Here is a 66,655-nt window from a genome sequence, read left to right on the forward strand (position 1 = left end):
GCGTCCGATGGACGCGGATTGCGTCCTACCCCCGCCCGGACAGTAATCCGTCCGGGCAGGTCTCTGTGGGGGCCATTGTGATGTAAGTATTTAACACCTTGGAGTATTAAAGTTTTCATCCAATCATCTTGCTGATCCCGCACGTGCGTAGAACCTTCCATCCTTGAATATGGCACACATGTGATAGATATGATGGCCACACTTTTTTCTAATGTACTGTCTCACTCGTCAGGTGGGCCGCAGTGTAAGCAAGAAATGGTTGGCTAAAAAATATTTTATTTTTGCCATTTCAATTTGTACACTGGCCCACCATCTGAAGAGGGGAAGGGCCTAATATTTAAGAATATCATCTGAATGGTGTGGTCCACTTGATGGAAAGCTCAGATTTCACACAAGCATGCAGTATTGTAATGTGTGATCGCTTTTGGATGTGAAAGATTCTGTACGCGCATGGGCTTAGCAAGCCTCGGGAGAGAGATGCAGTGGGTGGTTGGCACGTGTCGTGTATACGTGTCAGAGATCCATGCGTCCTTCACACGTTTCGAAAATCCAAGTCATTCATGAAATGGATAGAATTGTGATCATGTTATATACCGAACAAGATGTAGTAAACTCATCAATTAGCCACACACGAGCGGTGAAATTTGGAGCAGTGGGAGATTTCCCTCTAACTGACCGAATATGATTAACAACATTATTATCGGCGCATGGAATGCTCACGATTTTCCCTACCTGATGAATGGCCCGGATCTTTGATGAGCACACCTTATGCACGGATCTCAGCTGCCACGTGTTCCGCCCCTCACACGAGCTTTGCAGCCAGCACAAGTGGGTATAAAAGTAATCCAAAAAGAAAGTTGGCTAAAAACATGTGGGATGAGTGGTTAATCCAACAAGTGGGCACATGTTACTATCGAGAAGCATGCTACATAATATTCTTTAAAAAAAAAAAAAAAAAAAACACGCGCACACACACCCCACACACTCACGCCTTAGTGGAATTTCGCCACCAATGGGTGCTACGTAATATTCTTTTACCTCGCCTGTTAACAACCAAAACAATAGTCCATTTTGTCTTTTCATAGTTGAGTGGGAACCGTCAGGAGGTATTGGTCACATCTCATATCTCATATCGGTTATAAACCGTTAATTGAGGTAGATTTCAAGGATAGTGTGTTGCAATGTTGGCTTTTGACAGTGTATATGCAGATGGGGGTGGTGGGCCACTACTTGGGTCCCACCACACTACCCTTGAAATCTTTGAGAAACCATTGCAATATCCGGACGCGGATTGTGTCCTGCGCCCGCCCGTCTCCAGCCACCAATGGGCAGTTTTGTGGGTGGGCCACGGTGATCTATCTGCTTATCCACGCCGTTTGTCTCGTCTCTCAGTCAAAGTCAACTTAACTCAAAAAACTTTTTAAATATCTACCCATTAAGTGTACCACACTTTTTACTATTTATTATATAGTATGTCCCACCTGAAAGGTAGATAGGGTGCGTATCAGTGCCCGCTGGGGTCAAAAGCTAAGATGCTTGAATGATTTAAACCATCCATATATTACTTTACTACCGTGAATAATCCATTGGATATAATCAATCTTTATAAACAATATTAGCATTTGATCTTTAAACTGAATGCGACCCATTGAAATACATCTGTAGATTATGATGGTCACAACAGTCCATTTTCTCTCTCTCCACATCTCTCTATCGGAGATCTCGTGGAAAGTTTCAACTACTTGTTCGAAGCACGCACGCGCTGTGACACTCGTATGTGTTGAGTTCTTTGGAAAGTGTGAGCATTGCGGCACACATGACACTAGTATGATATCCAACCCGTCCAATAGACACAATCTATCATAACCTTTAAACCCACTAAAAAAATTTTGATTAAAACAAAATGTTGGCCACAACATATATATATATATATATATATATATATATATAACACTTAAAAAAAAAACATCAAAATTCAAGTGACGGCCATTTGTGTGGTTCGATCAGCGAGATTTCTGGGTCGTGTGATTTTCATGACTGGATGCATATGTTGGATGGGTTAGATTTATAACATGGTGCGGATGCCGATTGGGTAATGCAGAGTTTGAAAGGAGCTGCATTCCCCACTCGAAATCTTAAAACATTGCCGAAAAAGTCGGGTGTTTAGCCTTCGACGTTCGGAGAATCCAGAGAATTGTACAAACAAATTCAATATATAAAGCAGTTGTAGAAATATTCATATAGGTGTTTGACGCGGAGTGTAAACTGAGGAGCTTACAATGACGTGCTCTTTTGGGCCCACTAAAAACTTCTTGTGGGCCACAAAAGTTTTGGATGAAGCCGATATTTGTGTGTTCCTTTCATCCAAGTCTTTATAACCTTATCAACCGGTTGGATGGGAAATTCACATTTTAGCACCCTGAGGAAGTTTTTTAATGGTGGATATTCAATCACCACTGTTTCCTGTGGTGTGATCCACCTAAGATTTAAATCTGCTTCATTTTTTGGATCAAAATAGATGAACGAAGTGGATGTAAGGAAAAAACATCACGGTGGGCCCCACGGTCATGGATCCATGCATCTTGGTGGAGATCCACCGAGGCCACTGCCCTTTTTACAGGCAGTTGGCCAGTTGGGTGACCAGGTAGAGACTGAGACAGGCAATTAACCTTCATCACCACATGTTCTTTAGCAAATATGAAATTTGGGACATGGCCCATCCATGATAAGTCCCCTTAGTTGGACAGCTCAGATGGATGGATAATCCTTCCACGTGTTTGAGTCCCAATGCCATTAATTGATAGCAAGGAGAGGCATCAAAAGCGGTACCAAATCCATATAATTCGTGCAAAAGAAATTTATTAGCCGTGACAAGGAAAACCAAGTGTAGAAATACATCCATAAATAATTCATCCAGTGGTATGATCCCATACTCCAGCGACTCTGCTGAGTTGGACCAAGTCGAACCTAGTCACTCAGATTTTGGGAATCATGGTGTCGTAACAGCTCGGGCTGTACTAAGTCCGAGTCGACTCACATGACTCATCCGGGTGAGACACCCATTTTTCCAATAAACGGTTCGGATTAATTTATCCATATGGTTGAAAGCTTGGGTCAATTTCAATTCAAACGTGTTTTTGATTCATATTCCATGTTCAGAAAAGTGATCCGTGACGATTCCGACAGATGGGCCCAGATTGGTAGGCAGAGTTGCTACTTCCAACGGATGAGGAGTTGCATGGTATGAACGCTGGAAGAAAGTGTTATTTCAAATTTTCCAACGATTTCCTATCAATATCAATATGTGGACACTCAGCTGTACTCCCACTTGCATTGTATGAACGGTCGAAGAAAAGTTGCCATTGCATATGTAAGCTGGTTGCGATGCACGGTGCGTCCAATGGACTCTAGTTCTTATGGATGGGCCACGGACCACTGTGTATAAGACAAAAGGGTGCTGAGAAGAAAGTGTTTACCACACCTCCCACTTTTCGGTTTGTGGCAATCAAACCCAAGAAAAGATGGTAGGCCGCTCCACCACTCCAATTGATGGTCCGCATCAATCTTTGCGTGCCCCAGTACGGGCTGATTGGTTCAATTCATCCCGTGGGCCCCGTCACTGGATGGTCTAGCTTCCACCAATAAGTTCTTATGGATGGGCCATTTGAGATCCAAAAATCTAACCATTCATCAAGTACTGATCATCTATTTCAAACCACCTTGCAATCTATCACCGTGAATTGACCCATCCATGTGGCACTGATGTACAACAATCAAGACCATCCAAACTGTGGGTCCCGTTGTAGATGGAACATATTAGCAAAACCACACTGAAAAAGAAATCCTAGCCATCCAATTAATTGGTAGAACGTGGGTGGTTATGGAAAAAAATAGCAGGTGGTCAAAATTTTGAAGTGAAAAGATCAGGTAGTTGATATTTTCTGCTGGTGGAACTTTTAACTCATGCTCCATATGCCGTTGGGTCAGATGTTTGGACGGTCTGAAATTCTATACAACTATGCCACGTGTGCGGCTGAAGAGTCTCTAACATCTTTTTTTAAAAGTTTTGGAAGCCGATTGCTTGCAGCGCACGACTCTGTGGCCACTGATGCCAGAGAAAACGACTAACGTGTAAGGATATTCAAAGTTCAAATGGAGAACACGGTGGGTATTAAATTTCTACTGTTGAAAATTTCTTAAAGACGAATGAAGTTTTAGATATGGGCGGATTTCATTGTCTAATGGACCGTGTCGTTGTCAAATGCAGTTAATAATGCATCGCTGGCTGAAATGACGATATGTGTTAGTATTGTAACACCTACAGTGCGTGTGACCAGTGTCAAGATTAAGTAGAGACCTGTCGGCACAGTACATATGACAGGGTAATTTATTAATCAGGTCCGTCCATCTTTTGGGGATCTATGGTAGAATATCTCTTTCTCTCTTCTAACACACACACTTGCAACCCCAAACCCATTCTAGGCATGATTGGATGGTAACCTGACAAAAGAGGGCTATATATATTCATTCAGCTACAGGAGTCATGCTCACCTAGGTAGGTGCGCACCTTTGCACATGTGTTATGGGCGTTTAATCCGAACAGTCCATGTGATGCGGAATACCATGAAACCTCAGGAGACAAATTTTCACTTTGATATAAAATTCTAGTGGGCCATAGAAAAGAGAAATGCAAATCAGGGGAGGAAACTGTTTTCATTTTTCATGGCCAACCAAAGTTTTGGATCAAAGTAAAAATTTGGGCTTGAGGGTTTCATCAGGTGCTGCTTCACGTGGACCGTTCAGATTTTGGAGTCACATGACGTATGATGAGTTCTAAAAAAAGTTCACATGAGTTCTGTACAAACTCTTGCTTAGCATTTGTGTATGTAAAGATGGAGAGTCCCCCCGTCTCCTGCGCTGCGGGGCGGGGCATCAGACCGAGTCGGGTCGGATTGGGTCAAACTCGGTTCGATCCAAAAGCTAGTTGGGCTGATTCGAACCCTTTCTAATACGGACTGAGTCCTGCTAGGACATAGCTGATTTACATTCAAAAACCAGTAATGAAACCTCAACATGATCACCACCGCTTTAAGCCTGTAAAAGCAACATTCAATGAAGAGCTTGGGGCCTTCGCTGCACAATCAATTAATCTCTACATTGCATAGTTCTAAAACCCGGTGATCCGACTCAATGTTTTGCCTGAGTCAACTCAAGTTGGCTAGAAATCAAGCTGTCACAATGAAACCGCTGGCAAGATCGACTCAGTTAGGACTCAGCATGACTCGTTGAGTTGCCTCGCCTACACGACAGCAACTTGGCATGAATCGAAGTGAGTCACTGAGTTCATGCATCTTAAAAATATATATAATATTCTAAATAGCTGTTATTACTAAAATCCTATTTGTAGTTTAACTATTAAATATCGAGTCAAGTCGCATCAAGTCTTCAACTCGATTGAACCTGACTGGATATCGAGTCGAGTTGAATTCTTTTGGGTTTTTAAACTATGGTCCTCTGTTTCTGGCATCGCAGCCTAGGATGAATCGCATGCACCTTAAATGGTGCAACTTAAATGGTTGAGTTTGAACGGTTGGGATGGAGAAGAGGAGTCCATTGACGGTTAGAAAATGTAGTCGATGGTCTAATCTCAACAAGAAAGCTACGATTGACTGTCCCATTGGATTTTGCATTCACAGAGTGGCCTGCAATCTGGACAGTCTTAAGACTTGAGATTTTTAAACTGTTACTCAAATGTCAGCCAATGCAACGAGAAATGACTCGCAACTCAGATTGAATTTTCAGGCTGAGTCGACTCGGTCTGAAACGGTCCAACTGTCGCATGTGGGGGTGATTGGGTAGTTACAAATCTGAGTCAACTCATATGAATCGTATTGAACTCTATCTGAGTCTTTAAACCGAATCTTGTTCATCCCAATTTCCGCTCGTAGATTTGTCAAGAGATTTTCAAATTTTGAGGTTTTCCTCTGGGTATCATCGCGAAAATCTCGCAAAAAAGAAATAAAAATACTTAAAATATGTTTACGGGGTGAACATCTAATGTATATGGGTGGATTGGATCTCTCACCCATGTAGTAATTAATGACAAGGACTGTCGCGGAGAAAACTTGTCCGAGTAGTATAACATTTCAAACCCAATGATTCCGATGATCATTTTGATACCATGTTAAGTAACCATTTACTCTAAAAACTTGAAGTTGTGAAAGTATGGGTATCAATGCAGTCGACTCTGTTAGGACTCGACATGACTCGTTGAGTTGGCTCGCCTACGTGACAACAACTTGGCATGAATCGAAGCAAGTCACTCACTGAGTTCATGCATCTTAAAAATATATATAATAATTCTAAATAGCTGTTATTACTAAAATCCTATTTATAGTTTAACTATTAAATATCCAGTCATGTCGGATCAAGCCTTCGACTCGACCCAACCTGACTGGACATCGAGTCGAGTCGAATCCTTTTGGGTTTTTAAACTATGGTCCTTTGTTTCTAGGATTACGGCCTAGGATGATTCGTGTTGATGCTGTTTTTTGGCTCACCACTTTTATGACCCTGGAATCTACACACGTAAGAAGGAAAAGGTGACCCTGGTCTTGCCAGGGGACCCTCTGATGCTAAAGTCAGAATCTGGGTCTATTTTGAAAGGGTTTTAGAGTGAGAGTTTTTGCATATCTTTTACCATGAAGATCTCTGTATTTATAATGGCGTCATACCCAGTAGGGTTTTCGTATTCCTTAGAGTAAATCCCGTAAAGGTAGATTTCAATATTTGAGGATCCATAATTCTTGTTCCCTCTAGTTTCTCGAAAATTATTATCTTATCTTCCGAAGATCTCGGGCAGAATCCAGAGTTTTACTAGGTAACTCCGGATTATGGAGCGATATAGCTCAGCTGATGCTTATCTTTCTGACTTTGTCATGCTAAGACAAACTTTACGGCTGATTCTCCGCCTATGCTATTGACCGACTCAATCCTTGAGTCGGACTAAGGTTTGGGCGGCTCTAGGACCGACTGATCTTACTCTGTCGGTTTAAGCTTTCCTCTGTGAGGCTTTGATTGGGCCTTGAGGTGTACTTCCTCCCGTAGAGGTTTCGCTTTATGGATCTGGATGCTCAGGCTATGGCCGGGTCAGGGACCTCACGGTCCGAGCTACGTCTCTCTGTCCAGCGTTCTTATGGACTTTGGACTTTATTCAGACAAGACATCCAATGAGTCTGAGCCAGTGCTTCACTACGCTTCTAGTCCTCTAGCAGACTTAAGGACTTGTTATATTTTTCCCCCAACAGTAAGCCCCCTACTCCGTGCAGCGCCCTAAGGCGGTTGCGAAGTATTCCGGAATTGAGTTGGTCTGTATTGGAGCCGAGTTATGATGAAGCATTTAATGAGTATAAGACGGTTTACATAACTTCCGAGATACGTCGCTTCGTTCGACCACCTGTCGACTCGTTTATCGAAACCGCACGAGCGGAGTAGCCGTCATTGCAGCGTCGGGGCATATGATGGTCGGACACGTGGCCACATATCTGGCGACTGCACACAGGGAGATGCCACGTGTAAAGTTAAGGTACTTTAGGAGGCGTCGCTTCGGCTCCTCATTTAATGTTGGAGCCACATGACAGCTCTATAAAAGAGGGTCGCCCTAAACGAATTTTCGCCAGTTCGCGCCTCCTTTCAATTTTCTCGTGCAACCACCTCTTCCCTCTTTTAGTGAATTCCGACCCTATAATCCTTTGCTCTCTCTCCTCTTTTCAACATTTTCGGATTCCTCCTGGTGAGCTCCTCCTTCCTCCCTTTCTTTTCTTTTTAACAATGTCAGGCCCCACAAGCCCTAAGGAGGGAGAATACAACGGTGGTGGTGAAGCGAGCAGCTTTTGGTCAGCTTTGGATTCACCCTCACTGTTGGCGGAGGTTGTCAAAGAGGCGGACCTCCTATTTTGCCATTCACAAAGGGTTATAAACCCTCCAGCAGAGAGGCCGGTAGTGTCAGTGGAGGCATTAGATGACCGTATGGCTGTTGGGGGCTCCTCCGGCCGCCATGATTCTAAGGGAGGCGGAGAGGAGGAAATTGAAACCGAAGAACAGGTTAAAAGACACGTACCTTTAATGATGATAGCAGACGAGCTGTCAAAGATCCAGTTCGGATATCACATGCCGGATTCTGTCATCTTGACTCTTCCTTGGACTGGAGAGCTGCCCGACCAACCTCCACCAGGGGCAGTTACAATTTTTCTTGTTGCGCTGTAATGTGGTCTCTAATTGCCGCTTTAAAAGATTGCTTGGGAACTGCTGGGCAGTCTAGGATAGCCCCAGGACAAGTTGTTCCGAACGGGTGGAGGGACTTGTCCGGCTGTGCGGTGCTTTGGGCCGAGACACGACAACCCGAGCTAAGTGTGAATGAATTTATTCATTTATACTAAGTGCGGGCTCACACCCAGCATCCTGGTTAATTCTTCTTCTGCTCTTGGCGGAACACTGGTGGGCCCTTAATAACTGACTCCCCTTTATCGAACAAGCACTGGAGAGATAGGTGGTTTTGGGCCCTCGGTAGGTGGGAGTCGGCTGAAGCTGGACCTATCCAGCCCTTTGTTCCTTGGGCTTTTTATGCAGTAGAAGGTAGAGTTGATGTGGTTTACCGCTTTTTTTTCTTTATAAAACTCATTTTTTACCGAATCGAAGAGGTAACTTCTCTATTTTTCAGTAATACTGAGACAACCTCCGAACCTTGACTCGGATTCTCTGACCCGGATTCAGAATTTTCGAGCTCTTGGCCCGGAGAAGAGATCTTGCAGGAGGCTTCTCTAACTGGAGCTTCTCTTTGAGTGGGGCTTTGACTCCACAGTGATTGGTGAGGAAGTGTTCCTTTATGTCTCTTTTCTTTTTTTATTTCTGCCTTCCTGACTGTATTAACGCTCATCCTTCTTTAAATGCAGACATGTCTGAGGCTCGGCCTTCTCTTCGTCTGCCATCTCAAATCCGAGCCCTGCCTCGCTTGGGCTCCTGGGCCTCGAAGAGACATAAGGCGGCCTCAAAGGGCCTGGTCAAGACCGCCCCTCCTGCTCCCTCGACTGTTATCAAGGTTGATGAAGGCACTGAGGCAGTGGAGGTGACAAAAACAGCTGCCCTAGAGGCAGGGGCAACTGAGGTGGTGGCGGCACCTTCCGAGGTGCCTCAGGAGGCTCTTGAATCTGAGCCGGCTGAAGCCCCCACTACTCCAAGAGCTGAGGAAAGGGAGCTGTGGAGGATAAGAGCACCTGAGGAAGAGAGGATAGCCTTCCGCCAAAAGGTTGAAGAGATCTTTCCTTAGGCGAGTCGGCAGATATTCGCAGGGGAGTTCTTTGGCCTTCTGGAGTCGGCTTCCGTGGACAATACGCTCGGCAGGATCGGGACGTTGTTGCTCGAGGTAATGTCGCTACCCCTCGTGGTCATTTTGTTTTGGATTTTATCTTAAAAGAGCTTTTTCCCTTGTGCAGTTCGCCCCTTGTATGCTGAAGGCCCATGCCGAAGTGTCTGCCCTGGCCAAGCGAGCTGTGGAAGCGGAGGCTAGGCTGTCACATGTTAAGACTCGGCGGTCAGAAGCGGAGTCTTGGCTATCCTTTGCCGAGTCTCGGGCTCTCTTTGCAGAGGGCCAGCTCGAGGAGGCGAAGGCTACTCTTGTGTCAACCATAACGGAAAGAGATCGCGTGGCCTCGTGATTGGAAGATGCCAGGCTGGCCTTTGAACAGGCTGCCATAGAGCGGGTCATGGCTCAAAGGAAGCTTCAAGAGCTGGCGAAGGGTACCAAGGCTGCCCTTATGACTGCGAGAGAGGACGTGGTGGAAGAGTTCCTTTCATCTTCGGCCTTTAAGGAGGAGCGGACCCTCGTTTACCGAGATGGTTACGTTAAATGCATCGAAGTGATGAAGGATGCTTTTCCCCACCTAATTTGTCCGGCTTCGAGGAGGGTGAGTCGGGGTCTGGTGGCGAGGCGGCAGCTGACCCCGAGGCATACACTTATGACGCCTCTACTACTACTCCTGTTACAGCTCCATCAGCATCTCCTGGGTTAACTCCCGGTGCTGCGGGCGGGGCCGAGCCCTGAAGTTGGTGTGGTAGAGAATAATTCCTTTCTGTTCCCCACATCAGCTTCAAACACTTTAAGCACACCAAGCCTCGGGGCCAAGCATGTCAACAATGTCGAGCGTTTGTCTTTTATCGATATCCAATTGTAGAGCACTTATTGTTGTTTTACTCTAACTCAGTTGTAATCAATGCACTGACTAATATAACACTTTATTGATCAATGAATATATGCTTTTTGCTCATTTGGCATTCTACATATTTTTCTTCCTTTGATTTCGCAAGTGTTTAAACAATCAAGCGGACTATGGATCACTTTTAGCCTTGATATAGATAGTATATCTTAAGATGCTCGGCATTCCATAGGTGAGGCAAGAGCTAGCCTGTTAGGTCTTCCAATCGATAACTACCTGGTCAGACAACATTGGCAATTATATAGGGGCCTTCCCAATTGGGGCCCAGCGTTCCTTCTCCGCTTTCTTTAGTGTTCTGAAAAATCCTTCCGATGACCAAATCTCCCGTTCGAAACTGCCTAACTTTAACTCGGGCGTTGTAAAACCGAGACACTAATCGTTGGTAAGCAGCTGTCCGAAGCCGAGCCAATTCTTTGATTTCGTCTAGGAGGTCAAGGTTGAGAGTCAGCAGCTCCTCATTGTTTTGTTCATCATATGAACTTACTCGGGTGGTAGGTAGGCCGATCTCCACAGGGACGACCGCTTCCGAGTCATAAGCTAGCGAGAAGGGGGTTTCTCCTGTAGCCGTTCGGGCTGTAGTTTGGTATGCCCAAAGGACTTTGGGAAGTTCTTCAGCCACACTCCTTTGGCTCGGTCTAGCCCAGTCCAAAGGTATTGTTTAATTACCTTGTTAACTGCTTCGACTTGTCCATTTGCCTATGGATGATGGGGGGACGAGTAAACATTCCTGATCCCTAAATTTCGGCACATGTCCTGATACTGCTTGTTGTCGAACTGTTTCCCGTTGTCAGAGATAATAGTCCGAGGTATCCCGAATTGGCAAATGATGTTTTCCAAACAAAATCCATGATCTTCTGCTCAGTTATCTTGGCTAAGGGTTCGGCCTCGGCCCATTTGGTAAAATAATTGACGACGACGACAACAAACTTCGTTTGTCCTTTTCCTAGGGGAAACGGTCCGATGATGTCGATTCCCCATTGTGCAAAAGGCCAAGGTCCAGCCATTGGCGTCAATTCTTCAGGCGACTGTCGAGGGATAGTGGCAAATCTCTGACATTTATCGCAACCCTGGACGAGTTTCTTAGCATCTTGCTGAATGGTCGGCCAATAATATCCATGCCGAATGACTTTATAAGTCAGGGATCAACTGCCCGAGTGATTACCACAAAGGCATTCATGAATTTCGCGCAGGACATAGTCGGCTTCACCCGGTTTTAAGCACCGCAGAAGGAGCGTGTAGTATCCTTTCTTGTATAAAACATCGCCAAGCATAGTGTAGCAGGCTGCACAAACCTTTAGTCGTCGGGCCTCAGTTCGATCTTCAGGGAGTTCGCCAGTTTCCAAGTATTTGATGATTAGGTCGACCCAAGATGATTCAGAATTAATGGGGAGCATTGTAGAAGACTCAGTTCCGCCAACGTTTGGCTCGGCCACAAATTCGATAGGAATGGATATGGGGATATCATCTTTGTCAGCTGAGGCAAGCCTTGCTAGTAGATTAGCTTTAGCAATCTCGACCCTAGGAATCTGGGTAACAGAACATTGAAGGAATCCGGTGATCATCTCTTTGGCCCTTGCAAGATAAGCTTTCAGTCTCTCTTTCTTGGTTTGATATATGTCAGCTATTTTGTTGACGACTAGTTGAGAGTCACTATACACGTTCAGATGAGTGGCCCCTAAACTGGTCGCTAGCCGGAGTCCCAGGAGGAGAGCCTTATATTCAGCTATATTGTTGGAAGCCTAGAATCCAAGTCTTAAGGCATCCTGAATGGTTGTATTATTCGGAGTTTCTAGGACTACCCCTGCCCCGCTTCCCTTAGAGTTGATGAGCCGTCAACATAGAGAGATCAAAAGGGAGGAGCGCGATTAGATGATTCTGCTGAGTCAGCGATACCAACTCTAGGTTGCACTGTGACTTCGACTATAAAGTCTGCCACGACTTGTCCCTTGATTGCGATTCAGGGTTTGTAATGAATGTCAAATTCACTAATCTCGATCACCCATTTTGTAAGTCGTCCGGAAGACTCTGGTCTCTGTAGTATTTGACGTAAAGGTTGATCGGTCAGGATGGTGATCGAATGAGCTTGAAAGTATGGTCGCAAGCATCGAGACGATATACTAGATGGGGAGTTGTTTGCCTTCATGCTCTCGGATCAAGGCCGAGCTCACGGCCGCGTCAGATACTGCTAGATAGATCAGTAACGGCTTGCCTGGCTCGGGCTTAGAAAGCAACGGTGGCGATCCTAAATATTCCATGATCTACTGGAAGGCGCTTTTGCATTCTTTTGTCCAATCGACAATCTGTCGACCCTTCAACTGTTTGAAGAAGGGAAGACACCTGTCAGTAACTCGAGACACAAAGTGATTTAAGGCCGCTATTCTTTCAGTCAGTCGCTGAACATCCTTGATCGTCTTAGGGGACCCCATGTCGAGCAGAGCTTTAATTTTTTCTGGATTATCTTCCATTCCCCTTTGACTGACTAAGAATCCGAGGAATTTACCTGAGCCCTCGCCAAATGCGCATTTGCTCGGATTAAGCTTCATCTTATACCTTCGCAAGATGAGGAACATTTCCTCCAGATCGGTTACATGGTCAGTCGCTTTAATGTTTTTCACAAGTATGTCATTAATGTAGACTTCCATTTTTCGTCCTATGAGTCGGGAAAATATTTTATTGACTAATCTTTGGTAAGTCGCTCCAACATTTTTCAACCCAAATGGTATTACTCGGTAACAATAAAGACCTTTGTCGATGACAAAGGTGGTTTTTGATTTATCAGATTGATGCATTACAATTTGGTTATATCCTGAATAGGCATCCATGAAACTGAGTAATTCGTGCCCCGCAGTACTATCAACCAACTGATCAATCCAAGGAAGGGAAAAACTGTCTTTAAGGCAAACTTTATTTAAGTCAGTGTAATCTATACAGACTTGCCACTTCCCATTAGCCTTTTTAACCAACGCAACGTTGGCTACCCATTCAGGATAGTATACCTCTTCAATGAAGTTGGCTCTGAGGAGTTTTCCAACCTCTTCCTCGATTACAGCGTATCTATCGAGGCCGAGAGCACGCCGTTTCTGATGGATTGGTTTGTAATTTGGGTCAATATTAAGTCGATGAGTTATGACTGAAGGGTCAATACCTGGCATGTCTTCATGAGTCCATGCGAAGACATCAGTAGATTGACGTAGCAAGGCTATCAACTTCTCTTTCAATGGTGTGATCAGGGATGATCCAATTCGGACGGTCTTCGAAAGGTCCGATTTATCCAAAGGCACTTGCACGAGCTCTTCCACGAGCTGGCCCCATCCGGAAGATTCGTCGCGTAGATCCAAGGTTTTAATCGTCGTAACCTCCGTAGGTGCTCGCAGGGCAGTAGCATAACATCGTTGAGCATCATGCTAGTCTCCTTTTACCACTCCAATACCATTCTTAGTCGGGAACTTCATGGACAGGTGATAAGTTGAGATGATGGCTCAGAGGAGACAGAGGGAGGAGACAGGGGGAGGGTCGACTGAGGATTGTGTTATAAACTGAAGACCGATCAACTACTAAAAAATTGATCATAATAGTAGCTTGACTCGGTGCCTCCCCAGCAGTGAGCGGGAGGCTAATTGCTCCCTCGATTGCTCCTCGAGAAGAATCTGTCCACCAGAGAATCCAACCAATGGAGTCCTTACGGGTCTCAGAGCCGATCGTTCAGCGCCCATCTTATCGAATGCTTGCGTAAACAGCATGTCCGCAGATGAACCTGTGTCGATAAGGACTCTGAAGACTCGGCGGTTCACGATAATAACAGTGACGACTAAAGCGTTGTCATGTGGGTGATGAACGCCCTTCACGTCTTCCTCAGTGAATGCTACAGCGTACTTTTCAAGCTTTATTTCTTTTGGAGGCCAAGTTAGAACCATGATTTCGGACTCAGGCTGATTAATATTTTTAGCATGGTTTTTTCAAGCATTACTTGAATCGCCTCCACCCAAATGGCCACCGATAATCGTCTGGATATCTTCGGTGGGTCGATTATCATTTGGACGTTCTTCCATGGTTCTGGATCCCGGATCAACATGCTCGTTGAGATGGCCCTCTAGGATGAGTCTCTCGATCTCCTGCTTCAGATTATAATAGTTGCTAGTGTTATGTCCATGATCACGATGGAAATAGTAGTATTTGCCTTTATTCCGTCGGTTTAGGTTACCCTGAAGTCTGTCTGGCCAGTTAACAAATCATTCGCCTTTGATCTCCATTAGTACTTGCTCTTGTGGCTTGTTGAGCGAAATGTATGTCGAAAACTTATAATCAGGCCGTTTCCCCGAACTACGTTCATCGCGAGACCGATCATCTTTCGCTTTTTACCACTAACTGAGTCAACTTCTTTTTTGGCTGGCTCTTTGGCTAGAGTTTTCGCGTTTTGAGCGGCCTCGCGCAGGATTCAGGTTTCCTCGGCGTTTCCATACTTGTCTGACCGAGCCATGAATTTGACCAGAGTCGAGGGCGGGTTCTTGTCGAGAGATGTAAGATACGGCTTGTCTCCGACACCTTGCATAATTGAATTGAGAGTTGTCTCGTCCAAGTGCTTTCGAACTTGGAGCGACTCAAAATTAAAGCACTTGACATAATCCTTGAGTAATTCTCCCTCTTTCTGAATTATATTGTTCAGATGTGCAGATAGAGCTGGGCAGAAATGGACCGATCCGATGGATCCGACCCGATCCGCCTCGATCCAATTCGAACCAAACCGAACCAAAGGTAAGGATCGGATCGAATCAAGTTGGCCCAGTCAGATCCGACCATAAGTCGGATCGGGTTCAGATCAATAGTCAATCCGGACCGACCCGATTCGGAATCCAATCCGATTAGATCCGATTCGATTCGATCCAATCCGACCCGATCCACACGATGTTTATTCAACATTGTTTCTTATAATGTTGTCCACTTGAGATGGGGATATATCTCATTTTTACTTTAATACCATAAAATGATCTAGAAAAATAGATGGACGACATGGATAAAATAAAGACATCATAATGGGGTCCACAGAGCACCGACTATCCACCATTTTTCGGTGGAAGGAGTAGCCAATCCCTCTGCCACATGATAAGGCTCAGGTGCATCGAGCACCGAGCTACACCGTCCAGCTCATGCCACTTCTCGTGAGGTCGAGCTGTGTGGACCCCACTATAATGTGTGTCAAACATCAACACCGTGCACTTGATGGGTCCCCTTTTAATTATGGGATATCCCAAAAATCAGTCGTATACGGAACTCAGGTGGGCCATACCATCTAAAATCGTGTGAAGACATTACTAAAACATATAAAAGCACTTGGTGGGGCCCACCTAAAATTTGGATGCATCTGAAACTTGGTTTGACCCCTAGTCCAAGTGGGACACACATAATGGATGGTCTGGATTGTGAACCACACCTTGGTGGCCCAAAAAATATCATTATATTTTAATATTTTAATGTGGGTGTAAGTGTAACCGATTGCGTGTGAAAGTGAAACACACCAGGTGTATCACGGAGGGATAGGGATTGGCTTGGTCGGTGCTTTGTGGGCCCCACATTGATATATTTGTTTCATCTACTTCATACATCTATTTTTCTAGATCATTTTATGGTATGATATTAAAAATTAGTTATATCCCAATCTTAGGTGGACCACATTACAAGAAACAGTGTTCAATGAAAGTCAACCATTAAAAGCTATTTGGGGGCCATAAAAGTTTAAAATCAATCTGATCTTTGTTTTTTCCCTTCATTTGGGTCTGTATGACCTAATCAATAGATTGGATGTCAAATAAATAGTGTACTGGGCCTTAGGAGGATTTAAATGGTGGATATCCAATTACTTTTGTTTTCCCCTGGTGTGGTCCACTTGAGATTTATATCCCTCTCATTTTTGGTAGAAAGCCCTATAATTATCTTTAAATATTGATGAACGGAATGTATGAAACACATACATCATGTTGGGGCCCACATAGCACGGACCACCACCACGGGGCTGGTGGCAGGAGAGTAGCCAATCTGTTTTCAAATTTCAATTGGTTGCATGTGCAAGCGAAATACACCAGCTGTAGTACAGCTGGTGCAGATACGTGTCGCGCAAATAAGAGCGCAAACAGGCCTCAAGCTCCACATTGTACGAACGACTCAAATGAAATCAAAGTTACATGGGCCCCACAATGATGTATTTATTATATCCATACCGTTTATCCATTTTTGTGACCATTTTAGAGCATTTGAAAAAAAAATTGAATCATATCTAAAGCTCAAATGGACCACACTGAAAATAGCAGCGAGGATAATGATTTTTACCGTTAAAAAATTCGTAGTGCCCACCATAACGTTTATTTTCCATCTAATCGGTTAATAAGGTTAAAAATACATGGATGAAGAGGAAAAACAAATTTCATATTAATCCAAAACTTCCATGATCTTCAAGAGGGTTTCAATGCAAACATTCAATCCCCCACTGTTTTTTACAGTGTGGTCCAACTGATCTTTAGATCTATCTTATTTTTTAGTTCAAACCTTAAGACAAACTCTCCAAATGGATGGACGGTTTGGATATAACACATACCTCATGGTTTAACCCACAAACCCAATCCGATCCGAACCATATCCAAACTGATCTGACTCGGTTTCCTTGACCGAGTCGAACTCTGTTCGGGTTAGTCCAAACGTGCATCAGATCGATTCGAGTCAGGTGTACTGGACTAGATCCTGGATCAGATCGAGTTCGGGTTAGCCAAGGTAGACTTCGGACCGAATCGAGTTGGACCCAATCCAATCCGACTTGGTCCAATGCCCGCCTCTATGCGCAGATGACTTCAATTTTTTCTTCCCACCAATGAAACTGGTAAGGAAAGCGTTGCTGAGTTCGATGAATGAGCTAATTGACTTCGGTTTCAACTGTTTAAACTAAAGCCGAGCTACGTCAGCCAAGGTGAAAGAAAAGGCCCGACACATCACGGCGTGTAATGCATCATGCAATTCCATGTACGTCCAGAAGAAGGACTCAACGTGCTCGGTTGGATCAGTTTTTCTAGTAAAGGGAGGGATTTGCGGAAGGCAGAATCGCTCCAATAACCGAGCTCTCATAATTTCCTTTGTAATGGGAATGCTTTTGCCTCGGGTCCTGTTGGATTGACGTACCGGTTCTGCTTCATATTGACGATCTCTTCCTGTACTTCCCTCCAGAAATCCTGAAGGTTAGCTTTCCAGGGTTCGTCGCTATCAGCCGTACCGTCAACCGGAGGCCTGCTACGCCTTCTCCGATCTATTTCGTGTCGAAGATCGGTGGTAGGCAGCGAGGCAGTCACCGAATGAGCAGGTGCATGTTCGGCTGGACCCTGGTGCTGACTTTGCTGCTGAGGGATGAATGTGTAGCAACAGGCTGAGGATCGGTGAATTATTGTGGAGCATTTGTCCTACTGCCTTCATGTTGAGGCGGAACTTGCTGACGATGAATCTGTTCCAGCATTTGCTTCATGTAATTCATGTCGGTCCAAAGTTCTTGGAGCTCCTTATATAACCGCCTGTTTTCCCTGTTCTGTTGAGTATGCCTAGTCGAAACAGAAGTTGCCGGTCGGGCCGCGGAAACTTGTCGATTGTCGGGACGATTTTGAGCCCCTTGGGCTCCGTTCGTGCCTGGCGGGCCTTCTATTGCCGGTGGTCCAATAACTGCAACCTCATTGGGCTCGTTTTGAGTAGTTCTCCTAGTTCGTGCCATTGGAGATTATTTAATAATGATACTTGAATCAAAAAGTTTGACTAATTTAGAATGACTATTTTTTCTTATCCGAAATGAGTTTCTTTGAATTGAACATGCCTAGACTCGATACAGCGTGCCGCACGTAAGACTTGCCCCCAATTTGATGGACGATGACTGCTTCACCAGCGGCTTCTTTTTGTCACGGGGTGTAAAGAATATGCCAGCAGCTTTTTTTTTGTCACGTTGTGTTAGGTATTCGCCGGCCCACTCTACATCATACCTAAGTCGGACCATCGGTCATCCATTTATTTTGACAGTGCGGACTTCCTGATGAGTGGACTGTCCGGATTTTATTTCGAGGTGACTTTCGTGGTAGGCACTTTCGTCTCCACGGCTTGGATGTCCTCCACCGATGACACATCGGCAGGGATGGCATGAATGCATGTTTGATTAGTAAACAGCCAGCTGTAGGCGATTAGCTCTAATCTAATAAACTTTCCAGATTTCTACTAATAAATGGCCACGGATCAGAGAGTAGAATGGTCCAAAAATATGATTTCAGGCTTTTGATCTGTATACAGTGGATCCCACCATATGGACGGTTTCAAATAACACCTACCTACTATCAAATTACATCCGTTCACATGTCTCTAACCTGACCATCACATCAGTATGATTTAAATGGCGTCGATACAGTGGGGTCGCCTTTGAGAGTACCCCATATTGTACACGTGTCTCGTTTCTACGTGCGAGGTGAGTAGGCTAGATCAGTAACCGCCGCTTAGTTTTTCACTGTACGTGACTTTTTAATCCTGACCAATGGGATCATTTTTGTATAATCTGGACCGTTCTTGTATTCTTATGTTGCTTTCAACATGGCTGAAATATTCAAAATCCAAAAATATTTCGCAGAATAGGCACCCTTTTTCAGTCAAATCTTAATATACAAAATCCAAACGGCCTTGTCTTCCATTGAATGTGGCCTTGTCTTCTTGTTTTCTCAAGTTGTCACGAACATAAAATAATAATAATAATGATGATGATGATGGAACTCCTAAACCCACAGGAAAAGTGAAATGGGCTAGAAAACTGTTTCCAAAAGCGGCTAGCCGCAGCCATTAAGGTACCATGCATGGCCAAGCCAAAACGAGATAACAATATACAGTAAAAAAAAATCCCTAAAGTCTCTCCTAAATTGCCCGAACGCAACTTTAACCGTGTATGACCGATGAATTAATCCAATCAATAGTAGGGCAATGTCAAAGCTTGTGATTCAGATAGAAATCTTATGCCATAATGACATCTTCATATAGGAACTGTTGAGAAGTGGAGCCACATCTGGGGCCACGCACAACCGGTGTGGCCCCTGCTCGACCGGTCGTGGAGCCCACTCAACCGGTCATGACCAGTCGTGGACTGGCTTGACTCAAAGTCTAACGAGCATCATTTTTTGGGTTCAGAGGTGCTCAACCGATCGTGGCCTATGCTCGACCGGTCATGGGGTCCTCTCGACCGGTTGTGCAGTCTGCTCAACTTGTCATGGTTACGCAGATTTGTTTTCAGATTTGATGCGGACTGCAGAAATTTAAGTCGGTTTTCGCAATGGTGCGAAAGGGGAATTGCCTAAACTATAAATAGGGGTTACTATGGCTTTTCTAGGTATTAGTATGAAAGTTATTCCAATGTGTGGGAAAAAGGTTTTCTTTATATTTCCAAGGGAGAGGTTAGTATATTGTCTTGTAATCTCTATTTTTCTTCGTAGTGGAAGTTTGCATCCGTGGTTTTTTACCCTAGTTTAGAATTTTTCCATGTATATCTTGTCTTGTGGTTTGTTTGGATTGCTTTTATTCATTTCTAGTTTATATTTCTTCTTGTTTATCGTTTGTGGGTGAGACTTGAGATTGGATCTCGGTTCACTACGTTGTTGACGTGCTGCGCAACAACCTGTATCAGAGCTATTGGTTTAGTTTTATTGGGAGCGATGACAGAAGAAGGGAACACTAGAATTGAGAAGTTTGATGGTTCAAACTTTGCCTTCTAGAAGATGTAGATGGAGGATTATCTGTATCAGAAGGACCTCTATATTCCTCTAAGAGGAAAAGAGAAGAAACTAGAAAAGATGACAGATGATGAATAGTTTTTACTGAATAGGAAGGCTTTAGATTCGACTCTCTTTGTCTAAGAGCGTCGCCTTCAAAATATTCAAAATGAAAATTATAAAAAAAAATAATAGAACCCTAGCCACAATGTATGAAAAACCCTCTACGTCCAATAAGGTTCGTCTTATGAAACAGCTATTCAACATGAAGATGTCAGATGGTGGGAGCGTGGCTGAACATCTAAATGAGTTTAATACAGTTACGAGCCAGTTGGAATCCGTTGACATTATTTTTAAGGATGAGGTCAGGGCGTTATTGATCTTATCCAGTCTACCAGACAGTTGGGATGTCTAGTGATTGCTGTGAGCAATTCTTCAGGGTCGACAAAGCTGAAATTTGATGGTATGGCCGGTCTAATTCTTAACGAAGAATTTAGAAGAAAGGCATCAGGAGTTTCAGGTGATTCAGAGAAGCTCTAAACATTGAAGGAAGAGGAAGATCGCTGAACGAAGGAGTCAATAAACACGGGCGTTCCAAGTCGAGGAAGAAGTCCAAAAGACCGAAAGACAAAGACAGGTGTTGGCATTACCGGCAAGAAGGGGCACATGAAACGTAATTGCAGGGCGCTCAAGAAACAAAAAGGAAGCTCTCAAGGTGAGAAGGATTCAATAAATCTATCTGAGGAGAGTGATATAGAGGCGTTGATCTTGTCTCTTGATGCGAGGAATGAGTCTTGGGTTATAGACTCAGGTGCTTTATTTCATGCCACTTCGTGTAAGGAAGTTCTGCGTGATTATGTGTCAGGTGACTTTGGGAGAGTCTACTTGGGTGATGATGAGTCGTGCAGTATCGTTGGAAAGGAGGACGTTCATGTAAATCAAAAAGATGGAACAACGTTGAAATTGAAGGATGTCAGACATGTACCGAGTTTGAGAAGGAATCTGATCTCAGTGGGGTAATTGGCCGATACCGGTTATGTGACGACATTCACCAGTGATTCTTGGAAGATCACAAAAGGTGCCTTGGTGATATCTCAAGGCAAGAAGGAAGGTACTTTATATGTGACTTCAGGATCATATAGTTCACTTGTAGTCGCATCAACTAGAGTGAATGAGTAGTTATGGCATCAGAGGTTGAGACATATGAGTGAGAAGGGGATGAAAGTGCTATTATCAAAAGGAAAACTACCATGGCTGAAGTCTATTGACTTGGAATTCTGCGAAGACTGCACGTATGGCAAGCAGAAGAGGGTAAGCTTCAAGAAGACGGAACGCACTCCAAAGACGCATCTGTTGGAGCTTGTACACACTGATGTGTGGGGACCGGCACAGGTATTATCTCTTGGTGGCTCACGTTATTTTATTTTCTTTATTGATGATGCTAGTAGAAAACTGTGGGTCTATTTCTTAAAACATAAATCTGATATATTTGATGTATTTAAAAAGTGAAAAGTTATGGTAGAAAACGAGACAGGTAAAACAGTAAAGTGTCTCAGATATGATAATGGGGGAGAGTACTGTGATAAGAGGTTTGAGGAGTATTGTGCAGTAAGTGGAATCAAACATTAGAAGACAATTCCAGGGATACCGCAGCAGAATGGTGTGGCTGAGCGCATTAACACGACCATCCTTGAGCGCGCCAGGAGCATGAGGTTACATGCAGGGTTGCCCAAGACGTTTTGGGCAGATGCTGTAAATACTGCAGCATATCTCATCAATAGAAGTCCCTCAACACCATTTGATGGTGGGCTACCAGAAGAAACGTAGACTGAGAAAGAAGTGAACCTTGCACATCTCAGAGTGTTCGGTTGCACTTTATATGTTCACATTGATGCAGAGCACAGAAACAAGCTAGATGCGAAGTCCAGGAGGTGCACGTTTATAGGCTACGGGCAACATGATTTTAGCTACAGGTTTTGGAATGCAGAAAACAGAAAAATCATCAAAAGCAAGGACGTATTCTTCAATGAAAATGTTATGCATAAGGACAGTGTGCAGGAAAATAAGTCCGAGGAAAAGGAATTCGTAGAGTTGGAAGAGTTATCGATATAGGTGTTACAGCGCCACAGGATGATCATGCACAGGAGCATTATGAGGCAGAGCCGCATACACTGGTTGTGAGGAGGTCTGCGCAGGAGAGGAGACTCATGGTCCGATACTCACCCTCCTTACATTATCTACTGCTGACAGATAATGGTGAGCCAGAGTATTTTGAAGAGGCGTTACAGTCGGATACACGGGTTAAGTGGGAGCAGGCCATGGATAATGAGATGGACTCTCTTAAGTCTAATCGTACATGGGAGCTAGTCACTCTACCGAAGGGTAAGAAAGCTCTTCATAACAAGTGGGTTTACAGACTGAAGGAGGAGCACGATGGTTCAAAACGATACAAGGCTCGATTGGTTGTAAAAGGGTTTCAACAAAAGGCAGGTATCGATTTCACTGAAATATTTTCACCTGTGGTGAAAATGTCTATGATTCGCATGGTCTTGAGTATAGTGGCTACAGAGGACTTACATTTAAAACAACTAGATGTCAAGACAGCCTTTCTTCATGGGGACCTTGAAGAAGAGATATATATGCATCAGCCAACAGGTTATGTGGCACCAAGAAAGGAGAACAAGGTGTGCAGACTGAAGAAGATTCTATATGGCTTGAAGCAGGCCCCGAGACAGTGGTACAAGAGGTTCGACAGTTTTTGTTGGGAAATGGTTTTAGGAGATGTCATGCAGACCACTGTTGTTATTTGAAGAAGTTTGATATGTCGTATATCATCCTTCTTCTGTACGTTGATGATATGCTTGTGGTCGGTTCAAGCATGAAGGACATCTCAGATCTCAAAAGACAATTGTCTAGAGAATTTGTCATAAAGGATTTAGGAGCAGCAAAACAAATCCTAGGCATGAGGATAAATCGTGACAGGGAAAACAAAAAAACTGCTTTTGTCACAGGCAGAATATATAGGTAAGGTACTTGATCGATTCAATATGGGAGATTTTAAGCCGGTTAGCACTCAATTAGTTAACCACTTCAAGCGATCCAAGGTGCAAGGTGCAAAGACACAAGAAGAACGGGACTACATGACTAAAGTCCCATACGCGTCAGCTATAGGGAGTCTCATGTATGCTATGGTGAGCACGAGGCCAAACATTGCTCAAGCAATGAGAGTTGTTAGTAGTTTCATGAACAACCCCATAAAGAAACATTAGGAAGCTGTAAAGTGGATCCTTAGATACCTGGTAGGTACTAAGGATGTAGGGTGTGCTATGGTGGATCGGAAATTAAGTTACAAGGCTACGTTGATTCAAATTTGGCAGGAGATATCGACAGCAGAAGAAGCACTATAGGTTATATCTTTACTTTGAGTAGTGCTACAGTCAGTTAGGTCTCTCAGTTACAGAAGATAGTATCTATCAGTACGACGGAAGCAGAATATGTTGCGGCTACAGAAGCATGCAAGGAGATGATGTACATGCAAGGTTTCATGGAAGAGTTGGGTAAGAAGCAAGCAGATTGCAAGCTGTATAGTGACAATCAGAGTGCAATACACTTGGCTAAGAATTCAACCTTTCATTCAAGGACCAAGCATATTGCCATTAGATATCACTTCATACGTTCGTTACTGGAAGATGGATCGATTGTTCTGGAGAAGATTCATACGAGTGAGAATCCTGCGAATATGCTGACCAAGGAGGTCACACGGGAGAAGCTGAAGCTCTGTTTTGCTTTGATTGGTCTTCAGGCTTGAAGACGGAGAGGCAGTGCACTCCGGATGAAGAAGACAAAGGTTTATGGCGATGTGTCTTCAAGTGGGAGATTGTTGAGAAGTGGAGCTACATCTGGGGCCACGCACGATCGATCGTGGCCCCTGTTCGACCGGTCGTGAAGCCCACTCGACCGGTCATGACCAGTCGTGGACTGGCTCGACTCAAAGTCCAGTGAACATCAATTTTGGGGTTCAGATGTGCTCGACCGGTCGTGGCGTATGCTCGACCGATCGTGGGGTCCTATCGACCGGTCGTGCAATCTGCTCGACTGGTCGTGGTTACGCAGATTCATTTCCGGATTTGATGTGGACTACAGAAATTTGAGTCGGTTTTCGCAATGGTGCGAAAGGGGAGTTGCCTAAACTATAAATAAGGGTTCCTAGGGCTTTTCTACGTATTAGTATAAAAGTTATTCCAATGTGTGGGTAAAGGGTTTTCTCTATATTTCCAAGGGAGAGGTTAGTATATTACCTTATAATCTCTATTTTTCTTCATAGTGGAAGTTTGTGTCCGAAATTTTTTACCCTAGTTTAGGATTTTTGCACGTATATCTTGTCTTGTGGTTTGTTTGGATTACTTTTATTCATTTCTAGTTTACATTTCTTCTTGTACGTTTATCGTTTGCAGGAGAGACTTGAGATTGGATCTCGATCCACTGCGTTGTTGGCGTGCCGCACAACAAGGACTGCGTATAAGAAGCACTTCCTCAAAATATAAAGGAAAAAAAAAATTAAGAGTGTTTTGTATGTTTGATTAGCAGACAGCAGGCTGTAGGTGATCAGCTCTAAACTAATAAAGGGTCCATATTTCTACTAAAAAACGGCCACTGATCGAAGATTAGAATGGTCCAAAAATATGATTTCAAGCTTTTGATCAGTATACAGTGGATCCCACCGTATGGACGGTTTCAAATAACACCTACCTACTATCAAATTACATCCGTTCACATGTGACTAACCTGACGATCACATCAGTATGATTTAAATGGCGTCGATACGGTGGAGTCGCCTTTGAGAGGACGTACATGTGTCTCGTTCCTACGTGCCAGGTGAGTAGGCTAGATTAGTAACCGCGGCCTTTGAGAGGACGTACATGTGTCTCGTTCCTACGTGCGAGGTGAGTAGGCTAGATTAGTAACCGCCGCCTTTGAGAGGACGTACATGTGTCTCGTTCCTACGTGCGAGGTGAGTAGGCTAGATTAGTAACCGCCGCTTAGTTTTTCACACTATAATTCTTCTGTTGCTTTCAACATGGCTGAATATTCAAAATCCAAAAATATTTCACAGAATAGGCACCCTTTTTCAGTCAAAACGTAACATACAAAATCAAAAAGCCTCGGATAATATAGAGAATCGTTTTTTCACTCAACGTAGACGACGATGATGTTATTTTCTTTTTTAATCATATTTGTCGAAAATAAAGGTAGAAGTAGATAATAGCCCGTTGCATAAAGCGTCTTTGCTCCACGTCAACATGTGACCCTAGTAGAACATCCAGACCGTACAAAAGGGGTTCCTGACCGTAAAGATCTCCAGGGGCGAAAATTGGACCAACCCATTCATTAAGTGGGACATACCTATACAATCAATCAAACCATCGGCTGTCCGCTGATTGTATGATGAGTGGACCACGCTCGCTTCAATACCAGTTTATCCGAGAGTTATATGATATCCACCAGCGCATGAGAGGTTGGATTCGCAGGCACTTTAAAATTATACACGTGGCATGTATTTCGCTAAATTAATTCAATGAAACTAAAATTTTAAAGTACGTGTGCTGATGGATATTGTAAGGAGATTGATTTTGAAATATCCTAACCTTTGATTCGTGGACACTCTTTTTTTTTTTAAAAGATCATTGGATACTTTTTTAACCGTTCAATAAATGTGTACCAATCCAATAGTCAGATTATTATATAAGCTTAATATTTGATTCATGATGCATCTAAAGTGGAAACCATACATTAGACCGTTTTATTTACATATTCATATCCCATGTATGGGATTTCTAAGTGCCTGCGTATCATCTCTAACACCTTGCTGGAGTATTAAAGTTTTCTTGTTCTATTGCTCTTTTCGGCCAACGTTTATTGGTTCTCTCAAGCACGTTCCTGGTGCGGTTGTTGAGGGTTGCTAGCCCCCACGTGCGTAGAGCCTTCCCATTCGTGACAGCACATTTGAATATGGGACACGTGCGATAGATCCGATGGCCACACTTTTTATCTTATTATACAGACCGCAATTTGCACCCCGGTGACCCTATTGTATGTTTATGTGAAATTCACCCTGATTACAAGGTAGGTTACCCATATTAAATCAAGACCAAAATCAGCCCATCCATTATTTGAATCCCATGGTTGGAGTGGATTTTATATAACCAGGGCATTTTGGTAAATTTTAAATGACCACCAAAGTTGGTAGTAAGGCGGCCTCCTTGGCTAAGAAACATTCAAAAATCAAACATCAAAGTCAAGAAAATGACCCTTCGGTATGCCAGCTCAACGGAGGGAAATGATTATGGGCATTTTGATCTTTTAAGTGCCAGGACTCAAGAAAATGACCCTTTGCCATGTCAGCTAGGCAGAGGGAAACGATTATGGGCATTTTGGTCATTTAAGTGGCCAGGACTCAAGAAAATGACCCTTTGCCATGTCAGCTCAGCGAAAGGAAACGATTAAGGGCATTTTGGTCATTTAAGTGGTCAGGACTCAAGAAAATGACCCTTTGCCATGTCAGCTCGGTAGCGGGAAACGATTATGGGCATTTTGGTCATTTAAGTGCCAGGACTCAAGAAAATGACCCTTTGCCATGTCAGCTCGGAGGAGGGAAACGATTATGGGCAATTTGGTCATTCAAGTGGCCAATTTGATTATTTAAGTGGCCAGGACTCAAAAAAATGACCCTTTGCCATGTCAGCTAGGCAGAGGGAAACGATTATGGGCATTTTGGTCATTTAAGTGGCCAGGACTCAAGAAAATGACCCTTTGCCATGTCAGCTCGGCGAAGGGAAACAATTAAGGGCATTTTGGTCATTTAAGTGGCCAAGACTCAAGAAAATGACCCTTTGCCATGTCAGCTCGGCGAAGGGAAACAATTAAGGGCATTTTGGTCATTTAAGTGGCCAGGACTCAAGAAAATGACTCTTTGCCATATCAGCTCGGCAGAGGGAAATGATTATGGGCAATTTGGTCATTTAAGTGGCCAAGACTCAAGAAAATGACCCTTTGCCATGTCAGCTCGGCAGAGGTAAACGATTATGGGCATTTTGGTCATTTAAGTGGCCCGGACTCAAGAAAATGACCCTTTGCCATGTCAGCTTGGCAGATGGAAACGATTATGGGCATTTTGGTCATTTAAGTGGCCAGGACTCAAGAAAATGACCTTTTGCCATGTCAGCTTGGCAAAGGGAAACGATTATAGGCATTTTGGTCATTTAAGTGGCCAGGACTCATGAAAATGACCCTTTGCCATGTCAGCTCGGCATAGGGAAACGATCATGGGCAATCTGGCCACTAGCATTTTGGTCATTTAAGTGGCCCGGACTCAAGAAAACGACCCTTTGCCATGTCAGCTCGGCATAGGAATCGATTATGGGCATTTTGGTCATTTAAGTGGCCAGGCTCAAGAAAATAAGAATCAAACATCATCAAAATCAAGCCATAGTCACTTTGTCTGGTTAGCTTGGCATAAGGTAACATATAATCTCAAACTCTGATTATAAATAGAACGAAGGTGTTATCATCTCCAAGTCTCATTACAAATAGAACATAGGGTGCTTCAAACGGTCCCCAACACTGTCTTTGCCTTACGGTTTTCTAGCAAGACATTTTTCTTTCCAAATTATCACCACCCATATCTCTCTCTTCTAAGGACCCAAGAATGTCGAGGAAGCTGCCACCTCTCTCAAACGACAACTCAGATTTACACTGGAGTAAGAAGCATACGGAGATGAATGGCGGAGAAATCTTCTTCGTGTTTGAGAAGAAGCTCACAATTTTTGATGTAAACCAAAGTCTAAGTCGTGTTATCCTCGACAAGGAGGAGATGAATTCCATCCTCATCCCAGCAATGACGGGGAGGGAGGTGTTTCTGATGAATCGTCTGCGTAAGGGCCTCCCAGTAGTGGCCATTGATCTGAGAGGTCAGCAGTATGAAGTGGTCATCAAATGGTGCTCCAGCATCAACGAATACGTGCTCAAAGGAAACTGGAATCATATTGTGCAGAACTATGTATGGGAGGAAGGTGATTCCATCTGCATGTATTTCTTCAGAGGCGCAGATAATGACTTGTGTTTGATCATCGAGGGAGTTAAGAGGTATGGAGAGTAAGCGTTTGTGCGTAGGGTCTCTCTCTCACTGTTGCTGTTTTTTCTCGTGTGGTTTTCTTTTTAGTATGTTATTGTTGTTGTAGTCGTAGTAGTGTTTGTTGTAGTTGATATTTCCTTGTATCGCTGGTGATGAAAACCTTGTTTGGTGTGTGAGAGAGACAGACAGAGCTGACAGCCCCAGAGTTTAAGTGAATGAACGAAGGATTATTATTATAATATATTTTTTTTTTCATTTTTAAGGAAAAGTTGGGATACTTCTGTTAATATATATAAGAAAAATGGAGAACACATCCAGTGCAACCGTTTGTAAGATAGCTTATCTCACGAGTTCTAGTATTAAAAAAAAAAAAAAAAAAAGAGGAAACTAATAGCCCTTTTTTGATAACGAGGAGGTAAACCGAAAGATCGATAATGAAAAAGAAGGGATTTTTAAAAATGCTAGTTCCACCCTTCTAAACTAATTTTGGTGAGAGAAAGTAACTAAAGTACTGTAGAGGGGTGGAACTAACAAATTAAAAGGGTGAAAATAAGATAAAGACACGGGCCGTTTGTAATTGTCAAAACTACCCTCTTCAAACTGGTGAAGCATGTTCCTCGTTTTCTTATTGCCTAAATGAATAGTTTTGCTGAATTTTATGACAAGGTGGGACCCACCTACGAGCCTACGACTCCACGTGGAGTCGGTGTTTCACTTAGAAGTGAATTTTATGACAAAACTACCCACTTGTAGCTGGTTATACTGAGAAAGACTTTTCGTCGGTTTCTTAGAAAAGCAAAGGTAATTTTGTCTTTTCACTTGTTCGAATCCTGAGATCATCAGTATGACGTGGGACTCTTCCTTGAAAGAAACGTGTGAAAAGTGACCGTTGACACTCTCGAAGGTATTGCCTGTGGCACCGTGCTCGGGGCTGGGTGGGGCCCACAGAGATGTCCATGATAATCCACTCCATCCATACCATAGGATAGTAATCTAAAAATAGGCAGATCCAAAACTCAGGCGGGACATACCACATGAAACTGTGGTAATTGAACTCTCGGCGGGTGAGAGAAGTTTTGTGGTGAGGATAGGACGGGATTTAAAAAATAGGCAGATCCATTACTCAGGTGGGCCAAAAAATAGGCAGATCCAAAATCCACACCCATGCTGCGTGGTGCATGTGAGCAACATAGGTGCTGAACCCATCCTAAATATAGATTGATCAAGGAACTGTATCACCCATACCTGTGCTTCCAATCCTTATAAAATTCCCACTGGCCTTTGCCTCTTGCTAATTTTCTCTTCCAGTCCTTATTAAGACTTTTGTATTTCTACCTTCTGTCCCGGAAACTGAAATTACGGAGTATAGTAAATACCATTTAGTTTGGAAAAAGTTACAATTACATTCCTTTTAAATCCAACTTAAAAGTAACAAGATTACATTTTGCAGCCCAATCTTTTTTAAGTGTGAATGCTCAAGAAGTCGCAATATGCTTATTTTCTCATAAGAATAATGTTGCACAATTCATCTCAAGAGTGCATCCACACGCACACAAAGGTTAACAAAAGTAGAAGCAAGCAAAAAAAAAAAAAAAAATACAAGACCCAAAGAAGCATCATACTTTTCGAAGCCACAAAGTTGATAACATTACATTTGCTACAATAAAATGATTTTTTTTAAAGGTAACAAAAGCAAGCTAAAAAGAAAAAGACTATATAAAGAGAAGGTGAGAACCACTCCAACTATTTACATGAAAAAAAAATAATAATAATAATTCCCTCACAAAAGCTGAAGGCTCCATGCTTATGGCTTTTAACACAACTCAACCTCTTGCTCAAATTTATAAAACACTTGTGACATCTTCTTCTCAAATAGCCTAGAGCTCTGCCAATAAATATAAATACCATGAGATTTGTAACTCCTTTTTGAGATTCACCTCATGCCAAGACAATAAGAATAGATCAATAAAAGCTAAATATTTTTAAATAAATCAATTAATAGAATCTATACTCAAGAAATTGATTATAAGGAATAAAAATAAAAAGTAAAATCCTAGATCAATAAAAAACGAATTTTTACCGGTCATATAATCTTCAATATGAAGATCCTATAGAACCAAAAGAAATATAATGGAAAGAATGTACCACATTGCTGAAACTAAATTCCAAAAAGATTCTTCTGTGGGGCCTTAACACAGGGAAGGATGTGAGGTCAAGCATCGTCTTCCTCAAGAGAATAACTATTCCGAATCCGCGAAACTCTGGACTCTTCACAGAGACTTCTCGAATCCACGAGGAAAGAAAGCAAGAAAATAGAAATAAATTCTAATAAATTCAAAATTAATTGATGAATAATTAATAATCGTCTAATGCGTCTCTTTACATTATTAATAAAGAAAAAGTAAACTAAAATTCGTAATTACTAAAAATAACAAAATTCTAACTCTAATAAAAATCCTAATTCTAATAAAACTCTTCTAAAGCCTAATTTCTAAAAATAAAAATTTCAAATAAACTTTCTTTAAAAGAGTTCTAGTATAATTAAAAGTTATTTCTAAAAAGGTAAAAAAAAATCTAAAACTCTAAAAATAGAAAAATATTTAAAAATTCAGAATTACTAAAAATAGTAATTTTTTTCCTAAAAATTTATTTTTGAGCTGAAAGTGCGCGTTTTCTAACAAAATGGACAGATGCAACCCACTTTGTGGGTCGGTTCACCTCGGATGGATCAACTTAACATATCGATCAGGATGGGTCATGGAAAGAGCCTTCAATCATATGATGAGCTTAGATCACTAACAGCAGCACTAATCATATTATGCATTTGGATCGTTGAATGCTTCAAATCATATAAGAATTTCAAATCCGTTGAAATGGCCCAAACACATTAAAGGTTTTGAACCATTGAAATGGCCCATGCATGTCAAAGGTTTGGAGCATTAAAAATAGACCAAAACATATGAATAGTTTGGATCATTTGTAAAGCTGAAGAGGATCCTACAAAATGTAGGGCATGGATCAATTTAGAATATCCATTGCCATGAATCATGAGAAGCAGCTTCAATCATATAATGAGTTTGGATCATGAAAAGCAGTTTCAATCGTATGATGAGTATCAATTGCTGAATGAGCCATATCATGTGAACAATTTGGATCCACATAATGGCCCTCATAGCAAAGAGGCTTCAATCAAAATGATGACTTTATATCATTAACAGCAGAACCCTCAGTTACCCTCATAGCCTCCGCCTGTCCCGAGCTCTGAACAGGCGGGGGGAGTACCTAATCCACGCCCGGCTGTTAAACGACACGAATCTGAGTTGTTGGTGGGCCATACGACGCCTTAGATGTGCATAGTTTGTGGATCATTAAAAGCTGAGTGTTGGTGGGCCATACGAGGCCTTAGATGTGCATAGTTTGTGGATCGTTAAAAGCCATCTGTTTGATCTGGTCCACTTAATCTTTTGATTCCCATCAGATAAAAACAAAAAGAACCACTTTTGGAAAGAAGAAAAAAGAAATGAAAAAAACATCCTTTGAAAAGTGGCCGTCGACAATTAGGAAGGTATTGCCTGTGGCATGTGGCCCCGGTGCTCGGGGCTGTGTGGGGCCCACAGATATGTCCATAACAAATCCACTCCATCCATCTATTTTGAAAGACCACCATAGGATACTAATCTAAAAATAGGCAGATCTAAAACTCAGGTGGGCCATAACGCATGAAATTGTGGTAATTGAACTCTTGGGGTGAGAGAAGTTCTGTGACGACGATACAACGGGATTCTAAAAATAGGCAGATCCAAAACTCGGGTGGGCCATACCACACGAAACAGTGGTGATTGAACGCTGGGGGGCGACAGAAGTTTTATATCACGATGATATTTGTGCCTAATGTTTATCTGAGTGGTATTAACCCTACCAACGGTTTAGATGGCATATAAACATAACTGTCAGGTACAATAAGGTTTCAACGGTAGAAGTTTCAAAGGTTTCAATGGAAAATTGAGATCAAGCTGATATTTGTGTTTTCTCTTCATCCACGTCTACATTTTTAACGGTGGGCATTTAATCCGCACTGTGTTGTCCACTTGAGCCTTAGATATGCTTTATTTTGGGCTCATACCCTAAAAACTAATATGGGAAAATGGATGAACCGTGTAGACAAAACCCATACATAACAGTGGGCCCACAGAGGCCCTACCTGGACCCATTTTGCCGGCCAGGACGCAATTCGCTTCTTATCATTTCATGGATTTGTAGATATTTGTGCCTAATGTTTATCTGAGTGGTATTAACCCTACCAACGGTTTAGATGGCATATAAACATCATGTTCAGCTCCAACAAGGTTTCAATGGTAGAAGTTTCAAAGGTTTTAGTGGAAAACACAAATATCAGCTCGGCTAAAACTTCTGCAGCTCCCAGGAAGATTTTAACGATAAGCGATCAATCCCTACTGTCTGGCCCACTTGAGCCTTGGATCTGCTTCATTTCTTTGCTCAAATGCTAAATTGATACGGAAAAATGAATGGACGGCATGGATAAAACCCAATGAAAAATGAAAATTCCAATGGTCCTCTTTCCACAAACAAGTGTCCATGAAATCAGAGGTTAGGATTGTTCGACCATTCTAATCTTGGGATTTTGAGTTGATGACTGTGGGCTGGACAATCTAGTTGGTTCATTTGAGTTGATATGTGCAATGTGTACAAGTTCTGAGTGCCTGCATATCAAGTCATATGCAGCCGGAGCATTATATAACTCCCCATTTTGAAACGAGGAGTCTACCCATTAGAAGACCTTGGACCACATTTGGAAAACTCACTCACAAGCGTGACTCAACAAGACCCTTTCAAGTTGGCTTGGTGCAACTGGCCACATTGGAGATTATGTTAGAATATAGGGAGCCTCATCATCAGAGGTGTACTTTTCATCCAGCCAATACTTTCAGGGGTCGAGCTCTGCACCAAGGTCATTAGGGTCTGAGGGGGGCAGTGCCCCATTACTTGGGAGTCTGAGGCGTGCTCCAATCTAGAGCGTAATTTTGTAACTTCACATTGAGTTTTATGTGAACCCTAATTGGCTTTGGGTAATATATATTCTATTATAAGAGAGAAATGGCCCTCATTTTATTGAGTTATTTTTTCATTTTTTGCCTTTAAGCATGGTGAACTGGTGTGAATTTGTGAATGTACTGAAAGATAACTACATAAATCTTTGCACCCTGGTTTGCCTCTTTTTCCTACTTGCTTTTCATTCCGATATTGTTGTGTGGTTGAAAAGGCATCTTTCTCCGAACCGGAAATGAATATTTGAATGAACTGCATCAAGTTGCATTTTCCTGCCTTGAGTTGACTCGACGAGGACTAACTCAGTTGGAAAACTCACAAGCATGGCTCTACTATACTCTCGAGTTGGAGCCAACTCAAACCGAGTCAGCTGTGACATATTCAGCTTCATTGTTTTATATTAATTTACTTAACTACTATAAGCATATTTAAAAAACCTGAAAACTCAACTCGATGTTCACACAAGGATGGACTCAGACCGAGTCACTTGAGTTGTGTCAAGTCTATTGAGTTATCGAGCGTACTCAACAAGTCTTTCCAAGTCAGGGCCAGAAATGAGTTTAGTAAAGAATGCTTTAAATATTGTTAACTCAAGTTGACCCGACAGATTTCTGAGTCATGTCAGTGAGTTTTTGAACTATGATTCTAAGCATTTGTTACGACTAAATACTCATTAATTATTAGACATTGAGTTGTCTTTGAGTCGACCTGACATGGCTGCCCATCTACTCGAGTTTTCGAGTTCCTGAACTATGTCCCAAATAACAGTTATGCTTGTTTTCAACTAGTAGTTGAAATGAACATGTGGGGCCCACACTGAAGTTTTGATGGCATTCAATGCATTCATGGATTGCAACCAATAATTTTCTGCTAGGCAGCCAAAAATTAGGCAAATCCAAAATTCAGGTGGTCTGACTTTTCTGGTGGGCCCACCTGAGGGAATGGTTGGGATTATGATGTCTACCATTAAAAACCTTGTAGATTGTATGTGGGGCCGACTGTATTTTGTATATTCCATCGAATCCACTCTTGAGATGCCTCTGACCAGGATGGATGGACACCAGAAAAGTCAGACCACTCAGAAGCACAGGTGGGCCACCATAGGTGGTTTTAGAGGGTTTAGGCATGATTTCACATCAGTGGCCCACTTGAGTTTTGGGAGGCAAGAATTGGAGGGCCTCACACAACAGACGGATTGGATATCATCAAAACATCATGGTTGCCTCCACAAGGCGATATATATGTTAAGCTCAACCTAAAAACGTTTGCATTAGGTACAACTTCTCTCATTTTAGCAAAAGGAGGATGGAAGCAACTCATGGATTCTCTCTATTATGCAATGGGAATGGAATAAGCTGAAAATGCAACACACGAATGTAAACACGATCAATATTAATAACAGCCCTCCATCAAAATCACATTTATCAAAATCTCAGTTTCTTTCATTTATCACAACATATTTCAGTATCTCATCTCTGTTATTTGTAATGCCAGTTACAAAGCAGTGTTATGAAAGTAAAGCAAATGCTAATTACTGACCAATTAAGCATTTGCATTTTCTAACTAAAAAATGAAGGATACAACATAAAAAGAAAATAGTTGAAAACACACACAAGGCACTACAGAGACTAAGTACCACCAATTTGCTTGCCAAGGAAGAGAGTTGTACACTGTTCCACTGTATCGTCCGGGCAGGTGACTGTAGACAATAAGAGATGGGCAGTGTTTGGAGTCATTCCCAAGATCTTATGAGCACCCTTAATTTCATAATGCTTGGGGCCCATTTGGACGCATCCTCAAAAGGGGCATTTGAGGCCTAAACCCTGTTTTTGGCCAAGCTGCAGTTAGTGTGGTCCATTTTGATGCACTTTGCAAACCCCTGTCTGATCCCCCACTTGACAAAACAGGTGCTAAAAAGCCCACTCGCTGAAATTCAGTGAGTCGACCGAAAAAGCAAGCTCGAAAACCTCTTTCGCAGAATTGCATCCAACGGGTGGGTATTCTAAAGCAAATGAATTATATGGTGGAGCTCCCAATTCCATACATGTATGGTAGTTAGGGCTGAAAGTTGGGCAGGTTCAACCCAACCGACTCGTGACCGACCCGACATTGGGTTGGACTCAGGCTTGGGCTATACAAACACCAACCCAATAAAACTTGGGTCAGGCTTGGGTTGAGGTCTCGGGTTGCCCAACCCAATCCAAACCCGATCGATATATAAGTTATTTATAAATTATAATTGAGTTTGGATCGTCTGTGTTGAAGGCACAGAAAATTCCAGAGCTGTTGGGTCTCATTGGTCCACGTCATTTCCGATAACTCAAGCTAACAAGATACGCCGGATTTCTCTCCCAAATAGACTGTGTGCTACACAACACGACTTTTAAAGGAGTAGTTGTTCTATATTTTAGAAAAAAAAAATGTAGTTCTTTATGATAAATAACTACTTATATAATTAATAAAATCATAGATACAAAAAATAAGAAGTGTATTGAAATATAATAGACTAACGTAATAACGAAAATATTAGCATGTATCCACCTGACCAACCTGACCGAGCCCACTTGGGTTGGGCTTGGGTTGAGAAATCCAAACCCGAGGTTGGGTTGAGTTAGGGTTGAGGTATAAGAACCTTGGGTTGGGCTAGGGTTGAGCACCAACCTGACCCAACCCGCCCGACTTTCAGCCCTAATGGTAGTTGGCTAGGTGATTTAGATTGTTGATTTGACAGGCCCCAGAATAGGTAGGGATTGCCCCTAAATATGCTGTATTGGCAGATCATAGCTCTTCAGGCTTTGGGGTTTTCTTCCATTGAATGTGGACATGCCTTATTGTTTTCCTTAATCGTCTATCAGGTATGCACTTCATAAATTGTGAATTAAATCCAGTATATAAGGTCATCCTTGGTCTGTTCTTAGATCATCTGGTTCATCAATTGATAAGCTCTGTATTACAAAATTCAGTTTGTATTTCATCTTAAAGAAGTGAGAATTGATAGACTACAACTGGTTGTATGGTGCAGCCTGCCCTTTTAAGCCTTCTTAATTTATTTTTTTTCCACTTCTTCCCTTGAAACATTCTGTGTTTGAAAATATGGGACATTTCCAAATGGGTTGTAGGATTAGTTAGTCTACCAGTTGTAGATCATTGTTCTCTAAAAAATTAGCTTATAGTTGAAAGTGAGTCATATTTCCCATATGGTAGATCTTTTTCCAATTCATCACCATCATCATAGCCTTGTCCCAGCCCTAGTGACAAATATTGCCAAGATTTTGAAAATCCCGCACCTCATGATACCATTGTGATAATATCGTGGGATTTTCAAAATCTCTGTAGTTCTAAAAATTTTCACAAATTTATTACAAATTATCGTGACTCTAAAGAAAATTTTATTCATCATTAAAACAAATAATTTTTATATGGCCAAGTTTCTGTTCGTTACAAACATGGAACAGCCTCAATCTACACTCCACTCTCTGCTGTCTCTAATTCTATAATATGGCCAAGTTTCCTGTTCGTTACAAACATGGAACTTTCCTGTTTGGCATGTAATCCATACATGTGGGCCCTATAATTGGTTTATCCAAGCCATTGATCTAACGTTCACCATCACTGATGAACCATGCCCAAAAATCTACCAAATTGGAAGATCCAGACTATCTAATCTAGTCTTTTCTCCATTGAATGAGGACTGTTGGTACATTTCTTCTTTACCATGTGTTTACATGCCAACGATGGAAAGGTTAGAATTGACCAAATGAAGAGATTTTTCAGGCACGGTTCATCCATGATGGGGGCCATAAGATCAATGGATTAGATAAACCAACCATGGGCCTCGCATTTACAGATCAAGTATCAAACAGGCAAGTTCCTATAATATGTTTATTTGCCAGACAGGAGTACATTCAATAGTTGCCACCATGTGGTGTGTTGGCAAGCTTAACATCTACAAATTGTATAATTACTTTGAACATGAAAAAGTCTTCTACGAGGATGCACTGCCTCCCAAGATCAAGTGCTGTGTTATTGTGGAACTGCAAACATGGGGGGAGTTTCTAACTACCCCCTGCCGCTGTTTAAATGTGGAAGATTAGAGGTCAGTTGGATAGGCTTGCACATGAATGAAGACAACTGTGCCAGTTGAAGATAAAATTCCTAAAGAGTCATTAGTCAAACTTGTTAAATAGGGGGCAGTTCTATAAAGAACCCAATCTCGTCATTCAAGATCTTAAATTATATCATTTGCATCTAGTATATATTATATGTTAAGGATTAGAGCTAACCTGTGTGACCCACCGTTCGCTCAGATTCATAAATCTCGTAGTCATTTCCTCCCTGTTCAACAGACAATGATATTTTTAGTCCAATACTAGTTACAAAAATCAGAGAACATGCATTGGTAAAGATGTGTGGACATGCACAAACGCACACATAAAAGAATGCAACATGGGCACAAATAAGAGGCATGGTTTCAGAAACTGGTTACAATACGACCCTATCATATCTTTATAGGTAACCCCTGGTATGCTATGCAGGGGTGAACTAGTCTGCTATATATATATATATATATATATATATATATATATATAAAGTGCATATCAGTGCCAATACGGGGCTGTTATGGCCAATACAGGCAAATGCAGCCATAAAGGCCCCATTTCAAAATTATTATTATCATGATTTTCAGTTCTCTCTTGTTTTCCACTTTTTGAACCATTGAGGAACCTTAGAAAATCATTTTAGACTAGATCAATGTCATTTTGAGGACCGAAACACAAGATTTGAGTGGGATTCAACTAATCAAAGTAGAATGGATGATTTTGGAAAAAAAAATAAAATGGAAGAAATGGAAGAAGGGCAAACCAATACACCCCCTATAACCCTATTGCATCATTTTCGGGCCCAGCTGATATGCAGATCGATACTTTTATTCAAAACCTTGGTAAGGTGTGAACATGCAAATGCACATATGGTTGAATATAATATAATGTTGCCAGTCTAGTGGCATGATAGACAATCTTTGAGAGATTACCTTGTAAGTTTTGTCTCCAAAGAAGTGAATTTCATTAAATTCTTCAAGGTATCTCAAACAGTACGTCTTGTCCCAACCTTGTGGGAATACCTGTTACAAGCATAGTGCAGAAAATAAATTCAACTGCCGATTTTCAATCATATCCACTTTTTGACTGTTCAAAAAATAACATCAAGGTGTGCAAACTCACATCAAAGCTTATCTGTCCTCCAATGGAAAATGTCAAGTTAAGGTGTGCAAACTTCTCCCGAAGCACAGAGACCATCTTTGTACGTACATTGTGAACCTGAATGAATCATTTTCTTCTAAAATATTATTTTAACTGGTAACCGGGATAGAAAAGGATCGACACTTGCAGATGCTAATATGCATGGTGAAATCCAGAAGCCTCCACATTTGAAAACAGAGAAAATGTGTACAAGATCCAGAATTCGATTGTTATGTGCTTGGTTCAAAAGGGAGAGGGGGGGGGGTGCCCTGGCCAAAATTTGAGGCCAATCTACTCATCAAGTGGGCACCATATGTTCCTTGAATGTGGACCATTGGCTATTCATTTTTGTAAAAAGCATGGGCCAAACCAATGAGACGACCTGATTTTTTGGCCAGGTAAACTTTAGTAGTGGAGCCCACTTGATGAACAGCCCACAACCCACATCTCCTACATCTATGCTAAATTGGCGTGTGGGGGGCAATCTAGGTTTGGCAACTGCAAATGTAATCCTTTAGAATGAAAATAGGAAATGCCATTTTCTTTATGTTTCATTTTAATTTTTGTGAGCAGAAAATACATGCCTTGTCATACTTTTCAAACTCATCTCGTTCCTCTTGGCTGCAATTTCGCCCAATTGGTGATACATTAAGCATCCCACTTCGGAACTCAATGAAAGTTCCCCTGGACAAGCAAATGAGAGAGAAAACATCAATACTTTTAAGTTTGTACTTTTAAGTTTGTAGAGGTTAATTGAGTCAATAAATTTTTTCACCAACCTTTTTATTGGAATATCCAAGTCAGCAATATAATGGAGCGTGAAGTTAATAAATTCCTGCACAAAGGTTTTGGAGCTTATTATGTTTAACTTCCACAGTTATAAATGCTCTATGGATTTAGTAGGTCATAGGTAGAAGGAGAAGCACTTCACCTTGAGTTTTTCCTCTCCAAGAGATGACTTCAAGCTCTGAGGTAGAAGTGGAAACAAATGAGGTCATTAAGAGGAATAATGCACAACAAATGCATTTCGAAAAGAAGAAGAAGACATGAGCTTGGTTTTGGGCAATGCTTGAGAATTCAATCTTTAATTACAACAAAAAAATTTATACTTGAGTTGGTTACTCATGAATATTGTAAACAGTGCAAGGAACGCTTGTCAGAAGAACTAACCATTTTCTTCACCCCAATCTTTGAATGTGAATAGTTGCAAAGCTGCCTGCTAGACCACATAGGTCATGTATGGGATGAGTTTGTAATTGTTATAGCCTCGTCCCAGCTATTTGGTGTTGGCTTTTATGATTCCTATTTCACCAACAAATCCCAAGGCCCTATCTTCAGCAAGTGAAAGAGGGCTCTTCACATCTCCTCACCACATCTCTCCAAGTTGCATCCAGGCCCTTCAACCCTAATCGAATTTCCCTTCCTTATTGGGGCTATCTCCGGTTTTCTTAGCACATGGTTGAACCATTTAAATCGTCTCTCCATCTTTTTATCTCCAATCGCAGATATTCTCGGGTTGTTTTGAATGATCTTAGGGCTTGTTTGATAAGTGAGAATCGATGGAAGAAGAAAGGACAATGTAAGCAATAATGTTTTCACTTGTTTGATTTGCAAAGGAAATAATGGATTCCGTGATGTAATCTTATCCTTTTCTACTTCAACTATTCTTAAGTACAAAATCAAAGGTGATCCTTGTGAGATGGTGTAGATTTCCACTTGCAAATCAAACATGCCACTTAAAATGGAATCCCTTCAAATACATGTCTCAATAGTAGCTTTGGAAACAATGATTACAAGTTCCTTTGATTTTCCATGGATTCCCGCTTATCAAACTGGCCCTCAGTCTTAATACCGTCCTTTCTAATCTTCCCAAAAATCCATCTCAACATCCTCATCTTTACTATGCCCATCCTCTGCTTAATTTGCTTCTTAATTGCTAACTACCACCCCATATAGCGTACACTAATAGGTGTCACATAAAATTTTCCTCAATATTTCATTGGCATGGCACAATTACATGGCACTCCAGAGGTACGCCTCTATAATAGAGCCGAGTCGAGTCGAGGTGGGCCAAGCTCGGCTCGACTCGTCCATGCTGTACTCGAGCTCGAGCTAGGCCTTGAGCTCAACATTGAATCTTGGCTTGTTTGCCAAAGCTGTCAAGTCGAGTTCGAGTCGAGCTAGTGGTTTGAGTTGAGTCGAGTTTACCCCGAGTTGAGCTCGAGCTTTTTCAAGAAACGCCAGACCAAAACAGTCAAGAAACTGCAAACGAAACAATCAAGAAAATGCAAACGAAAGAAAGATGAGAGAACGGAAGAGAGATGAAAAGAGAGATAGAGGAGCGATTTCAATAGAGAACATGAAATAGGACCTTCAAATGTCACCAATACGTCTTCAGATGTCTTAGCACTGCAAATGTTAGAAGAAACGCCTAAACGGACAAATGCCGAAATGGAGAAAGAGGGAAAGTGAAATATGAAACAAGATAGTTGCAGTGCAAACGGTAGAGAGAAGAAGGCTGTCCTTTTTTATATTTCCTTTTTAAATAATGACATGACATATATAAATATAATATAATATATATATATAATATTTAAAATTATTAATCGAGCCAAGTCGAGCGAGTTTTTCGAGCTAGCTCGACTCGTGAAAAGCCCTTCTCATCCTCCCGGATCAAATTTATTGGAAACATGCTCCTTGATCTCTAAATGCTTTTGAATGGTAGGAGCAAAAAAGAAGATGTGATGTTGCTAATTGTCAAAGTTGATAGGCGCATGGGCCATACAACTGTATGGGCCCACCTGGGTGATTTAATCTGAGTTGTACACTTGTATAGCTCATCTTCTCTCCTTTCTTTATCATTACAGCCTCTTTGCATATTTGATTATCCTAGGGAGCATATATAATTTGTAATGAGGGGCAAAATTGTAGGGGTGGCAATGGGTCGGCTTCAGACCAAATTAGGGTCAGCCTAAGCCCGACCCATTTACTAAATGGGCCAAGAATTTTTTCCCAAACCTAACCTATTACCCATTACCCATTACCCTCTGACTCAAACCAGCCCACTAAAAAAAATACGCCAAGACTGATCCAACCCATTTAATTGTAAATCGGCTAGGCTCGACTAACCTGACCCAACCTTCCATGACCCAATTCATGTTCAGGAATGGAACACAACTAGGGGTGTACACGGATCGAGCTAGCTTGGTTAGCTCACTCGACTCGATTCGACTCGGTTCCAAGCTGAGTTCGAGCTGATTTTTTGAGCTCAAAAATGAGTTTGAGCCGAGTTCGAGCAGGCCCCAGCTCGACTCGAATCCAGCTCAAATCGAACTCGGATTGAACCAATTCGGTGACTCGGTTACTTTGCCATTGATGTTGCTCACCAAGTGTTTGATAAAATGACTCCACGAAGTGTGGCTGGTGGCAAGGAAGGTATGTACATGAATAAATACCCTTTTTTCTTGGTTTTTATGTTGCTTAGAAGGTGTTTGGTAAAATACCTGTAAAACCATTGCTTCTGTTTCACATACAGAGGGATTTTGAAGGTGCAGTCCAGGTGTTTGTGGAAATGCCTCAACGGTGAACTTGGATCGAAATCGGCCCAAGCTGTTGACCGAACCGAGCCGAGCTGGCCAGTCAGGCTTGAGGACCAAGCCGAGTTCGAGCTGAGGTCAGCCAGTGGCTGAGCTGAGGCCAGCTCGACTCGATTCGACTCGATGAACACCCCTAAATACAACGCTATGGCTATGCACAACCTAGCCCAGACCGTGGAATGATATGTGCATTCATAATTTTTTAAAAAAAAATCTATGCTTTTCTTCTTTATTTTGTTTCAGGTTTGGGGTTGGGTTGTCTGGCCAAACCCACTGATAACCTATAGGGGCGGGTCGGGTTAGGTAGGGTTCAACACAAGCTTGACCCATTGCCACCCCTACATATTTGGTATTTTTGGTTTTTTTTTTTTTCCAACTCAAGTGAATAAAAGCAAAGAGGGGAGGGGGTGTCAAACCCTAATCTCGTCCTCTTTTTCCATTCCAATTCTCTTTCTCCTCCTCTTTCTCTTACATCTTATCACAAACTACATGGTATCAGAGTAAGCAGGATTCATCAAGTTGGAGAGCTACAAAATACAAACATTTTCACTAATTGAAGAGCTGATTCCACTCGCATTTTCTTTGAAAATAATGTTCCACTAGTTTTCTTCAAAAAAGTCTTAAGACAATCCATAACTGAAGATATTAATGCTTTAGTGATGAACATGCTCGATCAATAAAAAGAAAATGATCAACAGCCTTGGAAGATAAGATACTAATGATTGTGGGCTCAACCCGTAGGCATGAACTTAAATAGTCCATGTTATATGAGAAATCTAAGGACCAGTTTTAAGCCTTCTCTAAGATAAATCTCAATATGTAATACAAGAAGAATACCTGAGTTCCAATGAGCTTCCCGTCTTTGTGAGCAACAAGACCATTTTCAGAAAAGACAAAATCATAGTCATCAACTACTGCAGAAACACAAAATTAGTTGAACGTGTTAGGCCTTGAAAATAAATGCAAGCAATGAAGCAACTCCCAAAAGATTTTTAAATAAATGATTTACGGGAAGTAAGGAATTCAGCATATGAACCCAAGTTTAGATATGCAAAAGGTTTATCAGAGACATTCATATTACTCTGGAGGTATATAGAAATAACCAAGTATGCAGTTGTACTTGTAACTTAATATAGAGTTGACAATTCAGACACCAAGTGAAAAACTAATTCACAAGATTGACAATTGCTGGTTTTGCTTGCAACATGAAAGCCCTCAATTGACTAGTAGAACTTTTTTCCTTTTCTTTTTGTTCATCATCATAATTGGTAACATTATCCTTTTTTAAAGCAAACGAGATTTATTCAAAGAGAAAGAGTGAGAGGATACATCAATGGGGAGGAAATGAGTTCCCAAAACAAAAAAGAATATGAAAAGCACCACTTTGGCTGAAAATCGGCCTATAGTTGCATGCAGTGTTCTAAATATCGGTATCGCATAATGTATTGCACCCTTGGTATACAGATACGTATCGGTTATCGCATGGGATATATCGTTTTTATCGCGTAATTTATCGCACTTTTTGGGAAACATGGGATACATTGGGAAAATGGTTAAATTTTTCAATGAAACTTCGGGGATTATTAAATAAGACCTTAATACACACTTTTAAACCATAAATTCTCAAAAAAAAAAAAAAAAAAGTACACATAATAGGTTTCCTTTGTATAGGGTCTAAGCTATGCGCTGTCCCATTGAACTAAGACAACTATATTCAGTTTCCACCCCATCCATCCGTTTTTCCATATCATTTTAGGACATTATCTAAAAAAATGAAGCAGATCCAATAATGAGGTAGACCATACCATATGAAACAATGGTGATTGACCATTAGTGGACCACAAAAGTTTTGGATCAATTTGATAATTGTTTTTTCTCTTCATTCAAACTTATGTGAAGTTATCAACAGATTGGATGCCTAATAAAATATAGGGAAAATTAAGGTGCACCCTAAGAAGTTTTTAATAGTACCGTATTCAACTACCACTGTTTTCTTGAGTATAGTCCACCTAATAATTGGATTTTCTTAATTATTGGGATCATGCTGTTAAATGATCTGAAAAAACGGATGGATGGACTGGATACAAAATACACATGTCAAGTTGGGCTCCACAATAGGGTTTTACGGTCTTGGGTGAGGCCGAGGTCTCACCTAAAACCATAAAATTATATGGTAAAATGGATGGACGGAGTAGACACATAATACACATGGATGGACGGAGTGGTCATTAATCACTGTTTCATGTACTGTGGTCCACCTTAAACTTTATCTTATTCATTTCTGGTACCATGACATAAAATAAGCTAAAAAAAAACATATGAACAGCATGGATATATAATTCATACATTGAGGTGGGCCCTATGGTCAGCAGTCCCACGCACATTGCTAGTTTCGGGGACTCACCCAAGTTGCGATTGGACACGGATTAGGTTGGGTAACAATTCTTTGGGTGTTACCCTTACCATAGGGCCCACCTTGATGACATTTAGTATATCCACTCTGTCCATTCGTTTTTCCAGAATATTTTAGGATAAGTTTCTAAAAATTAAGCATGTCCAAATCTTAGGTGGACCGCACCATAAGAAACAGTCATGATTGAATATTCACCATTAAAAACTTCCCAAGGCCCACTTCAAGCAGATCCATAATGTTTATTTTCCATCCAACTCGTTAATAAGTTCAAGGAGAAATGAATGAAGGAAAAATACAAATATTAGCTTCATCCAAAATTTGTGGCCTACAAAAAGCTTTTAATAGTTATTTACCACTTTTTCCAGTGGTGTGGTCCACTAGAGATTTCGATTTGCATAAATTTTGTGATAACGTCCTTAAATGAGCTAATAAAACAGATGGACGTCGTGGATATGGATAAAAATCATCAAGGTGGGCCCCACACAGTAAGGTTAACAACCACAAAGCTCTTATCCAATAACAGCTAATCCGCTCCCTCCGCCCGTGCATAGTAAGAGATGGATGGACTATCAAGAACTATATGGGGCCCGCCATATTAAGTATGTTTTATCCATGCTGCCCATCCATTTTGACAGATCATTTTAGTGCATAATCTGAAAAAAGAGGCAGATTATAGGCTTCAGTAGACCACACCACATTAAATAGTGGTAATTAAGTTATTTACCATCCAACCTGTTCAAAACGTGGTAGGGCCCATCGTAATGGTTATTTGGCCATCCAAGTTGTTCATAAGGTCACATGAACCAGAATGAAGGTAAAAATTGAATATCAGCTTGATCCAAAACTTCTATCCCTATCAAAAAGTTACCAGTGGTCAACGTTCATCTCCACTGCTTCTCGTGGTATGGTCCATTTTAGCCTTAAAAATTCCTATTTTTTGGACTTATGCCATAAAATGTTCTTCCATAATGAATGGACGGATTGGATAAACATATACATCAAGATGGACCCCACAGAGCCCGTGATATGATCGTCCGTCTTCAGCTAGCAAGACGCACCCGCGTTGGTAAAACGATTTAAAAGCCCATATTCGAAAACCCACAAACAGAGAGGGTTTCAGAAAATCTCTCGAAAAAAATACCTAAAATCAAGGGAAATCTCTCAATTAAACCCAAATCTCTTTCTTGCCGAAATCTCCTATACAATGTAAATGGAGCATCTATTCGAAGAAAATCACGGGAAATCGAGATTTCGTGGAGCTTACGACGCACCGCTATGGATCGATCGAGTGGCCCACCAAATTCTGCTTTCGATCACGCAATGTTCTTCCATAGGTACCGAAATCCTCTGGATTGAATGATTTTCCCTATTTCTTTCGATTTTTTTGGTGATATTGCAAAAAATTGTGCGATATGGTGCGATATATCGCACGATACATAGAAATCTATATATTTTTTTTAATTTCCAAGGGATTTCGACGAGTTTCGTTTCGCTGGCCAGCGATAACGATAATATCGGCCGATAGTATCAATATTATGAACACTGGTTGCATGAAGTGTGAAGCAAAACAAATTCAGGTGTTGGAGTGATGAAGCATTTGTTTCAAAATGGTTTCAAGTATAAAAAGGTAGGAAGTGGGAGTGGGAGCACAAGTCCGAAGCACAATTTGAAGCAAAAGCGACACCTAGTTGGAAGGATCATGCAACTAACCATTGGCCAAGACATTAGTCCCCATACCGACATGGGCAGACAAAATATTTAATCTCAAGGCAAGGAACCAATAGTTTCAAACACAAAGGACAGGTTCCACAGTTGAGAAAGACCTTCCGCAGCTTGACCAATTACTTACAAGGAGTCACCCTCCACAATTCCTAAACCAGAGCAATTCTTCACGGCAATCCTCAGCCCTTAGCTGAGGTTTAAAGCTCCACACTTGTATAATTACCATCCAGTTCCACTAGGACCTCCGCTGGAAGATTCATCAAAATTTCTACAAACAATTAGGCAATCATACCATCTTGGACCCAATTACATATTTGTCAGTCCACTATCTGACACCAATGACCAATTGCTTCAAAGACTAAGCAATGGCATGGATAAAAGCCCATTTGATGAGGATTCTTTTGCTTTTTTTTTTCTTTTTTTTTTTTGGTTTCTTTTCCTTTTTCACTTTTAGTAAAAGAGCCTCAATGACTTCAAAATTCCTTCCAACCTCCCAAGACAAAGCTACCATGAGCACTTTCTGAAGAATCCTACCTCTAACTTTGAATCACTCCAAGCTCCTCATAACATCCCTTGACTTTTTTCCAAAGACGCAATTCACGTTGAAAAGATGAAGGAAATAAGCTCAATCTTCCACACCGATTGGCAATAAATAAGGAGATCGTGAACCCTTTCCTCTTCCTTCATGCACATTATGCAAACTCCAGGAAGATTGTGTACACGGTATTGGAGATAATTGAGGGTAAGGTGATTTTCTTAAATTTAACGACACATGAAAGGGAGTGGGCACAAATTCGGGTATTGGAGTGGATAAATGTCCTTTCACAATGTTAGCAAGTACAAACATCTAGGAAGAGGGAGCAAAAGTCAGAAGTGCTATTCAAAACTAGAATGGAGCCCGGTTAGAAGGTTAGTGCAACTAAGGTATGACTACAAAGGCCGCACAAGCACACAAAGAAGAGGATCAACACTTTCCATTAAGGCTTTTAAAAAGATTTACAGGAAAAAGATCCCTCCATATTTCATTTCCAAACACTCATAATTCCCATGGCATGGACCAAAGATTTATTTATTTTTATTTTTATTTTAAAAAAAAAAAAAAAAAAAACACACTCAAAAATAGTAAAAAAATCAATGAAAGCCACACCTTCCCACCCCACCCACCCATACAAAAATGATCCTGTCAAAAAATAATGTTCCACATGAGGTTGCACCTACTTCCTCATGGCACTCCTCAATGAGGGCTTCCTTATTAGAGGCCACTTTATAAAGCCTTGGATATATACCCAAGGTGGTTCTTCACTCACCCAAGAATCTTCCCAAATCTCACCTTGGCCCCCTTATTAACTTCAAAAGGAAAGCCTTTCATGCATGGCATTAAAAAACGGTTATGTAAAGGCTGCAATGGTGGGACCTGTTACACGATACAGGGTTGTAACATCTATACTGGAAAAAAAAAAAAGGCCAATAACTGGCCGATATGGACCCATAATGGTCCTATACAGGGCCGACCCACTTTCTTCCTTCAAAATTCTTTTGAACATTATAGGGCCATGACGGCCATTACGACCCATATCATAATGGCCATAAGGTTGGCTATTATGGCCGCCATTACTGATAATGAATACCTTGCCTTCATAAGAAGTCTCCCCATTTCATTTAAGTATATCCAATCTTAAATATTTTTAGCCACATGCCAGAAATAAACCTCCCCACACCAGCCCTTGGATCCCAGCCCTTATTAAATTCGCCATACTTGGATGCAATGATTTTGCTCTTTGTTGAACCTCACCAATCCCCATAAGGGTGCAACTCCATCATCTATTCCTTCCTACAGTATTACCATCTACCCTCCAATCAATTAGGTGATGGTTGTGCCTATTCCCTCTAACTTCCAAAGAAAATTCCTACAAAATTTCTCAAGCTTTTTTGTGACACTTGTAAGAGTATTGGGATTGTCACATACTAATCAAACTGAAGGGGAGATTTTATAGGATGGTTATATGAGCAGTTACGCATTATGGGACAGAATGTTGGGCAGTTAAGGAACAAAAGTTCATACACTGGGTGTAGATGAAATTTGGATGTTGAGATGGATAGTGGCAAGGTGAGGAAGGATGGAATTAGAAATGAACACGTTTGAGGGAACTTAGAATAGAAGTAGTCCCAATGGGTAATAAAATGAGGTAAAGTAGGCTTTAGATGGTTTGGCCATGTGTATCAGAGACAAAGATTGCACCAATTAGAAAGAAGCTGGTTCAACTTGAAGGCTATAAAGGGGCAAAAGAAAGGCCCAAAAGGATGTGGTTGAAGGTAGTAAGAAAAGATTTGATGACCTATGGTTTAACTGAGGATATGGTCATTTAGAGTGGAATGGCAGAACAAGATTCCTGTAGCCGACCCCGATTAGCTAGGACAAGGCATGAATCTTGAAAAGCAAAAAATAAGTATATAGGGACACCTAAAATGAGCAGATATGTACACCAATACAAACACAGATCTAAGGAAAGAGGAAACAACTACCCATTTTCCAAAGTTCAGGAAGACGTTCATGGAATTGGGTATCACATTCACAACATACTTTCAAGTTTGAAGCTATTATAACCAAGATATAATAAAATTGTTAGGAGTCACGTCATATTGTGTGGATACTGTTACAGGGAGCATATACAAGTATACTGTGTATCCTAAAACTTACCCCCAACTTGTCGATACCGATAACACTGGTAGTATAAAAAATTCTAGGTATCAGTGATATATCGCTAAGTATCGCCGATGTATTGATATTATCGCCAATATTTTTCGATTGTGTATATTCTAAGTGTAGTCACTTGTATTGCCAGTGTATTGGCAAAATTTCAATAATATCACCATTGTATCAATATCACCAACAATATGTTTATTCAAAAAAATCCATTTCAAATTTCTTTATGGGCGCATGGTTGTGTGATGAAATGCATGCTTGTATGTGTGTGTATGTATGGATGGATGTATGGATGGATGTGCATGTGTGTGTGTGTGGATAGATGGTTAGATCAATGGATCCACCTTTTTCCCCATTTTCCCCAATGATTCCTCAAGCTATACATGCTTTTAGGCCCCATTAAAGGGAAACTTATTATTTGATTCCTAAATATGCATCTTTTTTGCCATTGGTTGATTCTTAAATATGCAAATATGTGTATTTTAGCATCTCTTCAAGTATCATTGAAAATTTCCACGATTTTTCATGTTTCTCTAATGTTTCCCTAAGTCAGCTTTACATACTTTTAGACCCCCATTAAAGAAAAACTTATTATGTATCTTTTTTGGAATTATTTGCTTCCTAAATACGCAAATATGCATATTTCAGCATCTCCTAAAGTTTCATTGAGAAATTCCACCATTTTCTTGTATTCCTCAATGTTTCCCATAGTTAGTGATACATTTCTGGGTATCAGCAAAAATCTAGGCGATATCGATACATGTTTCTATATCCCCAGCTAGTAATAGATGTAACAATACTGATAAACACTTCTTGCAATCTAGAATCCTTGCTCCTATTTTTGAGGGTGGACCAGTCTATTCCAAAGCAGATAAAACTGTCCAAAAATATATAGTAAATGTTCTGTGACTTCCTATATATGCACTGTTTGTTGTGTGTGCACTAAAGAAGAATCCCTTTTAAGCAACTAGAAGTAAAGTCCACGAGAAAAGAAATTAATATCGCAAACTTCCAATAAAGAAAGTTTTCTTGCTTTTTCATATCTAATTCTGCTACCATCAAAAGATAACAATCAGCTTTCAATTCATACATGACAATTTCATTATCTTATACAAGATTACTCTTTTCCAAACTGTACCAAAAAATAGTGCCGACTGAAAAGATGAAATTTGTATGAAGCAAAAGGGTTTAATAACAATGATCAGATAACACTTATTGACACGAAATGTAAAGCTTTAATGCTATTCTGAAATATTGAATCTCAATTGCAGCATGTGTCAAGGAATATGTCAAATAAACCTATCAAACAAAAATGCAAAGAAAACTATGGATTTTCTAGGTCGCACTTAACTTCCATTACATGTAACAAAACAAAACATCAAGAGCTTAGTCAATAAAATCAACGGTGAGTAGGGTGGCAACAACAAGTAGAAAATGATCTACATTTAGGGATTGCAAGATAATAAAGGCAGAGAAGCACTTAAAAGATTCATACAGCTATAGTCAAGAGCTAGCTAAATAGACCTGTTTTCCCAAGCTGCTCTGATATCTTTACAAGGTCAGATCCTCCAACAACACCAACTGTTACAGCCTGCCACCAAAAAATGCAATAAGCATTTGAAACAAAATGTTTTACCGTGCTAATTTTCCATAGGAAAAAAGGGAGACTAAAATGTGAAAAAGCAACATGACATCACTTTAATTCAATTTGCTATGCCAGAATGAAAGATAGTAGAAATCAGGTACCTTCCGAAGGTTCTGCATGAACTCCAACATCTTTGGAGTCACAACCTGACAATTGAGCAGAAGAATTTGAATAAGAGATAATTACTAGCAAAGAACATGTGACTTGAAAATATTACTAGCAGTAAGTTTGATAATCTCTCTAGGAAAAAAAGAAAAAAAAAAAAAAAGAAGAGAGCCGATTTATCAACTTTGTGGTTCATGAAAGTAGGAAAACAAACAACTTTGCATTGAAAACTGATACGTAACACATAGTTTGATAAGAATGGTGCAATCATATTGAGGCAAGTGAAATATGTGATCATTGTTGATGCGATAAGTGTGGAGAAGAGAAAACAGTGCTTTTCTAAAATGTATCCAACTACAGTTCAAATAATACTCTGTTGTACAGAATTTCTTCTTAGCTTTCATCAAAGGAATTGTCTACAGAATGGATCCTACTATGGTTCAACTACTAATCTGTTCTTAAAAAAAAAAAAAAAAAAAAAAAACTTCTTAGCATTCATAAAAGGAATCAATGTATAAAAAATAAAAAACACAGCTGACCAACAAGTAACTTGGCATAGTTGGCATGGTTGGAGTCCCAGCTCCAACTACAGAGTCCAACTACATTTTATAAAATTGGGGAGTTCTACATGGACTTGGATGTGTCAAACTCGAAAAATAGAATACTGATTTCCAAGTTTAAGTACAAATTTAAAAACCATTCCAGAAATGTCAAATAGATAACAAGAAGCATAAAAATAGCAATGGATTTTTTTTTCCCATTGTGGAAATCTCAAAGGGATAAGGAGTAAAGTATTTGTACCTTTCTTGGAGCTGTAAGTGTCCCGTCGACATCAAATAAAGCAATCAAACCTGGCTTCCTCCCAGCCATCATTAGCAATTTTCACAAGATTGTAAAAGCTTCTACAATATCATCAAATAAGAGCCGATTTTTAGTAGTAAAGAAAATAGAAGTGAGGGCGTGGATGAGATTTATCAAAGATAATTAACATACAGGATCATGCTAAGATGATAATGTCCTTGGATAAATCCTACCAAACTTTTTCCACTCTAGAGAACTCTTTAAAAAAATATACCGCACACACACCTATTTAAAATGGAACTCCAAAAATTCTCTCTAAGAATGTTCTCAAATAATTTCTCCTATTTCTATGTAATTCTTTGATAATTTGTCAAATTCTCAATTGTGAACAATTCACATGAAATTCACATCAATAATCCATCAAAATTCCCGCAAAAGCTGGGAGTTTTCAGAGAAAAGGTAAGCATACAAATAAGATATTGTATCTATTTTTTTAAAAGATAAGATACTATATGTCTAAATCTAATTGATACCAGCCATAGTCGTCAAAATCCCACGATTAACGATTTACAATTGGAGCTGTACCTTAAGGAAAATGAGAATCCTTTTTAATGAATCATATGATTCAACGATTTGAATATGATGATTTACAATTCGAATCCCAATTTACAATTTGAATTATACATGTTCTTTTCTTCTTTAAACTTGACTTTCGTTTTATGTTTTTAAATTGGTGGGAGCCTTATATAGTTTAAGAAAAGTTCAATTATTTTATTTTATTCTTCATAAGTGATTTGGGAATTTTGATATTCAAAATACCAAAAGAAATGAAATCAATATATCATTTTCTTGGGTCCATCAAATGCCGGTTTTTCCAACATAATTCTACACTTAAGAAGGGTAAAATTATTAAAGGATGCTTGGATGTTTTTTAAGCTTAATTTCTTGAAAGATAAATTATAGAGGAAAGACGAGAATCCTTTAACACTATCACAATAAGCATATGATATACAAGTTCTCAATTGCCAATATTACTTTTCTAGGTGAATGTTGATGGTAAATGGACAATTTATGAGTTTTTTTTTTTCTGATTCATTTATATTTTATCAGTTATTTCAAAATTTTAAGAAAATCTATAAAATAAATAAAAAATAAAAAAAATCTTATAATTTATGATACAATTTGAGATTCGATACAATTCAACCCATATTATAGTTTGCGATGTGATAACGATTTTGACAACATCGATACCAGCTATAAGCTACAGGACCTGACTGAGCCAACTAAGGCTACAAAACACAATGAAGGCTAGCCTCCAACTAGGCCTTGAAGAAACATGGTTTGGAGAATAATATCTTTTTTGGAATTACCACTGGGTTCTCGGAGTGATTTAGTCCATTGTTCCTTTCAAAAGCCCTCATCCTTCAAGAATAAGAATATTTATAAGTTTTGGGGGGAATTCTGTGATGATATGGGAAAGCGACATGTCTCAACCATAGATAGCTATGATTAGCAGTAATGGGTGAAGGAATGAAGGTCTGTGTGATTAAGTAGAGAGTAGAGAATAGAGAAGAATAGTGGTAGGTGCGTACTTGGGTGGGGATGTAAATAGGAGGAAGAGTGGTGTCTTATGGACTCAAAGTGAGACACAATTGGTAGAGAATTTTGGTCAACCTTCATCAAATGGGAATTATTGTGTTGAGAAATGGCAGGGATGAGGTAGTGATGGCACTTTCCAGTCTGTGTAATGTGGGGGCAAGGTTCGTGGCTAGCATTTTCATGCTTAATGAAGGGTTGTGGATTTCCTCAAATCCTTCTGAAAACATGTAATTATAGGAGTAGCAATGATTGTAAACCAATTGGCCATGAATGCCAAAAACTAATGCAAAAGCACAGCCAATCTCAAACAGCAACAGGTTGTAATAAACTAAAGAAGAATTATGCCCTGTCCTTCCCGAAACCTGGCCCTAATGAAAATGCCAGAGATTTGGGGAAGCGGCATTTCGAAACTAATCACATTCTCTAAAAACCAACATGAATCTAACCAAATTCTTATCAAATACAAAACAAACAATCCTTTCACTCCTTTCCCCGCCGTGAAATCAGAACCGTCCATCTGACGATCCAATCCATATCGCGAAAAATAAAAAATCATTTTAATATCTAATTCTACTGAATTTCCAATTTTTTTATATAAGAAAACATTAAAAATTCAAATCCACAGCTATGCATACATTCAAACCACATCAGAAACCAAATACAAATACAGATCTGAAGTTTTTTTAAAAAAATAAAATCTCGGAATACAATGAAATTTACCTCAAAAAGACTGAAATTGAAATTTCAGAAAATTCCTCAGGAATTTCTCTTTTTTTCTCTCCCCCTTTTTTCTCTCTGAAATTGAAATCAGAACAGGAACTTCTCTCTGCACTCTGCTGTAATTCTTATACAGATCTGAAACGAAGGAAAAACACCAGATTTAGATTCTGGAATTGCTTCGGGATTCGGGACAAAATACGATCTTTTCGGATTAAAAAAAGAAGGAAAAGAAGAAAAAAACGAATTGTACGGGAGCGCAGATCTAGAGATAATTTAAATGTAGTAACGGACTGGTTTTTATCTTATACGGGGAAGTCCTTCAACGGCTGAAATCTTTCGAGTTCCATGTCTCACCTGTAACTTGTGTAAAATGTAAGAAAGTTACAGGTGAGTTTCTTACAGTTTGTGTTTGGGGGAGAAATGTTAGAGGTAACAAGATCTCAACCTGTAACTTTCTATCAAGTAAGATTGCAAGAAATGTAAAAGGGGAATTAGGTGTTTTTCAAGTCACGGGTTACATTGTTACAGGCAACGGCTATCCATTTTGAATTTGGGAGAGGAAGGTGGAAACGCAGCTGCATTGAAAGTGCACCTACCTGCTCTGAACCGACGTCAACTTCTCCCTCTCTCAGCGTCTCCTCTCTCTCTCTCTCTCTCTGCTCTAGCAAGGTAAGCCCAGACCCTTATTTGTTTTTCTTTTTTCTTTTTTTTTTTTTTCATCCTCATCATTTTTTTTTTTTAATTCGGGACAGTGCGGAAGGAAACGGATTGGCTACTCCCCTGCCACCAGCAAATGGCTGATGGTCGGTGCTCTGTGGGCCCCACTATGATGTATGTGTTTCATCCATGCCGTCCATCTATTTTTCCAAATCCTTTTATTGTACAAGACCAAATTTTATTTATATAAAAATCTCAAGTGGCCCACATTACAGGAAACAGTGTTGAATGAGCGTTAACCATTAAAAACATTTTGGGGCCATAAAAGTTTTGGATCAAGCTGATTTTTTTTTTCCCTTCATCTGGGACTGTATGACCTAATCAAAATATTGGATGTCAAATAAACAGTACATTGGGCATTAGGAGGATTTTAATGGTGGATATCCAATCACTATTGTTTTCCTGTGGTGTGGTCCACCTGAGATTTATATACCTATAATTAATCGGATAACTGCCTAAAATTATTAGTAAAAATGGATGAACGAAATGGATGGGCCAACAGAGCACTGAACACCAGCCAGCTGGTGGAATAGGGAGTAGCCAATCCGTTACCGGCGGGGAACGGGCGCTGTTTGCTCAAATACGGCGCTCAAATGCAAGTGTTATATTTGGTGTGGTCCACTTTAGCGTTAGATCTACCTCATTTTTTATGCACAAATATTAAATTGATCAAAGAAAAGAGATGGACGGCGTGGATAAACAGATACATCATGGTGGGCCCACCACAAAACAGATACACCTCAAATGCAAGGTATGTATATGAAACAAAAAAAAAAAGAAAAAAAAAAAGTATTTTTTCGAATTTTTACATTTTATTTGATAAAATATTTGAAAAACCTTTACTGCTATTTTATGAACAGGGATTTTGAAAAACCTTTGCTGCTATTTTGCCGCACAGGCAAATCCGGCTCGATCTTGGCTTGAACTCAGCCCGTACTGGCCAAAGTTGCTGACCGAACCGAGCCGAGTTGGCCAGTCAAACTCAAGGACTGGGCTGAGCCAAGTTCAAGCTGAAGTTAGCTACTGGCTGAGCCATGTTGAGATGAGGCCAGCTCGACTCAGTTCCACTTGATGTACACCCTTATATGTAACTAACATATATATGTTGTCCAAACACATAACTAAGTTATTTATAAGTAAATCATATCTTACGCCCATAGAGAATGATCCGTGACTTTCTTTCACCAGTATAGGTTACCTGTAACTTATATATTAAAAAACTTATAGGCATCAAAATGCAGCCTGTCCTCATTGGGTAATGTGCGTGGCGTTTCTTTATTACTCTACTCGTGTCGTTTTCTCGAACTCAGTGAGGAAGGGAGATGGAGTTAGATAGGGCCCACCACATGGACGGTCTTGGATCATCGACCGGTGGAGTTCAAGCGCCGTTGGGGCAAGAGCCGGAATATGGGACCCTTTGAGGAATTATTCCAGAGGAGATGGCACCGAAAACACTTACGTAGGTAACTAATTGGTGTCAATCTCTCTAACTCAGGGAAATGACTTGACATGAATTAGATCCACTCCGTATATTAGATTCATCATCGTATTTTTGGCCTTTCTATTTTAAAAATCATCCTGATTCAATATCCAAGTGGGCCATTCTATTGAATTATACCAAAAGGCCTCTAAATTTAAGTGGTTTAGCACACCTGAGTTTTGTAATACTTTGATTTTTAGGATATTCTTTCATCCTGGTGAGTCACATGGGATGAATAGATTGGATTTCAGTTAAAACATCACGTTAGGCCGAACAAAAAACCTAAGGGTGGGCATCCAATGTCATATTTTGTTTCCTAGACTGTGGCCTACAGAGATTTGATATGGTCATGATTTCATAATTGTAAAGTGAAAATTATGTATCTTACATGTTGGACGGGTCAGATCTTGTGAAATTTCTACCAACTTGAGGATCTTTATGCGAAGTACCCTTGTATACCTTGATGAACAGGAATGAAAACGAAGGTGGGTCGCCTCTGTCCCGGGCACAGAGATATTCGTGTGCCTACTGTTGTCAGAAGCTGTATGGGGCCCACAGAGATTTCCGTGGAAAATCCACTCCGTCCATCAGTTTTTCAAGAAGATAATAGGATAGAGGGCTAAAAAACAGGCAGATCCAAACTCATGTGGGCCATACCACACGAAATAGAACTCCCACCATTGGAAACTTTGTGGGGCCACGAAAAGTTTTGTATAACGATGATATTGTCTATGCAGTTTATATGAGTGGAAATAACCTTATGAACGGTTTGGATGGAATCTAAACGTCATGGTCAGCTCCAAGAATGTTCAACGGTGGACGTTTTCTTTCCCACCATCTCGTTTGGTGTGGCCCACCTGAGTATTATACCTGCCTGATTTTTATATTCTTCCACTATCGTAGTCTTGAAAAACTGATGGACGGAGTATAACTGTCACAGAGATCTCAGTGGCCCCACACAGCTTCCGACAACAGGGGATGGAGTATCTCTATGCCCAGGGAAAACGGTTGCGTGACTACACGAAGTGACGTAGAGGCCTGTGACTATTCCCTCACGTGGATGGAGTGGTTCATGCTGATGAAATCCACCCCGTCCATTTGCCGTGCCCACCCTGTTTGTACGCCCAAAAATCATCGTAATCACAGGTGGGCTACACCACTAGGAACGGTTGAGATGGAAAGTCCAAATCGTCCAATTTGTGTCTGGGTCCACTGTGGTGGGTATATGCCATCCAATCGGGAGCGGATTAGGTGAGAACCGGGATCCACTGGGTGGGTGGGACCCCTTACTGTGGGGCTCATAGTGATGTATGTGCCTTAAATCCACACCGTCCAACCATTTTGAAAGCTCGTTTTATGGCATGATCCAAAAAATGAAGATGACTCAATCTTAGGTGGACCACACCACAGGAAACAGTCGTGGTGATTGAATCCCCACCATTAATACTTCATTGGATCCACTGGAATGTTTATTTTCCATCCAACCTGTTGATAAGGTCTCAAACACCTGGACAAAGAGACCACACAAATATCATATATATCCAAAGCTTTTGTGGCCCACAAGATGTTTTTAATGGCCGATCACCACTTTTCATGTACTGTGGTCCATCTAGGATTTAGAACTACTTCATTTTTTTTATCGTGCCCTGAAATGAGGTTTTAATACGGATGGACGGTGTGGATGTAGTCACATGCATCAAAGTGGGACCCACAGTCAGGGGTCCCACCTACCTCAGTGGTGGCGGGGTCTCACCGCTGTTCCGGTCATCCAACCTACTCATCTGATACGCGGTTGGGCACCATGTATTCAACGGTAGTTGATGGTAATTGGACTTTTTGGTGCGTTTGACCCAATGTAATTGACGTTAAAAGTAAATAAAGGGAGCGGATTAGGTGAAACACGCGGGTTAGGTGCAGACAAGGTCAGTAGCCAAATCGCTATTGAAGTGACGTCACCAAGCTCTGTGGACCCCACCATGATGCGTGTATTGTATCCATACGAGTCCAACCATTTGTAGAGATCATTTTATGGCATGAGAAAAAGAATGAAATAGATCTAAAGTTCAAGCGGACCCACCATAGAAAACCGTGGGATCAGTCACACCCACCCTTGAAACATTTATAGGGCCCACCATAATATAATTTTTAGATCCAACTTATTCATAAGTTAACATAGAGATAGATGAAGTGAACAAAAAAATATATGCTTGATCAAAAACTTCTATGGCCCCTAAGAAGTTTTGAACGGTGGATGTCACTGTCTCCACTGTTTTCTATGATGGGATCTTCTTGAACTTTAAATCTATCTCATTATTTTTCTCATGCCATAAAACGATCACTCCAAATGGTTTGGACGGTATGGATACATCACATGCATCATGGTGGGGTCCACAGAGCTTGGTGGTGATTTGGCTACTGACCTTGTCAGTATCTAATCCACGCTCCGACTCACACTAGAAGGTTCTGCCCACCTTGATATATGTGTACTGTATCTACTCCATTCATCTGGTTTTTTCCAGATCATTTTAGGACATTTTCCAAAAATGAAGTAGATCCAATTATCAGGTGGACCATATCATAATAAACATGGTGATTAACGGTTAATGTGCTACAAAAGTTTTGAGTCAAGCTGATATTTTGCTTTCCCTCTCATTTAGACTATCGAAACATATCGGTTTACCCTAAGAAGCTTTTAATGGTAGAGCTTTCAATTACCACTGTTTCAAATGATACGAATGGTGGGGCCTTAAATCACCGCTTTTTCGTACCATGATAATAAGAACTTAGAACTGCTTCATTCTTGGGATGATACCCTGAAATGATACGTGAAAACGTATGCAAAAACAGATGGACTGTGCAGTTACATAATACATGGATTAAGGTAGGGCAACATTGGGGTTTCACCTAAGCTGCTCCCAGTAAATGAAAGGTTTTTTTGTGTGGGCTCCACAGTGGGTGTTAAATGTCATCACTACCTCTCTTGAATATTCCAGAGTCTTCCAGAAACTTCCAGACATTTTTGAAAAATTCTAGAATTTTTTAGAATCTTCCGAAAACTTTTAGAGTTTGATAGAGTTTTCTTAACTCTTGACCTTCCGAATTATCTTAGAATGTTCCGTACATGTTGGACGGGTCAGATCTTGTGAAATTTCTACCAACTTGAGGATCTTTATGCGAAGTACCCTTGTATACCTTGATGAACAGGAATGAAAACGAAGGTGGGTCGCCTCTGTCCCGGGCACAGATATTCGTGTGCCTACTGTTGTCGGAAGCTGTGTGGGGCCCACAGAGATTTCCGTGGAAAATCCACTCCGTCCATCAGTTTTTCAAGACGATAATAGGATAGGGGGCTAAAAAACAGGCAGATCCAAACTCATGTGGGCCGTACCACATGAAATAGAATTCCACCATTGGAAACTTTGTGGGGCCACGAAAGTTTTGTATATCGATGATATTTTACCTGCAGTTTATATGTTTATATGAGTGGAAATAACCTTATGAACGGTTTGGATGGAATCTAAACGTCATGGTCAGCTCCAAGAATGTTCAACGCTGGACGTTTTCTTTCCCACCATCTCGTTTGGTGTGGCCCACCTGAGTATTGGACCTGCCTGATTTTTATATTCTTGCACTATCGTAGTCTTGAAAAACTGATGGACGGAGTATATCTGTCACGGCAGTGGCCCCACACAGCTTCCGACAACAGGGGGCACAGCAGTATCTCTCTGCCCAGGGAAAACGCTTGCGTGACTGCACGAAGTGACGTAGATGCCTGTGACTATTCCCTCACGTGGATGGAGTAGTTCATGGTGATGAAATCCACCCCGTCCATTTGCCGTGCCCACCCTGTTTGTACGCCCAAAAATCATCGTAATCACAGGTGGGCTACACCACTAGGAACGGTTGAGATGCAAAGTCCAAATCGTCCAATTTGTGTCTGGGTCCACTGTGGTGGGTATATGCCATCCAATCGGGAGCGAATTAGGTGAGAACCGGGATCCACTGGGTGGGTGGGACCCCTTACACCGTCCAACCATTTTGCAAGCACGTTTTATGGCATGATCCAAAAAATGAAGATGATTCAATCTTAGGTGGACCACACCACAGGAAACAGTCGTGGTGATTGAATCCCCACCATTAATACTTCATTGGATCCACCAGAATGTTTATTTTCCATCCAACCTGTTGATAAGGTCTCAAACACCTGGACGAAGAGACCACACAAATATCATATATATCCAAAGCTTTTGTGGCCCACAAGATGTTTTTAATGGTCGATCACCACTTTTCATGTACTGTGGTCCATCTAGGATTTGGAACTGCTTCATTTTTTTTATCATGCACTAAAATGAGCTTTTAATACGGATGGACGGTGTGGATGTAGTCACATACATCAAAGTGGGACCCAAAGTCAGGGGTCCCGCCCAGTGGCGGGGTCTCACCGCTATTCCGGTCATCGCACCTACTCATCTGACACGCCGTTGGGCAGCATGTATTCAACGGCAGTTGTTGGTAATTGGACTTTTTGGTGCGTTTGACTCAATGTTGACGTTAAAGGTAAATAAAGGGGGCGGATTAGGTGAGACGCAGATTAGATACAGACAAGGTTAGCCAAATCGCTATTGAAGAGACGTCACGAAGCTCGGTGGATCCCACCATGATGCGTGTGTTGTATCCATACGGTCCAACCATTTGTAGAGATCGTATTATGGCATGAGAAAAAGAATGAGATAGATCTGAAGTTCAAGTGGACCCACCACAGAAAACCGTGGGATCAGTCACACCCACCCTCGAAACATTTATAGGGCCCACCATAATATATTTTTTAGATCCAACCTATTCATAAGTTAACATAGAGATAGATGAAGTGAACAAAAAAAATATAAGCTTGATCAGAAACTTCTGTGGCCCCTAAGAAGTTTTGAACGGTGGATGTCACTGTCTCCACTGTTTTCTATGATGGGATCTTCTTGAACTTTAGATCTATCTCATTATTTTTCTCATGCCATAAAATGATCACTCCAAATGGCGGTATGGATACATCACATGCATCATGGTGAGGTCCACAGAGATCATTATACACGGGCTGAAGCCCGAGTATAATGCTTTTATCACGGCAATACGAGGTTGGCCTACTCAACCTACTCTCATAGAGTTGGAGAATTTGTTGGCCAATCAAGAAAGTTTATGCAAACAAATGGCTGGAGTGTCGATAAACAAGGAAGAGGAAGCACTCTACTGCAATAATAAAAAAGGCGGACATCGACAGCAGAACAGAAAGGGCGAACAAAGTCAGCAGAACTTTGGAAAGTCCAAGAAGAGAGAAGAGCAAGGAAGAAGTCCTCGGACAGGGGGAGTTCAATCCGACAACAACACAAATAAACGACGATCCTCCGTATCTCGAAGGTATGATATAGAGTGTTTCAATTGCGGCAAGAAAGGTCACTTTGCAAAAAATTGTTGGTTCAAGAAAAAATCAGCCGAAGGTAACTTGGTGACTTCTAGAAATCACCAAGAAGACAGTGAAGATGACTGGGACTTTCAGGCATCCTTAGCAGTGTCTGAATCCATCAAAGGAGATTGTTCAGAGAAGGAGATAGATTTTGATGAACCACTCAAGCAGTCTAACACAGTCACTGACGAAGTAGCTGCTTCCTCAATAGTGACAGAGACGGGTGAAATAGCCCTTGCCGCAGTTTTCAATCAAGGAGCTATCAACTACAGTGATGATTGGATTGTTGATTCAGGGTGCTACAAATCAAGGAATGTTGTCTTTGATGAAGCCTCATCATGGTGGTTGCCACTGAAGGAGGAGCTGCCAAGCTCTCAAGACTTATAAGATGAACTGCATGAGAAGATGGGGGAGACAAGGGAAGGAGAAGAATCTCCTAATTCAACTAAGGAGTTGACGCCTACAGCACGAGATGGTGAGCAAGTGCCTAATCTGTCTGGAACACCAGATAAATCGATGTGTCCACGGCAAACTGGAGTACATCAAAGTAGTCCAAAAGAGCTTTGCCCGAGTTAATAGGAGGTTGCGGTAGACAACTCACCACTTAGGAGGGCGACTAGATAGAGAAAGCCTAACCCAAGATACATGGATGCTGCCTTAGTAGAAGAAGAGACCGTGAAAGAGTCAACGACATTTGAAGAAGCATCCTGAGATATAAAATGGCAGAAGGCGATGGAAGAAAAGATTAAGGCATTGAACCAAAATTAAACTTGGGAACTAGTTCCAAAACCCAAGGATGTGAAGCCAATATCATGTAAATGGGTGTACAAAGTCAAAATCGCCCCGATGAATCAATAGAAAGGTACAAAGCTCAACTAGTAGCTAGAGGATTCTCACAATAATATGGGTTGGACTATGATGAGACTTTTAGCCCAGTAGCAAAAATTACAATGGTGCGAGTACTGCTAGCACTTGCAGCGAGCAAATCTTGGAAGCTGTGGCAGATAGATGTGAAGAATGTATTTCTACATGGAGAAATTGATCCAGATATCTACATGGAGCAGCCAAGTGGTTTTCAAAGTAAAAGGCATCAGGATTATATCTACAAACTAAAGAAGGCCTTGTATGGGCTTAAACAAGCACCGAGGGCATGGTACGGCAAGGTAAGGGAATTCCTAGTGCAAAGCGGGTTCTCGGTGGCACCTGTGAACTCCAGTCTCTTTGTAAAATTTCAGGAAGGTAAACTAGCAATAGTGTTAGTGTACGTGGATGACTTGATTATCACTAGAGATGATGACGGTGAGATTGAAAGGATAAGAGAGAACTTGTCCGTGCGATTCCAAATGAAGGAACTTGGAGAACTGAAGCATTTTCTTGGGCTGGAGATTGACCGAAGCAACAAAGGCATATTCCTCTATCAGCCGAAGTCGCCAAAGACCTATTAAAGAAATATGGGATGCTCGAATGCAAGTTAATTGCCACACTTATGGAGGCTAACGCCAGGCTATGTTCGAAAGAAGGAAAAGACTTGGAAGATGCAACTATATACCTACAAATAGTTGGTAGTCTAATCTACCTTACATTATCGCGACCAGATATAGCTTACGCAGTTGAAGCAGTACGTCGAATACTGAGGTATGTGAAGGGTACAATAGACCTTGGTCTATTGTACAAGAAAGGTGGAGCATGCAAGATAGTTGGGTACTGCGATGCTGACTATGGTGGTGATCATGACACACAACGATCAACTACTGGATACGTATTCAACCTTGGCTCAGGAGCAATCTCTTGGTGTAGCAAGAGACAACCTCCAGTATCTTTATCAACGACGGAGGCTGAATACAGAGCAACGGCAATGACAGCACAAGAAAGCACGTCTTATGCAGTTAATGAGGGATCTTCATCAACCAGATGATTATCCAATGATATTACGCTGCGACAATCAATCAGCAATCTGCTTGGCTGAGAATCCAGTGTTTCATGCCAGGACCAAGCATGTGGAGGTACACTATCACTTTGTGAGAGAGAAGGTACTTCAAGGAGAAATCGAGATGAGTCATGTGAAGACCAACGACCAAGTTGCAGACATACTCACGAAAGGACTTAGCAATGCTAAGTTCACCGAATTCAGAAAGCAACTTGGCATGATGACCAAGGCAGAATTGTGAGAGTTGGTGTTGAGGGGAGTGTTAAATGTCATCACCACCTCTCTTGAATTTTTCGGAGTCTTCTGGAAACTTCCAGACATTCTGAAAAATTATAGAATCTTTCGGAAACTTCTAGAGTTTGATAGAGTTTTCTTGACTCTTCCGGAATGTTCCGGATAATGCCAGAACCTTCCGGATTCTCTTAGAATGTTCCAGAATATAATAGAACCTTATAGGATATTTGGAAGCTTCTAAAACTCTTTAGAGTTGTGTTGATTCTAAAATCTTCCATAGCCCTCTATAAATATATGAAGAGTCTCATTATAAACAACAAATAAACAACAAAGAGTGAGTTCAAGAGTGAAGGCAAAGTGTCCAAGTACTAAGAGTTTAAAAGAGTTTTTCCTTGTGTGTGAGAGTTGTCATTCAAGAGTGATAGTTTGTGAGTGTTGTATAGTGTACCATTGTCGTATACAAGTATTTGTAATAAATAAAAATTACATTTACTTGTCGTATTCAACTCTTCATGGGGTCTCTCATAATTTGCTCGCAGTAAATGAAAGATTGTTTTTGTGTGTTTGTTTTGAAATCGCTTTATTTTGTGGTACAAAGATGATACTTAAAACAATTTAATTATTAACCGCATCACTAAAACTACACTAATAAAATGATTCAAACCATCTAAACATTGCCCATCTAATGGAAGGATGTAAAATGCTGGCATTGGGGATTTGTACATGCACCGCTTACCTGAGTTTTTAGAATTTCCTCACTTTTTGCCAAAGTTTATATTTTGGTGTTGATTACAATTATGCTATCAACTATCATTCTTCCTACATGGTGCTTGTGCGGCTATAGGTCAATGTATAAGTGTTTCTTTCGGGTCCTTACTCTAGCTCCAGTGGTAGACTCTCATGAGGTGTTTGGAGCATGGGATTAGATGGGTTTAAGTGGGATGGAATTACAAAAATGCAATGATTAGGCTGTCTTAGGGATTGTCGTCTAATCCCATAGCTTGGAGGCCATCCTACTTCATGTTTGGGAAATGGACTGGCCATTCATCTTGCCACTACCAGTCGATGCTCTGTGGGCCCCACCATGATGTATGTGTTTCATCCATACCGTCCACCCATTCTTCCATGTCATTTTAAGGTATGAGTCCAAAAATGAGTTTGATCCAAATCTCAAGTGGACTGTGCCGTTGGCCCTAGGAGGTTTTTAATGGTGTAATTCAATCACTATTGTTTTTCCATGGTCTGATCCACCTGAGATTTATATCTACCTCATTTTTAGGATAAAAGCCCTAAAATTATATTTCAAAATGGATGGACAGCATGGATAAAACACATACTTCATGGTAGGGTCCACATAACACCGACCACTAGCTACTTGAAACAAAAAGTAGAATTGCAGAAATCCTTGTCTCCGCGCTGATTCCAAGAAAGGGTTTTGCAGCCCATACCTTATGTGAGTCCCAAACAGACGTTGGGATGATCCATAGGATCTTAAAACCCACTCCCACCAAATCTTATTTAAACCCATGCTCCAAACGCCCCTCAGGAATTTCAACATCCGGTCAAGGGTTTGAGAACTTGGTGAAATTCCACTACCGCGTGAGTGTGTGTGGGGTATATGTGCGTGTGGTTTTTTTTTTTAATAAATAAATTTTTTTTTTTAAAAAGTGTTCCTTCCATCTCTCTCCTTCTCCAATCCCATATGGAAAAGCTTGTACTGACTACAATGCCAAATCAATAAACGTACACATAAGGTATTATTATACAAATATTCCAACAGAAAGGGGAGGACAACCAAATTATGAACATTTAGAGGGAGGATTAGTATAGGTTTGTCACATCGCCAATCTAGTGTCCGACATATGCGCGCTGCATCCCAAATTTTGCATGGAGCGGAATTTTCTAGGTATATTTTTTTTTATTGTATCCAACTAATAGGTTTGTAACATGCACACCAAGCCAAAATAAACTTTGTTTCCTCTCTCTCTCTCTCTCTCTTTCTCTCTCTCTCTCTCTCTCTCTCTCTCTCTCTCTATATATATATATATATATATATATATATATATATATATATATGAAATGCTCACACACAACTAGTTGGACCGTCCAACTAGCTGTCTGAATTAAATGCTAATTAAGGTTAATAAATGATGTCTATGGAAAGTTAATTAAAGAAGTGCAGAGTTGCTGGCTTGGGATGGCTCCACCATGGTGTTTATGTAAAATCCATCCCGGCCGTTAGATAAGTCACCCCATGTTACACCAAAATCCTGAAAATCAAACCTATCCATGGTTCAAGTAGACTACACAATCGAAAATAGTATGCAGGAAAAACTAACCCTCAAAAACGTTTCTCTTGGTATGGCCCACTTGAATCATGTATCAGCTTGATTTTTTTTTTCTTTGAGCCCTGCATGGAATTACACATCCAATGATTGGAGCAGATCGCAACATTACATTGGGCCCCATACAAAATATATGGTGGGCATTGCTTTCGACTATTAGTTCTCGGAAATGTGCAACGCTACCGCCTACTGAGGAGACGGGACTGGATACGTGTTACCGGAATGACTAGTAGTGGGGTGCTTCTCAGACTATGGGGCCCACCTTCATGTATGAGTTGTATATCCACGCCATTCATAAGTTTTTACACATCATCTTAGTGCATGGTCTAAAAAATGTAGCAAATATAAATCTCAAGTGAACCACATCACAAGAAACAATAGACATAGAGCGCCTGCCATTAAAAACTTCCGAAGGCCCATCGTAATGATTTTTTGCCATCCAACTTGTTGATAAGGTCAGAGAGACCTGGATAAAGGGAAAAAACACAAATATCAGCTTGATCCAAAACTTTTGTAGCCCCCACAGAGTTTTTAATGGTTAATTACCACTGTTTTCCTGTGGTGTAGTCCATTTGAGATTTGGATCTACTTCATTTTTGGGATCATGTATTAAATCGATCTGGAAAAACTAATGAACGTCCTTGATATACAACACATACATGAACATGGTCCCACGGTCAGTGAAACACCCACTAACGTGTGATACAGGATTACAAACCAACATTGGA

At 41.0% G+C, this 66,655-nt stretch overlaps 2 protein-coding genes across 4 annotated transcripts; one reads left to right on the forward strand and one right to left on the reverse strand.

The window, feature by feature from the left end:
* Positions 1–34,589: 34,589 nt before the first annotated feature.
* Positions 34,590–54,458, reverse strand: LOC131231306 (phosphomannomutase-like). Of its 3 annotated transcripts, none has more exons than XM_058227455.1 (13): positions 54,369–54,458; positions 53,773–53,907; positions 51,454–51,554; positions 50,649–50,693; positions 50,427–50,493; positions 42,901–42,977; positions 39,399–39,434; positions 39,247–39,302; positions 39,052–39,151; positions 38,450–38,545; positions 38,260–38,349; positions 37,511–37,562; positions 34,590–34,926 (listed from the first exon to the last, which is right to left on the reverse strand). In XM_058227455.1, exons 3-13 carry the CDS (start codon positions 51,523–51,525, stop codon positions 34,856–34,858), a joined length of 762 nt encoding a protein of 253 aa, XP_058083438.1. In that variant the 5' UTR covers positions 51,526–51,554; positions 53,773–53,907; positions 54,369–54,458; the 3' UTR covers positions 34,590–34,855. The 3 variants fall into 3 exon arrangements, with proteins under 3 accessions (XP_058083438.1, XP_058083439.1, XP_058083437.1); XM_058227456.1 differs by lacking the exon at positions 54,369–54,458 and adding an exon at positions 54,064–54,170; XM_058227454.1 differs by lacking the exon at positions 54,369–54,458 and having other exon boundaries at positions 53,773–54,015.
* Positions 54,459–62,877: 8,419 nt separating this feature from the next.
* On the forward strand, positions 62,878–63,336 carry LOC131230625 (uncharacterized mitochondrial protein AtMg00810-like). The gene has a single exon (XM_058226519.1). The coding sequence runs from the start codon at positions 62,878–62,880 to the stop codon at positions 63,334–63,336; it is 459 nt and encodes a 152-aa protein (XP_058082502.1).
* Positions 63,337–66,655: the final 3,319 nt, after the last annotated feature.

This window comes from Magnolia sinica, chromosome 17 (assembly GCF_029962835.1).
Source record: "Magnolia sinica isolate HGM2019 chromosome 17, MsV1, whole genome shotgun sequence".
Taxonomy (NCBI): domain Eukaryota; kingdom Viridiplantae; phylum Streptophyta; class Magnoliopsida; order Magnoliales; family Magnoliaceae; genus Magnolia; species Magnolia sinica.

What these genes read in the sequence shown, in the direction of transcription:
- LOC131231306 (XM_058227455.1), bottom strand. Translation starts at nt 51,525, where the DNA reads ATGATGGCTGGGAGGAAGCCAGGTTTGATTGCTTTATTTGATGTCGAC. An exon ending in TTGGATATTCCAATAAAAAG is followed by an intron (nt 39,152 to 39,246) that starts GTTGGTGAAAAA and finishes TTGCTTGTCCAG; the next exon opens with GGGAACTTTCATTGAGTTCC. An exon ending in GAGGACAGATAAGCTTTGAT is followed by an intron (nt 38,350 to 38,449) that starts GTGAGTTTGCAC and finishes TGCTTGTAACAG; the next exon opens with GTATTCCCACAAGGTTGGGA.
- LOC131230625 (XM_058226519.1), top strand. Translation starts at nt 62,878, where the DNA reads ATGCTCGAATGCAAGTTAATTGCCACACTTATGGAGGCTAACGCCAGG.